The sequence below is a fragment of the Gymnoscopelus microlampas genome, assembly GCF_963454915.1.
Source record: "Gymnoscopelus microlampas genome assembly, chromosome: 21".
Lineage (NCBI taxonomy): Eukaryota > Metazoa > Chordata > Actinopteri > Myctophiformes > Myctophidae > Gymnoscopelus > Gymnoscopelus microlampas.
The window spans coordinates 595,083-667,171 of record NC_139958.1 but is presented as its reverse complement, the minus strand read 5'-3'; the positions used below and the strand labels follow the sequence as shown (position 1 = coordinate 667,171).

General features: G+C 41.8%; 1 protein-coding gene across 3 annotated transcripts; it reads right to left on the bottom strand.

Moving 5' to 3' along the window:
* Nucleotides 1–27,420: 27,420 nt before the first annotated feature.
* skp2 (S-phase kinase-associated protein 2, E3 ubiquitin protein ligase) lies at nt 27,421–63,532 on the bottom strand. 3 transcript variants are annotated; one of them, XM_084046681.1, is made up of 10 exons: nt 63,379–63,532; nt 58,501–58,844; nt 57,769–57,880; nt 51,588–51,731; nt 44,695–44,844; nt 42,788–42,886; nt 34,832–34,962; nt 32,556–32,607; nt 32,229–32,336; nt 27,421–27,987 (listed from the first exon to the last, which is right to left on the bottom strand). In XM_084046681.1, exons 1-10 carry the CDS (start codon nt 63,441–63,443, stop codon nt 27,780–27,782), a joined length of 1,413 nt encoding a protein of 470 aa, XP_083902807.1. In that variant the 5' UTR covers nt 63,444–63,532; the 3' UTR covers nt 27,421–27,779. The 3 variants fall into 3 exon arrangements, with proteins under 3 accessions (XP_083902807.1, XP_083902808.1, XP_083902809.1); XM_084046682.1 differs by having other exon boundaries at nt 44,695–44,829; XM_084046683.1 differs by lacking the exons at nt 42,788–42,886; nt 44,695–44,844.
* Between the last annotated feature and the right edge of the window lie 8,557 nt (nt 63,533–72,089).

Sequence of the window (72,089 nt, the reverse complement as noted above, 5' to 3'; positions counted from 1 at the left end):
ATAGTGTACCACTAAATGATAATAAAGACTTTAGTTATAGTGTACCACTAAATGATAATAAAGACTTTATGTGTTATAGTGTACCACTAAATGATAATAAAGACTTTATGTGTTATAGTGTACCACTAAATGATAATAAAGACTTTATGTGTTATAGTGTACCACTAAATGATAATAAAGACTTTAGGTGTTATAGTGTACCACTAAATGATAATAAAGACTTTAGGTGTTATAGTGTACCACTAAATGATAATAAAGACTTTAGGTGTTATAGTGTACCACTAAATGATAATAAAGACTTTAGGTGTTATAGTGTACCACTAAATGATAATAAAGACTTTATTCGTAGAGTGTTTTAAAACATGTGGGTCTCCCTGCATCCCGCCGGTCAGGTGAGTTTTCCCACAGTGGGAGGAGCCTAGAGTCCAGTGGGAGGAGTCTAGAGTCTCAGACAGCCCTGTTGCCCGGGGCAACCAGCGTAGGGGCGGTACATTCTCAATCAGTTGGAAGCACGGGTCATCGATGTGTCTGTGGCTAGACTTGGCCTCGTCTGTGGTAGGATGTGTCTGTGGCTAGACTTGGCCTCATCTGTGGTAGGATGTGTCTGTGGTAGGATGTGTCTGTGGCTAGACTTGGCCTCATCTGTGGTAGGATGTGTCTGTGGTAGGATGTGTCTGTGGCTAGACTTGGCCTTGTCTGTGGCACATTTTAGATTTTTTGTTGTTTACATTATTTTGATAATAAGACTTTATTTACTGAATGTCTCAGTCTCCAGGTTTTCCTCAGAATATGCATGCCACTTATTTACTATGACCATAGATGGCGGGTAATGAAGGCTAGGGTAGGCTAAGCCTTCCCAAATGTTATGCTGGGAAATTCTGTGAATTGTGAAAATTATATATAATATATGTGTGCAGCATTATTTAGTAAATGTTTTGATAATAAATCGTTTTTCGGCGCCTCAAGCCAGATCTCCTAGCCTTCCCAATTGTTATTTAACACTGTTACTGAACAAACACTCTATAGATCTATTTAACACTGTTACTGAACAAACACTCTATAGTAATGATTACTATCACAATATAGATCTATTTAACACTGTTACTGAACAAACACTATAGTAATGATTACTATCACAATATAGAGCTATTTAACACTGTTACTGAACAAACACTCTATAGCAATGATTACTATCACAATATAGATCTATTTAACACTGTTACTGAACAAACACTCTATAGTAATGATTACTATCACAATATAGAGATATTTAACACTGTTACTGAACAAACACTCTATAGCAATGATTACTATCACAATATAGATCTATTTAACACTGTTACTGAACAAACACTCTATAGCAATGATTACTATCACAATATAGAGCTATTTAACACTGTTACTGAACAAACACTCTATAGCAATGATTACTATCACAATATAGAGCTATTTAACACTGTTACTGAACAAACACTCTATAGTAATGATTACTATCACAATATAGAGCTATTTAACACTGTTACTGAACACACACTCTATAGTAATGATTACTATCACAATATAGAGATATTTAACACTGTTACTGAACACACACTCTATAGTAATGATTACTATCACAATATAGAGATATTTAACACTGTTACTGAACACACACTCTATAGTAATGATTACTATCACAATATAGAGATATTTATGTCAAAGACAAGACTCACTCAATAGTGACTAATCATGATTTCTTTTTGTGTTGTCTAAAACAAAACAAAAATGTCAAGCTAAGGGACCAAATGGCTTTATGTCTATATTTAAATATTTATATTTGAAAGGAATTACAATAATCTACTCTCTAGACTAAAACATTGAAAGTATTTTTCACTCACCTTCAGTTGGAGGTTCTTTGTGTTTTTTAGAGTTTAGTTTCAGCTCAGCAGTGATGAGCTCTTCTGTACTGACACTACCTGACTGACAGCTGAGGAGAGAGAGAGAGAGAGAAAGGGCAGAGAGAGAGAGAGAGAGAGAGAGAGAGAGAGAGAGAGAGAGAGAGAGAGAGAGAGAGAGAGAAAGAGAAAGAGGGGGGGCAGAGAGAGAGACACACACACAGAGAGAGAGAGACACAGAGAGACAATCAGTTGGAAGCAGGGGTCATCGATGTGTCTGTGGCTAGACTTGGCCTCGTCTGTGGCGTCTGTGGCTAGACTTGGCCTCGTCTGTGGCAGGATGTGTCTGTGGCTAGACTTGGCCTCGTCTGTGGCAGGATGTGTCTGTGGCTAGACTTGGCCTTGTCTGTGGCAGGATGTGTCTGTGACTAGACTTGGCCTTGTCTGTGGCTAGACTTGGCCTCGTCTGTGGCAGGATGTGTCTGTGGCTAGACTTGACCTTGTCTGTGGCAGGATGTGTCTGTGGCTAGACTTGGCCTTGTCTGTGGCAGGATGTGTCTGTGGCTAGACTTGGCCTCGTCTGTGGCAGGATGTGTCTGTGGCTAGACTTAGCCTTGTCTGTGGCACATTTTAGATTTTTTGTTGTTTACATTATTTTGATAATAAGACTTTATTTACTGAATGTCTCAGTCTCCAGGTTTTCCTCAGAATATGCATGCCACTTATTTACTGTGACCATAGACGGCGGGTAATGAAGGCTAGGGTAGGCTAAGTCTTCCCAAATGTTATGCTAGGAAATTCTGGGAATTGTGCAAATTATATATAATATATGTGTGCAGCATTATTTAGTAAATTTGTTGATAATAAATCAGTAAAATCAGGCAAAAATAAGGATTAAATGACATAACCCTAACCTAACCCTGACCCTAAAACAGAAATAAAGTAAACAAAAAACAGTTTTTCGGCGCCCGCGCGCGAAGCCTCAAGCCAGATCTCCTAGCCTTCCCAATTGTCACGCTCGCTCAACGCCTATGACTATGACACTATGTATGAGTATGGACCCCAATAACTCTTGGGTGTACAAATGAACCCCAATAACTCTGAGAGTGCACAAATGGAACCCAATAACTCTGAGAGAGCACAAATGGAACCCAATGCTTCAAATCATGAACACAGCATGCGATTTCCGTGAAATTTTCCATGTAGATTCCCACTGGGCCCAGGAAGAAATGCCACTTGAAAACTTTCAAATCAGCCTCATGGTGGCGCTATAACAGGCCGATTCAAGCTTTTACCTATAACTGCACCGATCTGTGTGAAACTTTGCACACACACTCCCTAGAGGCCAAGGAAAAACTTTGCCCTGCATTTTTCACATCTGCCTTTTAGAGCGCCACCAGGAGGCTGACTTTTGTATAACTTTTTTTTGCTCTTACTCCTTCAGATTCTGTCCAAAAATCACGCTAATCGGTACACGGTATCTCTATAGTCATGTGATCACATGATCTCTATAGTCATGTGATCAAGACGGATGTGTCTCGCTGGTTGTGGTGGGCCGGTCTGGGCCGAATTTATGTCCCAGTCCAGCCCTGTATACTACATCCCATACTAACCCTAACCCTGTATACTGCATCCCATACTAACCCTAACCCTGTATACTGCATCCCATACTAACCCTGACTCTGTATACTACATCCCATACTAACCCTGACTCTGTATACTACATCCCATACTAACCCTAACCCTGTATACTACATCCCATACTAACCCTGACTCTGTATACTACATCCCATACTAACCCTAACCCTGTATACTACATCCCATACTAACCCTAACCCTGTATACTACATCCCATACTAACCCTAACCCTGTATACTACATCCCATACTAACCCTAACCCTGTATACTACATCCCATACTAACCCTGACCCTGTATACTACATCCCATACTAACCCTAACCCTGTATACTACATCCCATACTAACCCTAACCCTGTATACTACATCCCATACTAACCCTAACCCTGTATACTACATCCCATACTAACCCTGACCCTGTATACTACATCCCATACTAACCCTAACCCTGTATACTACATCCCATACTAACCCTGACCCTGTATACTACATCCCATACTAACCCTGACCCTGTATACTACATCCCATACTAACCCTAACCCTGTATACTACATCCCATACTAACCCTAACCCTGTATACTACATCCCATACTAACCCTAACCCTGTATACTACATCCCATACTAACCCTAACCCTGTATACTACTGTACATCCCATGCTTAACATCAGCAAGAGTGAACATGTTACCAAAAAGAATGTGTGTGAGGGAACACCAAGGGTGAGCGAGAAGAATGACACTGTAGCTACAGGACACTCTGTCACAGACATGAAGAATGACACTGTAGCTACAGGACACTCTGTCACAGACATGAAGAATGACACTGTAGCTACAGGACACTCTGTCACAGACATGAAGAATGACACTGTAGCTACAGGACACTCTGCCACAGACATGAAGAATGACACTGTAGCTACAGGACACTCTGTCACAGACATGAAGAATGACACTGTAGCTACAGGACACTCTGCCACAGACATGAAGAATGACACTGTAGCTACAGGACACTCTGCCACAGACATGAAGAATGACACTGTAGCTACAGGACACTCTGTCACAGACATGAAGAATGACACTGTAGCTACAGGACACTCTGTCACAGACATGAAGAATGACACTGTAGCTACAGGACACTCTGTCACAGACATGAAGAATGACACTGTAGCTACAGGACACTCTGTCACAGACATGAAGAATGACACTGTAGCTACAGGACACTCTGTCACAGACATGAAGAATGACACTGTAGCTACAGGACACTCTGCCACAGACATGAAGAATGACACTGTAGCTACAGGACACTCTGTCACAGACATGAAGAATGACACTGTAGCTACAGGACACTCTGTCACAGACATGAAGAATGACACCGTAGCTACAGGACACTCTGTCACAGACATGAAGAATGACACTGTAGCTACAGGACACTCTGCCACAGACATGAAGAATGACACTGTAGCTACAGGACACTCTGTCACAGACATGAAGAATGACACTGTAGCTACAGGACACTCTGTCACAGACATGAAGAATGACACTGTAGCTACAGGACACTCTGTCACAGACATGAAGAATGACACTGTAGCTACAGGACACTCTGTCACAGACATGAAGAATGACACTGTAGCTACAGGACACTCTGCCACAGACATGAAGAATGACACTGTAGCTACAGGACACTCTGCCACAGACATGAAGAATGACACTGTAGCTACAGGACACTCTGTCACAGACATGAAGAATGACACTGTAGCTACAGGACACTCTGTCACAGACATGAAGAATGACACTGTAGCTACAGGACACTCTGTCACAGACATGAAGAATGACACTGTAGCTACAGGACACTCTGTCACAGACATGAAGAATGACACTGTAGCTACAGGACACTCTGTCACAGACATGAAGAATGACACTGTAGCTACAGGACACTCTGTCACAGACATGAAGAATGACACTGTAGCTACAGGACACTCTGTCACAGACATGAAGAATGACACTGTAGCTACAGGACACTCTGCCACAGACATGAAGAATGACACTGTAGCTACAGGACACTCTGTCACAGACATGAAGAATGACACTGTAGCTACAGGACACTCTGCCACAGACATGAAGAATGACACTGTAGCTACAGGACACTCTGCCACAGACATGAAGAATGACACTGTAGCTACAGGACACTCTGTCACAGACATGAAGAATGACACTGTAGCTACAGGACACTCTGTCACAGACATGAAGAATGACACTGTAGCTACAGGACACTCTGTCACAGACATGAAGAATGACACTGTAGCTACAGGACACTCTGTCACAGACATGAAGAATGACACTGTAGCTACAGGACACTCTGTCACAGACATGAAGAATGACACTGTAGCTACAGGACACTCTGCCACAGACATGAAGAATGACACCGTAGCTACAGGACACTCTGTCACAGACATGAAGAATGACACTGTAGCTACAGGACACTCTGCCACAGACATGAAGAATGACACTGTAGCTACAGGACACTCTGTCACAGACATGAAGAATGACACCGTAGCTACAGGACACTCTGTCACAGACATGAAGAATGACACTGTAGCTACAGGACACTCTGCCACAGACATGAAGAATGACACTGTAGCTACAGGACACTCTGTCACAGACATGAAGAATGACACTGTAGCTACAGGACACTCTGCCACAGACATGAAGAATGACACTGTAGCTACAGGACACTCTGCCACAGACATGAAGAATGACACTGTAGCTACAGGACACTCTGTCACAGACATGAAGAATGACACTGTAGCTACAGGACACTCTGTCACAGACATGAAGAATGACACTGTAGCTACAGGACACTCTGTCACAGACATGAAGAATGACACTGTAGCTACAGGACACTCTGCCACAGACATGAAGAATGACACTGTAGCTACAGGACACTCTGTCACAGACATGAAGAATGACACTGTAGCTACAGGACACTCTGCCACAGACATGAAGAGCTGCCAGCCAGCAGCACAGAGCACCAACAACAGTGGCGTGCACAGACATTTTGAGGGGCAGGTGCTGATTGATTGATTGATTGATGTACTTTATTTAGTAAGACATGAGAACAGTACATGACAGTACATAACAGTACATGGAAGTACAAATTCACAATACAAGGTCTACTAAACTGGATAGCTCAGTTAAGCACGTAGCTTGTTTAAGATGAGATCCCCACGCACACAAATCATGATGACATATAAGAGACAGACAGATATACACACTACTATACAGAATGTCATACAATCAGTTTACAGGTTACTGGTATGAAGGGTGAAAAATATGTACAAAAAAAGAAAGAGAGAGGGGGGGGGGTAGGTTAGGTTAGGACATGGGGTAGGTTAGGACTTGGACAGGGGCCATTTTTGAATTGCAGCCTCCTGAAGGTGTATCTTTAGGGCATTTTTGAAAGTGAGTAGGGTTTTACACTCCTTTACTCCTTTTGGTAGGGCATTCCACATTTTAGATGAATAGCATGAGAAAGAGTTCATTCCCTTTGTTGTGCCAAATCTGGGTTGAACATGGTTTGTGGAGCTGCCTCTGGTGTTATGATCATGGACTTGATTAACATTTTGGAAGTATTTTGACAAATACAGGGGGATCCCAATGTTGTGGTGTATCTTGAAGACCAGGCCCATAGCAAGTTGCTGTACTCTGTCCTCAACCCTAAGCCATCCAATCATAGCAAAATGAGCATGGGTTAGATGGGTTTTGTAATTGAGGCCAAGAAGTAGCCTTACAAGTTTGTTTTGGGATGTTTGGAGCCTTGTTCTTAGGGCCTTGGAGGTGTTGTGATACCATGAAGTACACGGGGCCGCGAAACTAGTAAATTATAGCTCAAGTAAATTATACTTTTTTTGGTTTACTTAGTGTGCTCTTTTTTTCCCTCTACACCTAAACCTCTTTGCCAAAAATAGCCGATCTACAAGCCCACAACGCCTCGCAGCGCGAGGCGTTGTGGGCTTGTAGATCTGCTATTTTTGGCTAAAGTTCTCCTCAGAAAAGGGATGCTAGGTTTTGAGTGGTTATGGTAAAAAGAAAAATCATATCACATAAAGATTTGGCGGACCCCCTGTAGTAACTCTGAGGACCCCCTAGGGGTCCCGGACCCCCTGTTGATGACCCCTGCTGTAAACTGAAAAAAGAAAAAAGTTTTTTTTCTTCTTTTTTTCAAAAGGGCACTTCTGGTCAAGAGGGCAAAGGGCAGGTGCTCTAGCACCACCTAGAGTCTATCTGTGCACGTCCCTGCGGCCAGATGTATCAGATGTATGGAGAACCTGCATGAGACATGGAGGGCTCGTCTGAGGGCGAACGAGAGAGAGAGAGAGAGAGAGAGAGAGAGAGAGCGAGAGAGAGAGAGAGAGAGAGAGAGAATCTTTACCAGAAATAGACGAGAATTTTCATTGTTTCAATGTTTCACCCCAGAACGAGGACGCACTCGGTTCATGTGGTTACACTTCTCTTACACTCTTTTTCTCTCAACTTATTCAGTACACTTTACTTGGTTTGACAGAAACAAAGGGAAAAAAAGCCAATATGACATTAACGGAGAGGTATGTTACAGTTCAAAGTCATTCCAGAATGTGTGTTGTTATAATTATATTATAATTGGTTCCGTTAATCTAATGAGGGTCTCTGTCTCTCTCTCCCTGATGAAGAGGAATATAATTAGGAATGAATCCCCTCCTAACCAGGTCACACACACACACACACACACACACACACACACACACACACACACACACACACACACACACACACACACACACACACACACACACACACACACACACACACACACACACACACACACACACACACACACAAAATATTGAGCTTAATTTGACTGATCTGAATCACATGGATCGTATCTCTGTGTGGTTTTATAACAACGTGCTGCAGGTCAAAGGTCATATAAAGACAATAAAACATCGTCTAATAGCCGACCTGGCCAGAGATTTTACGAACGTTTTCACTGAGCTTTGAAAAATCATAGGATATTTTTCACTCCCCCTGGGGAGGAGGTACATAACCCTGTCTCTCTGTCATAACTGTCAACGTATTGTCCTTGTGTCTGGGAGTCTGTCCTTGTGTCTGGGAGTCTGGGCCACGTTCACAAACTTGTGCTCCGTGGCAATTGTGAGAGCATGTGCAGCAGTTGTATCTGGTTGGACCGTAATGTTTGGATCTATTATGTATTAAGCTCTCTGTGCAGATGCAAATACAACTAGAAAAAGTGCTCCTCGGAGCACAGGTCTCCGCCAGGTCAGGTAGGTTATTGTGGCCTCCTGGTGGCGCTATAACAAGCCAATGTGAAAAGGGTCCCATTTCTTCTTAGGCCTGTCACGGCAATCGGACACTGCATTCATGATTTGAGGCATTTTGTTCCCAAAAAGTTTTTTTGCTAAATTAGACCTGCTGGTGGCGCTATAACAGACCAATGTGAAAAGGGTGGCATTTCTTTCTCGGTCTATTGGGAATGTGTGTGCAAAATTTCACGGAAATTGCACGCTGCGTTCATGATTTGAGCCTTTTTTTTTTTCAAAACGGACCTATTCTGCAAACTTTGAAAGGCAATCTTAGCCAATCAGGATGGAATATGAAAAATCGGACAGACCTGTGTTGATCACATGACTATAGAAATACTGTGTATCGATTGCGCTATAACAGGCCAATCTGAAAAATGCGGGGCAGAGGTTCTGAATTGGCATCCAGGGAGTGTGTGTGCACAGTTTCGCAGTGACCGGGCCAACGGTGCCGGAGATTAGCTGCTCACAGACGGACGGACGGACAGGGTTTCAAAACATAGTCTTGGCCATGCCTTTCGGCCTGGCGGAGACAATAATTCAAATGTGTGAGTTTCCTACCCCTGTACTAGATAGTCACACATCTAGAGCTTTCATGAATGATTACAATTAAAAGGTCCACAAGATTGGAGAATGGAAGTGGATCTCGACAAAAAGCTTGTATTTCCCCCAGAAATAGTGACTACAAAACTCCAGCCAGACATGGTCCTGTGGTCTAAAGGGCCATTCACACTGAGCACTAGAACTTAAAAATACTTCTAAGCCAAGTGGATGGCAGAGTTCACACAAACTATAAAAAAAAAGTACAATGGTATAATTATAGTTATCTTTATAGCTATAGTGCTCAGTGTGAAGCTGGCATACTGTGTATACATTGTGAAGCTGCCAGTACCGTGGGAAGAAGGGGTTCTATTCCTATCCATTCTGTTCTTATCCTTGTTCCATGTCTTCCGGTCACGTCATGTGTCCACTGTACAATACTATATATTCTCCATGTGTGTATTAAACTCATAGAGCTTGTCGTGTGATACTGCCTGGTGTCATCTGGTTCTCTGCGTGTGCGACTCAGGGTATATTTTTGTGGTGTTAGGGTGGTGTCAGGGTATATATTCTTGTGGTGCTAGGGTTAAATTCTTACCCTCTGGTAGCATTCAATCAGGGTGTGCATGGTCTATAGAGACACACGGGCGGAAACGGAAGGCCTACAAATTCACGCCCACTTTTGAGATAGCGCCGCTACTCGAGGTCCGTTAGAACGACGAACTGCAGCTCTCAATGCATTCCCTATGAGAGGATATGAGAATTAGCCTACTTTTAAAATTATCCTGCATTAACTGGAGACGATATTGATTTGAATAAAAATATGTTTCCAAATGTATGGAGTGTCTTTGTCAACATATCTTCTTGTTTTCTTAATAGTTGATGTGTTTCACATTTAATTTGCCACTTTAACGAGTTACCCATAATGTTAACACAGCAGAGGGTAGACGGCAGACAGACAAGTTGTCGCATTTCAGTGACATCACTGTCTTTACGAGCGCCGAGCGCCGACCAGTGGTGTACACTGTAGAGGCAGGACAGGCGGTCGCCTGCCCAACTAAGATCTCGCCTCCCCTAAAAAAAAACAAATAACCCGAAAATGTGTCATTGCGTGCTTAATGTCCTCAACGTCACGCACCCAACAAGCTTTGAACTGAGCAGATTGGACCTTCTGTTCCAGAGATAATGACCAAAACATATTGAAAACGGACACTTTCGCCAGTTTTCTGGGTATTGAAAACCTCAAGGGATGCGTCCGTGACGTATATACCATGCGACCACTTAAAGTCTAGATCTCCGATGCTAGCGGTTTTGACATACTGATGGAGTATATTATAGTATATTGTGGGTAGTATATCGAGATGACAGATATGGGACATTAAAAAGGACAAATCAAACAAATGGGACACTTTATTAGAACACCAAAAAAGTCGCTACAGCCTCAGTAGTTAACCAATGAAATTACGGTATTTTACAATGCCTCTCATAAAGATTGCATTGAGTGCTGCAGTTCATCGTTGTAACGGACCCCGAGTAGCAGCGCTGTCTCAAAAGTGGGCGTGAATTTGTAGGCCTTCCGTTTCCGCCCGTGTGTCTCTATAGAAGGGGGAGTTCCCTGCATCAGGATCCTGATCCACTCCCTCAAGAATGGATCCACACTGAGGTCAAACACAAAGGACATAGGTCACAAACTGATGCACACAGTGATATTTATAATCCATTCATTTCACTGTTGCTCTTTTTTAACAGTAGAATACAGCCATAGACAGAGCAGCCAGAGCGGTCACACTGGGGCTTGTGGGGTGGTGGGGAAGGTTATTGTAGTTTAGCGCTCACCTGTGGTATGTTGGGTCAACTACGGCCCTTTGTGAGTGATTCAGATTGCACCTCTAATCTACAACTGTGTTCAAAGAAGTTAACAGTGGTGGAAAGTAACTAAGTACTTCAGTACTGTACTCAAGTAAAACTTTTAGGTATTTATTCTATTCTATTCTGGTGGAAACATTCGCCGTAAAACAGCCGATCTACAAGCTCACAACGCATCACAGAGATTTGGTGTAGAGGGAAAAATGAACAGAACCAAGTACAGAGCCAAAGGTCAAGTTTTCTAAGTATTGAGGGTTTAAGTGGTTAAATGTCTGAAAATACACATTAACATGAATGCAACACAACACTGATGACAGTGCTGTCAAACAAGTCTATGAAGCTATATGTGAAATCTATGAGAAGGTTTGATCTGCCACACAATGTTATCTGTACATTGAAACTATAGGATACCAGGTAAACAATGAACCTAGTATCTGTCTAAATATCATGCTATCTAAATTAACATTTTTAACATTGTGGTCAAGAAAAAACAAGCCTAAGTAACAAACACATGAGAACAAATGACCAGGGTGTGTCTGCATGGTCGTCATATCTAGGTCAGTCACTATTAGACTGAAAGAACGAGCCCAATCGATGGTCTTGAAGGGCGGAGCCAAACCCAGGCGCTGGATTCCAGCGCCTGGGTTTGGAGCACTCAGATAACAAGGTCCTAAGACCAGCGTTCCTGCAAGGTTCTCCCAGGCTTTTTTTCTTTTGAAACAAAAAAAAGGCATGGGTTTCCGAGGCTAGTCACTATACTGTAGCATCAATGGAGCAGAATGTGAAGGGTCTCACGCTCTTTTCTCCTCCAGGCTAGTGTGTCCGTCGACCCCCCAAAATAATAATATTTCTGGGGACCCCCACCCTTTGGAATTGTAGGAGTTACTTCTTTCTTATATTATTTGACAAGTTTGACAGTTTGACATGTTTTCATAGTATAGTTTGTTTTTGATGGAGTAATGGTCTTTTTCTTTCTTTCTTTTTTTGCAGGTATTAAACTAGCTGGGGACCCCGAGGACCACTGTGTTAGTCGACCAGCCACAGCCCACTTTGTAGTTACTAATGTAAGCTGGTTATGGTGGAAATAATGACTGAAGGAGTATGGGGAAAGTGAAGTGCTTGAAGGGCTGAGGCTCAGTCTTCAGATTATGACGGAACATTGGAAGTGAGTCTGCAGTTCTAACTGCAATGGGGAGTTCATTCCACATCTTGGGAGCCAGAAGGGAGAAGAGTCTGGGACGTGTGGAGCGTTGTCCCGGATATTTTAGAGAAGCTTCCCTGTGCTAGCTGATCTGAGTGAGCAGGGAGGGGTTGTAGGGTTGGATCAGGCTTTATGAAAGTATGGGGGACTATGACTTTGGTTGCTTTGTAGGCCAGCATCAGTGTTCTGTACTCGGTGCAGGCAGCAACTGGGAGCCAATGGAGGGAGCTGAAAAGGGGGGAGACCTGAAAACTAGTTAGCTAGTTGAAGACCAGGCACGCTTTATTTGATGGGGCTTAAGTCCACATGCCGGGAGGCTAGTAAGGAGCGAGTTACAGTAGTCAAGTTTTGATATGACTGAAGCCAGGATAAGGAGCTGGGCTGACTCCTGGGTGAGGAAGGGTCTGATCCTTCCAATGTTATAGAGTGTAAACCTACAGGATGGAGTGGCCGCTGCAATGTGTGCCTTGAATTACAGCTGACTGTCCAGGACAACACCAAGGTTCTGAATGAGAGCTGACTGTCCAGGACAACACCAACAGAGGACACCAGGGAGTTGTCTATGGCAGGGGTTTTCAACCTTTTTCATGCCAACGACCCCTAAATTGATATACATTTGGCCACGGACACCCATCTGAATTGTTTTTGTGGCAGGGACCCCCAAAAGCAAAGATTTGAATTACAAATGTGCTTAAAAATATATATTCAAAAATTAGCACACATTTTCAAGATTTTTCAAAAATAGCAGATTTACAAGCTCATAGCGGGGCAGTCTGTGCCGCACTATGAGCTTGTATATCTGCTATTTTTGAATAGCCAAGGCTAAGTGGTTCAAATGATTGACCCCCTGGTACCCCCCCAAGGACCACTTGGGTTGAGAACCACTGGTCTATGGAAATAGTGAGATCCTGCATGGGGCAGGACTTACCTAGTAAGAAGAGAAGCTCGGTCTTGTCTGGGTTCAGCTTAAGGTGGTGAAAAGACAAGACATCCACTGTGAGATGTCAGCCAGACATGCAGCGAGGCTCTTCAACCTGAGTGGCAGAGGGTAGAGAGAGAAACAGAGTGTTTACAACTGTTACAATCAACCAATAGTAAGGAGTATAAGGATCAGATCCTAGATCAGTGACTATCATGATCATGAAATTCCATATGATTAATTGTCTTACAAATAATTGAGATTAACAATTGTATTGTCTTTTTTTCTGTGAACATTGGAATGTATAAATTACATTTATGTTTAGTTTTTAGGCTTTGTAAACAAAAATTGCATATGGCAACATGCACATTTAAATATAAGAAGAAATGAATGATACCAATAATCCACAAAAAATAATATACTATGGTCTATAGAAGGTGGAGTTCTCTGCATCAGGATCCTGATCCACTCCCTCAAAATGGATCCACACTGAGGTCAAACACAAAGGTCATAGGTCACAAACCGATGCACACAGTGATATTTATAATCCATTCATTTCACTGTTGCTCTTTTACAACAGTAGAATAATGATCAGATCCTATAGCCATAGACAGAGCAGCCAGAGCGGTCACACTGGGGCTTGTGGGGTGGTGGGGAAGGTTATTATAGTTTAGCGCCCACCTGTGGTATGTTGGGTCAACTACGGCCCTTTGTGAGTGATTCAGATTGCACCTCTAATGTGCAACTGTGTTCAAAGAGATTAACAACTAACATTAATCCATTAAGACCGGGAACACATCTGTGTCACCACTTTAACCATTATTGTATACTTGTATTAAAAAACATTTTTTGAAAAAATCATGACATTTGTGCAAATCCTTGAATATATATATATTAGTGATGCGCGGGTTGACCCGTAACCCGCGGGTCCCGCGGGTCAACCCGCGGCGCGGGTCAACCCGCGGCAATTATGCGGGCTGTGGGTGAGCGGGTCAGCCGCTCTCACACGCAAAAAATAAATACAAAATCACATGCTCTTGTTTTGTCTTTATTCCTAATAAGAATAATAACAATAGAACAGTTTGAATACACGGGGCGGGTTGAGCCATAGATTTATATATGGGTTCGCGGGGCAGGTTGAGGCGGGTTGGGTTCCGCGGCGGGGCGGGGCGGGTCATGAAAAAACCCGACCCGCGCATCACTAATATATATATATATGATGATTTGATTTGATTTTTTCTTTAGTAAAGTGTCATGCTTCCAAAGGAAGCCCAGCCCATATGGACTTACAGGACACTCATATATATATATATATATATATATATATATATATATATATATATATATATATATATATACATATATACATATATACATATATACATATATACATATATACATACATACATACATACATACATACATACATACATACATACATACATATATATATGTAAAAACGGCCCAATCTCAATGGGCTTTATACACAAAAAGTATACCTGGCTATGGCCATTTTTAGCCCAAGGAGTGGTTTTGGTGCAAAACAAATGCGTGCAATGGATTCAGAATCATAAAAACACCCTAGTTTGACCTCTCACGTGCTACTTAAAACATAATAAAATGTTGACATTTTTTGGGGATTTTTTTTTAACCAAGGTTATGGATGGTACCCCAACTTTAAGGAGCTGTCAAAAATTCTCCTAGGGATACTGAATTTCAGTCTTTGTGAGATGTGTTACTAGACACCTTTACAAACACATTGGTGAAGATTTTTTTTGGTAAGGAATTTATTCCAAGATTGGAAAATATTCTGCTAATATCCCCTGACTACCAATGTTATTCTCCATAGAGACATTACTTTACGAACCAGGGGATGAACGAGTGACGTCAGGACTTCTGTTCTCTATTAGAGCTGGATGTTCTGGGAGGGTGTTATACTGTGAGAACCTCAGTCTTCTGGGCATTTAGGACACAAGAACCACCTCAGCACAGTCTGTGTCTCCTCTCTGAGAAACAAAGAAAGAGAGAAAAAACAAACATTCATTCAAGTGACCGAGAGCCAGATATACATATATTGTATCCTGTCACAACTAGTGCATTTGGTTCTCAAAGTGGGGTCCGGGGGACCCCCCGGGGTCCTTGAGGGAGTTCCAGGGGGTCCCCAACTAAATGATAAGATTAGGAACAAATGGACCCTTGTGGGTCTGTAACTCTGAGAGTGTACAAATGGAACCCATTAAGACCTGAAGCCGATTCTACACGTCTCCTAAATCTCAACAGCTTTCTGAAAAACTATGTTTCTGTATCAGTGGTGCTCAAACTTTTTCATGTCAAGGACCCCCAAAATTATATGTATTTGGCCACAGACCCCCATCAAAATATGTTGTTCCAGGGACCCCCCCAGGAGCAAAGATTTGAGTTAAAAATGTTCGCTTTAAAAATATATATATATTCAAAGATTTGCACACATTTTCACAAATTTTCAAAAATAGCAGATCTACAAGCTCATGGTGTGGCACCGAGTGCCGCGCTATGAGCTTGTATATCTACTATTTAAAAAGAATCTTGAACATTTTTAGCAAATCTTTGAATATAATATACGCTTTAAAACAAACATGTTTAACTCCGATGTTTAACTCCGAGCGAGTTCAAGTTCCTCGGAGTACACATCGAGGAGGACCTTAAATGGGAGACGCACACCACACACGTGAAGAAAAAGGCTCAGCAGAGACTGTACTGGCTCCGCCGCCTGAATAAGCTTGGAGTAGGACAGCGCATCCTCAAGCTGTACTACAACAGTTCGGTTGAAGGCGTCCTAACAGGCTGCATCACGGCCTGGTACGGGAACTGCACTGCCCGAGAGAAGATCAACCTACAGCGAGTAGTGCGATCGGCAGAGCGAATAATGGGAAGCGAGCTCCCAGCGCTTCAGGATCTGTACAAGAAGCGGTGCGTGGTCAAAGCCAAACGCATCATTAAGGACAAGTACCACCCAAGTCACAGACTGTTCAGAACCCTACAACGACCGCGACCAGGCAAGGGGACCTACCGCAGTATCAAGAGTTCCACCACCAGGTTCTGGAATAGTTTTAACCCGGCTGCTGTCAGAATGCTGAATGAAGCATGAGCCCTTTTCAGCAGCCTGACAACAGGCGGTACTGCCCAGCTGGTTGCAGACTTTTCTGGCTCTTCCTGAACACACCTGTGGATTATTATACCAGGAAATGACTTGGACTTATGAGGAATCATACCAGCGAAAAACCCTTCAGGTGTACAGTTTGTGACAAAAGCTTTAGTCAAAATGCTAATCTTAAGAAACACATGTTGATACACACAGAGGAAAGCCTTTAGCGGTACACTTTGTGGCAAAAGCTTTAGTCAAAATGCTAAAGATTACTTTTTTGTTGCTCTCCCTCATGGAGCTACTTGCGGATTATACCAGGGTCAGTCCACCCTTAGGTGAACACGCACTGACCCTCTGCACCTTAATCCCCATGTATAACGCACAAACTTTTTTTGTTTTTTTATTTTTTTATTATTGCGCTCTTTTTTCTCTCTAAGCACCTTAGCGTCTATAAGTATATCATGCACAGTATACATACATTGCTGCTATGCTCAGGCACCTTAGTTTGTCTCTTATCTCAGGTACTTTGTAAATATGTAGATAACTTGTTTTTGGCCTTCTATTGTTCTCTTGTTGATCTCCTTCCCACTTGCCCCCCTACCCCTCTTCTTCTTCTCTCTCCCCACTCTTCTTTCTACGGAATCTAACGTTGCGATGGGAGTGTTGTACAAAAACGAATTTCACCCACTTTTTTACCTTGTAAACCTGTGATGTGACAATAAACCTGATTCTGATTCTGATTCTGATTCTGATTCCGATCTGTGCTTCTGGGGGTCCCTGGAACAACATATTTTGAAATGGGGGTCCGCGGCCAAATCCATATCATTTTGGGGGTCCTTGACATGGAAAGGTTGGATCACCACATTATATATACAGTACAATAAGGTCAAACTGAAGAGGTCCTTTGTCCATCAGACGACACTGAGGCTTAATCAGGATTTATAGGCCAAGGGTAGGCTGAGAGGTGGACATTGCTCTTGTCTTTGTATGTCTTTATGTATGTATTTTGTATTGTGTTTTGTTTTTCTTGTGTCATGTCAAATGTGTGAACTGTTTATTGTTGCATACATGGCTGCTGGGTCGCAAGACAAATTTCAGTGTGAACTGACAATAAAGTATTATCGTTATCGTATCGTATCGTCTACAAGCTCACAGCGCGTCGCATCGCAAGCTTGTAGACCTGCTACAAAAGTAAAAGTACATTTTAGTACTTTTACTTTTGGTACTTTAAGTATATTTTGATGCCAATATGTAGCACCCGTATCGCCGAGGTTGACCACTGGACTAGTTCTAGGTTCTTGTGAGTGGGGAACAATAACATATTAGACCAGAGACCACTTACTGTAGATGCAAAAGCCGGCAAAGTTTTACTAATGGTTAGACATAACATACAACACATACAACATACAATAACAATCAACTTTAAATCCAATAAATCAAGTAATAATATCCTGCAGGTATCCTAAGGTATAAGTATTGCTCACTTTCCCTCTTTGTTTCCTTTAAATCTAATTTTAGAGATAATCTAGTTTTTCTATTTTAGATCACTAGTTTAGGTTTATAAACTATTTTTTGTCAAATAGTTTGTTCCTATTTTGTCTCTATTTTTTGTTTCAACTATTCTTCTCGAGTTAACTCTTTCCCTTTTCTCCACAGGTAAAATAATACAGGTAAAACCAACTCTTTCCCTTTTCTCCACAGGTAAAATAATGCAGGTAAAACCAGTAAGTTCCACAGGTAGAGGTAAGTATCAAAAAAAATCTGAATACAATGTTCTCAATACCTTTTACATCACAACATGATGTTATGACCATAAAATAAAACAATGTTACATTTCACAGGTTATAGAGATCAATTCAAAAATGTGTATCAAACTAAATATGTGACTCTGTTACTCTGTCCTTTTTCAGTTCAGTGTGTTCAGTCCAAAAAATAGAAATAATAGATTGGAAAAATCCTAAATAAATCCCAAGACTCCTACCGCTCTGGCAGTGAGTTTTACAGTAGTAGTCTGACCATGCAAAGTGGACCCTTGCACTGGGGTGTAGATCGGTTCCTTGAATCCTGGGCTTCCTAGCTCGCCATCTTGTATCTCCAAGAAATATCCACTCGGTTTCCCAACAGGGACAAAAAACCTGACCTGTACAACAGGTCATAAAGAAAATAAATCACTATCAGTCAGCAATGACTCAGATCACACAACAAGGGCTTCAGCTACTGTGGGCCAATTAACACTAGCTGCAGTGGACAACTAGACCCAAATGGATGACTGATTGCTGTCAGCTGGCTGCCCAGCTAAGCTGCTTTGACCAAACAATTCCTTTTTTACATGAATAAATCTTTACATTTTACCAACAAAAATCACACTCTTGTAATCAAATAAGTTCAAATAATACAAAATGTTTGCATTTAAAAGTGCAAGTACAAATATTTAGCAGTGGTAAATGAATTTGTTTAACTCACCAAAACACTTGGTCTTTACAAACACCAGCACACACCAGGCAGGTGCTGCTATTAAGTCTGACCAACCACCACTTCAAAAAGGTGTTTAGACACTCTTTATGGCTGTATCAAACGTTTTTTTTTATCAGTATATTCTTTCTCAAATCAATTTAAAGTCACTTTCTGACGTTCTGTGTTTGCTTCTCTCTCCTTCCACTCTCAGCTTCAATGTGACACCCAGTGTGTCCTTGAAGGGGTAGTAACCTGTCTGCCTTGAAGGGATGTGTTCTTTTTCTTTTTTTTTTTTACAGGTACAGTTTTACTGTTGACTGTAAACTTTATCAAACCATTTTCATTTCAATCCTTATTTATCATTTATGCATTTAATTTATTACTCATTCATATTTTAATGACTTATTTATTCATTTTAATGAACTGGTTCATATTTATTTATTTTATGTCATAATGTGTACACCCTAATTTGACATGGGGGTTACAAATACTTTTGTACTTTCACTCAAACAACATTTTGAACACAGGCCTTTTTACTTGTAACAGAGTATTGTTATATACTGTGGTAAAAAAAAAAGTGGTATTGGTACTTTTACTTAAAAGGTAGGGTAAGTGATATTTTTTGGTTAAAACAAAAAGTATTTTGTTAAAAGGTTAAAACACTATATTCTGATAGTAATCATTGCTATAGAGTGTTTGTTCAGTAACAGGAGTCTCCCCGTCTCTCCAGCACTTTAATAAACTTTTTTTAATGATTAGAGTGATTTATTGACGACTTCCACTTGTATTTACTCATTTTGTCCACACGAAGGCGACAAGGGCCGTTGAATACAACCAGATGAACTGAGTCAGATGTTTGTGAAGTGTGAACATGAACACATTTATAACATTATTATAACAATGGTGGTCACCAATCATTGTGTTAAACGTGAAATAATGTAGAATACTTGGTCTGTAAGCCAGTCTCTTGGACCTATAAGACCATATCAGAGCTACATGACCCAGAGTTGGGACAGGGCACACCATAACATCTGCAAATGGTTTATATATTTTTTAATCCGTAGCACTGTCTTACAAATCATTTGCTAAACATGAGAATTCTAGTAATGTGTTGTGTCAGCACCGAAGGCTGGGAAGTTCGCAAGAGGTAAGTAGAAAGTCCACATTAATAAATGCTTTATAAAACATTACTGATGCATCTATAAATAATTGGTATATGTCATCAAGTGCCCTAATGTAAAGTGAAGACAATTCATTTTTACAAATGTTTGTTAAATATGAACAAACATGGTGGCGACATTAACAAATGCTTGTAAATAATGAATAGTCATCACTTTACATTAGGGCTCTTAATAACATCTACTAATGGTTTATAGATATTTAAGGAATGTTTTGTAAAGCATATGATAACCATAAACAAACATTGAGGTCACCTTAACTGACAGTTGTAAATTATGAATAGTCATCACTTTACATTAGGGCTCTTAATAACATCTACTAATGCTTTATAGATATTTAAGGAATGTTTTGCAAAGCATATGTTAAACATGAACAAACATTTCGGTCACATTAACAGACATTTATAAATAAATTCCTAAACATTATTTTGTGATAGCTAAAATCAAGATTAAATAATGATAAAATGATTTATAAATGTTCTACAAACAGCTTGTCTATGATTACTTCTTTATCTACAGATTGCTTATAAATGTTATATACATTTAGTTATAAATGTTTAAATAATAATTTACACATGGCTTACTCATCAATAGTTAACTAATTACTAATAGTGTATAAATGATTTTTAGCGTTGGTTATACATTATTTAGTAAACATTTACAAATGTTCATGTTTAAAGATTCTACAATGTTATTATACATTTTATAATCATTTACAAAGGCATATAGATAGCTTGTAAATGATTAGTAACTTATCTACAAATAGCATATAAATAATGTATAATTTTAGTTACAAATGATTTATTAATCATTTACAAACGTATATAAATGGTTTATTCATGATTAGTTTACTATTTGCTAATGTCTTAATAATAACATATAAATTATGTTTAAACAGTTTGTAAAGGTTTAGTTACACACTTACAAATGTCAATAAACAGTTTGTTCATGTTTATTAATCATTTACAAATTGCTTATAAATGTTAATAAATGATTTATAACAGGTCGTTATTGTAAAGTGCTACCAAAAATGGTAGATCTACAAGCTCATAGCGCGGCACTCGGTGCCGCTCTATGAGCTTGTATATCTGCTATTTTTGAATAGCCAAAGAAATCTTAAAATGACACAGATGTGTTCCCGGTCTAAAAGGGTTAAGTGTGCACGCACACGCACACACACACACACACACACACACACACACACACACACACACACACACACACACACACACACACACAGTAACACTACGCTAAAAACGCCTTCTAAATCCTAACCTACATTTTCAGAAAATCTTCCTAATTTTCCCAAAAATTAAAACAAACATCCTGTTGCTATGTACATACAGTACATAGCAACATCTAAAATGACACAGATGCTTTTCACGGTTTTAATGGGTTAACCACTTGAACCCTATTTAGCATCCCTATTCTGGTCGAAACATTCGCCGTAAAATAGCCGATCTACAAGCTCACAACGCATCCCAGACATTTGGTGTAGAGGGGAAAATGAACAGCACAGAGCCAAACTGTCAAGTTTTGTAAGTATTGAGAGTTTAAGTGGTTAAATGTCTGAAAATACACTAATACATTAACATGAATGCAACACAACACTGATGACAGTGCTGTCAAACAAGTCTATGAAGCTATCTGTGAAAGTTTGATCTGCCACACAATTTTATCTGTACATTGAATATAGGATACCAGGTAAACAATGAACCTATTATCTTCACTCTAACGTTCCTCCCCGGTATCAGTCTGAACTTCGGCCCCTAGGGAGCGAGTAGGAGAAATCAGAAAATGATTTTGATGCTTTTCACTGTTGTACGGACAGCAGTTGAAACGCAGTCACTGATTGGCCCGATCATTTTCTGATTTCTCATACTCGCTCCCGAAGTCCAGACTGATGCAGGGAGGAACGTGAGAGTGAATCCATGTTATCAGTCTGGCCAATGCCAGGCTAGTGTTCGGGTGGTGTCAACAGAAACCATCACTCATCAGCCTTAGGTAGATGGAGACTCTTAGGGACTATATGGTTGGTCAACCGAAATCATTACCACTGACCTGGCAGCAGAAGCTTCCCAGAACGGCTGTAAGACCCTCATATTTCCAGTAGAGGTGATGTAGAGGCTGAAGACCCTCATATTTCCAGTAGAGGTGGGATGTAGAGGCTGAAGACCCTCATATTTCCAGTAGAGGTGGGATGTAGAGGCTGAAGACCCTCATATTTCCAGTAGAGGTGGGATGTAGAGGCTGTGTTGTTAACATCTGCAACAAGTCTGTTGTAGACGATGTGGGGGAGGGGTGATCAGTCCGTGTCAGATGATGCAGAAAAAAGCAGCAACTGGCTGTGGATGAAAAGGAAAGACAACCACTGGGCAGCAAGATGAAGACCTTTGGTATGCGGTCAGGCTTAGGCCCGACTCTGGGAGGACACCCGTGCCATGCAGAGTCCAGTGTGGATTACTATCACAATATAGACTAGAACTATTTAACAAAACATAATGATCACTTAAATGTTTAAATGAGTAAAAGTGGACGATACACATGTCCAGGTAAGCTCTTTATTTTATTGGTTACAAAAATAGTGTCAAACTGATCACCTTAAAACACCCTACAAAACTGAGCTTGAAAAACTGACTTTATTGTAATTATCACCATAAAACATCAGTGACTTTATTATAATTATCACCAGAAACATCCGTGACTTTATCATCATTATCACCAGAAACATCAGTGACTTTATTATAATTATCACCAGAAACATCCGTGACTTTATTATCATTATCACCAGAAACATCAGTGACTTTATTATAATTATCACCAGAAAACATCAGTGACTTTATTATAATTATCACCAGAACACTTTGAACAAACAGTTCACACTGGCCACCTACTAGAACCTGAGATGAACGTCATTCCATCACGTTGACGTATAAAGCAGTGGTTCTCAAAGTGGGGTCCGGGGACCCCCAGGGGTTCCACAGCAAAAAAAAACTGTTTTAACAACCCTAAACCCGGCTATTTGAAAATGGTCGACGTACAAAGATCACAACGCATAGGCCTGTCACAATTATTACATAATCGTCTAAATCGCAATTATTTGAGATAATCGCAATTATTTTTGCATAATCGTCATAATCGTTTCCATATTTAAAAATGTTTTCAAATATTAAAAAAAGCAGAAATAGTAGATCTACAAGCTTACAACGCGTCGCAAAGCTTGTACATCAGCAATTTCTGTTTTTTTTACATGTATAACATTATTAAATATGTCAATAATTTCTTTGTATATCTCAGTTATTTGTCATATCTTCCCTGGGCATTTTTTATACGAAACCTAAATGGTTTCATATGTTTCAATGTTCAAAGGCCAAACACACAATTAAATCGTTAATCTCACTTATTCAAGTGACAATTAATGGTCAACTTAAATGTGTAATGGTGACAGCCCTAACAACGCAACGCGTTATGAGAAGACATTTCAAAGCACATTGTTAACAAACGCATATTAAATAGGGGTCCATCATGACATGAAAAAGAAGCATTGGTGTATACATCTGACATCTGACATCAGATCAATATAGACAGCTTTACAACAAGCCATTTGACAACAATGCTTTGGTTCAACAAAGTCAGCCAAAACTATCGGTAACCGGGACGGTCGCCCCCGAAAACACACTCAACCCCATTTTGTCTGTGGAACACTCGCCCCGCAGCGAGGGACCACTCACCCCCCAGCGAGGGACCACTCGCCCCGCAGCGTGCGACCACTCGCCCCCCAGCGAGGGACCACTCGCCCCGCAGAGTGGTCCCGCAGCGAGGGGCCACAGGATAGGAACTATGATGTCAAGTAGATCTTTAAATCTACTTGACAAGTAGATCTGTAAATCTACTTGACAAGTAGATCTGTAAATCTACTTGACATCTACATTAGATCAGATGATATGTAGATCAGCCTTTTCACGAGCATGAAATATGAGGCAACTTAAGGAGCATTTCAACCCCAAAATAACTTGTTTTTTCACCTTGAATTTATGAAGAATGTTTTGTTTGTTACATTATCAAAAAAAACAAAGAGAACATTTGATGAATTGAAGAACATAGGGATCCAAGCTTCAGGAGCAAAACTATTATATTAAAAAATCTGTTTATAATCTCCAACACAGATTCCACTGATGGTTGTTTTAGAGTTGTATTAATTAATGTTATTGTCTCCGCCAGGCCGAAAGGCATGGCGAGAGAGTATGTTTTCCACCCCGTCCGTCCGTGTGTGTGTCCGTGTGTCCGTCCGTCTGTGACCAGCTAATCTCCGGCACCGTTGTCTTGATCGTAGCGAAACTGTGCACACACACTCCCTGGATGCCAATTCAGAACCTTTGCCCCAAATCTTTCTCATGGGCCTTTCATAGCGCCACCAGGAGGCCGATTTGTGCAAAACATATTTTTTGACAGCACTCCTACAGATTTTGTCCAAAAATCACGCAAATCGGTACACAGTATCTCTGTAGTCATTCAACGAAACGGGTCTTTCAGATTTCTCATATTCCATCCTGATTGGCTAAAAATGTCTTCCAAAGTTTGCAGGAGTGCTCCGTTTTGAACAAAATGCCTCAAATCATGAACACAGCATGCAATATCCGTGAAAATTTGCACACACATTCCCATTAGGCCGAGGAAGAACTACCATTTGAACATTTTCAAATCAGCCTCATGGTGGCGCTATAACAGGCCGGTTCGTGTTTTTACCTATAATTGCACCGATCTGTGTAAAACTTTGTATGCACACTCCCTAGAGGTCAAGGAAAAACCTTTGCCCTGCATTTTTCACATCTTCCTTTTATAGCGCCACCAGCAGGCCGACTTATGTAAAACACATTATTTTATACTACTCCTTCCAATGTTATCCAAATTTCACGCAAATCGGTACACATGATCTCTATAGTCATGTGATCACGACGGATGTGTTTGATTTTTCATATGCCATACTGATTGGCTAAGATTAGCATCTAAAGTTTGCATTATTGGCTTGTTTTGAACAAAATTCCGCAAATCATGAACGCACCGTCCAATTACTCTCAAACTTTGCACGCACATTCACACTATGTTGAGGAACAAATGCCACCCTTTTAACATTGGCCTGTTATAGCGCCACCAACAGGTCTAAATTAGCGAAACATGTTTTTAACAAAATGCCTCAAATCATGAATGCAGTCAGTGTCCGATCGTCGTGCAAGACCTAAGAAGAAATGGCAACCTTTTCACGTTGGCCTATTATTCTGTAGTTGTTTCTGTTGTTAAGCTTGGACTGCTCTTTAACACTGTCACTGTGTCACTCTGCTGTAAAAAAGCCTATAAAATGGAACCTGATCTCTGAGCTGTATAGCTGAGAGGTTCTTATTAGATCTGTATAGCAGAGAGAGGTTCTTATTAGATCTGTATAGCAGAGAGAGGTTCTTATTAGATCTGTATAGCAGAGAGAGGTTCTTATTAGATCTGTATAGCAGAGAGAGGTTCTTATTAGATCTGTATAGCATAAGGAGAGGTTCTTATTAGATCTGTATAGCAGAGAGAGAGGTTCTTATTGGATCTGTATAGCATAAGGAGAGGTTCTTATTAGATCTGTATAGCAGAGAGAGAGGTTCTTATTAGATCTGTATAGCATAAGGAGGAGGCCCCCCGGGCAGAATGGAGGGAGAGGTTCCAAACGGGGCTGGAGTCTCATAGATATAAAATGTATTTATTTATCAAACAGCAATAAAAGTGTGAACGCTGTCATGTAGGAGGGTTCCATTCCCTCCTAAGGGTTCCCTTTAAGCCTTCCTACAGGGGGTTGCAAATGGACCCTTACAGCGTCTGTAACTCTGAGAGGGTGCAATTGGTTCCATGTTCCACTTAGGGTGGCCCTGGAAATTAAAATCAGTTAGAGAACCCCTGGTAATTTCTTTGGGGTGAACTACTCCTTTAAGTCCACATAGCAGCTCTCAGTGTGTAATAAAAACCCGTCTCCATGGAGTCGGTTCCAAAAATGTGACGGAACCGTTTCCTCGGTTCCTAATTCCCACATGGTGTGATGTGAAACTAGACACGCTTTGTGTCTAGTTTATGGACACAAACTAGCTTATACTACTATAGAGCACCGAAGTCTGACGTAATTTACACATCCTGGTTTGTATACCTGGTTTGTGGTTTTCCACCCCCATTCTGAATCCCCATAGACGTGTTTAATATCGTGTCAAATAAGAACTGTTCCAAAAATAAACAAATGACCCGGTGGTTTGACTCTTATGGATATGAAGCATCAACTGACGGTGAGAAAACCATAATGTTACTTCCACCAAATTAGTAAAATCTTCGCCAGAAACAGACTGTATCAAATATAAGTGACTGACTATCATAAACGATACAGAACCTCCTCCCTGACAATATCACAGAGACACTTTGTTTATTTTTGGACCACAATTGTTATATGAGACGATTCTATGATGACCCAATGTTATTCTCCATAGAGAAATTACTTTACCAACCTGGGGATGAACGAGTGACGTCAGGACTTCTGTACTCTATAAACTAGACACGCTTTGTGTCTAGTTTATAGACACAAACTAGCTTATACTACACAAACTAGCTTATACTACATAAACTAGCTTATACTACATAAACTAGCATATACTACATAAACTAGCTTATACTACATAAACTAGCATATACTACATAAACTAGCTTATACTACATAAACTAGCTTATACTACATAAACTAGCTTATACTACATAAACTAGCTTATACTACATAAACTAGCTTATACTACATAAACTAGACACAAACCGTGTCTAACAGACCAATATGAAAAGGGTGTCAATTCTTCTCAGGCCTTTCAATCAGACACTGCATTCATGATTTGAGGCACTCTGGATGGGGTTCCTTCCGGTTCCGGGTCAGAGTTAAACAGTTAAACGACACATGAGGGCTACGCTACATGAGGGCTACGCTACATGAGGGCTACGCTACATGAGGGTTACGCTACATGAGGGTTACGCTACATGAGGGCTACGCTACATGAGGGTTACGCTACATGAGGGTTACGCTACATGAGGGTTACGCTACATGAGGGTTACGCTACATGAGGGTTACGCTACATGAGGGTTACGCTACATGAGGGCTACGCTACATGAGGGCTACGCTACATGAGGGTTACGCTACATGAGGGCTACGCTACATGAGGGTTACGCTACATGAGGGTTACGCTACATGAGGGCTACGCTACATGAGGGTTACGCTACATGAGGGTTACGCTACATGAGGGTTACGCTACATGAGGGCTACGCTACATGAGGGCTACGCTACATGAGGGTTACGCTACATGAGGGCTACGCTACATGAGGGTTACGCTACATGAGGGTTACGCTACATGAGGGTTACGCTACATGAGGGTTACGCTACATGAGGGTCAGGGGGTTAAACAGTTAAACGCTACATGAGGGTCAGGGGGTTAAACAGTTAAACGCTACATGAGGGTCAGGGGGTTAAACAGTTAAACGCTACATGAGGGTCAGGGGGTTAAACAGTTAAACGCTACATGAGGGTCAGGGGGTTAAACAGTTAAACGCTACATGAGGGTCAGGGGGTTAACTGTTAAACGCTACATGAGGGTCAGTCGACACGCTGCGTCCCACACCCCCGCCTCGCTCTCCCCCGTGGCCCCGGGGCGAGCGACGGCAGAGTAAGGCCTGGAGTTGACGGCGATGCGCTGGTGGTGAGCGTTCTTCTTCGGTGGTTCGCTCTGGATCAGACCGAACACCTCCAGCAGACGCAGCGCCGGGAACCAGCCGGAGATCTCAGCCAGGTCACTGAGGAGGAGAAGAAGAAGACCGGAGGTCATTTAATTATACTATTATTATCATTATTATTATTATTGTCTCCGTCAGGCCGAAAGGCATGGCGAGAGTATGTTTTAACCCCTGTCCGTCCGTCCCTGTGTCCGGTCCCTCCGAGAGCAGCTAATCTCCGGCACCGTTGGCCCGGTCGCAGTGAAACTGTGCACACACACTCCCTGGATGCCAATTCAGAACCTCTGCCCTAAAGCTTTCACATGGGCCTCGTATAGCGCCACCAGGAGGCCAATTTGTGCAAAACCCATTTACTCCTACAGATTTTGTCCAAACGTCATGCAAATCGGTACACAGTATCTCTATAGTCATGTGATCAACACGGATCTGTCTGATTTCACATATTCCATCCTGATTGGCTAAGGTTGACTTCCAAAATTTGCAGGATTGGTCCGTTTTGAACGAAATGCCTCAAATTATGCACGCAGCTTGGGATTTCCGTGAAATTTCACGCACATTCAACAACTCCTCGTCTTCTGTCACGGTCACATCTGCCGGTGTGCCCCCCAGGGCCTAACCCTAACCCCCAGGGGACAGGGAATTCCCCAGTCCTGTTCTCGCTGTATACCAACGACCTGAACAGCCCTGCTCACTAAGCCTGCATCATATTAGGAAAGCATGCGATATTCCATAACGACATGTCTCACGATAACCTGAAGCAAAAATGCTTCAGGTTATTTTTTGCAAACTAAAGACATATTAACACATTGTGTTTTGTTTTTCCACAAGGGGGCGCTCTCATGATCCTAGGACCCTGTAAAATGGATGGACGGATGTGAATCCAGTCAAAAAATGTCACTTCCGTGCCAATGATAGGATTTGGAGAAAAAGCTCCATATCTCCATACTTTTTTACAGTGGTCAAAACAAGCCATTTTCAACCAAGGGGCAAGGCTGAGATATTTACGATGAGGCCGACAAAATGGCCAGAGTGGCGCTGTTTTACCCTGCGCCGACCTGTGAGTTCAGAAAGAATTTATTTTAGCGCAAGTGAATGGGTTTTTTGACAAACTTTAGACTAGATTTTCTTACTGTAATAAAAATTGTCATAAATTCTATATGCTTCCAGTCGCTAGTTTAAAGTCTCCTTTCAATCATCAGGATATGCGTTTTGCTAAATTATGGTTCTATTTATTATAAAATTGACGATAAAGTAGGCTATTCTCTAAGAGGGGCGGGATGATTTGATTGACACGCTACACAACCAATAGCATTCATTCCCCGCCCCCGCTCTTGATTGACAAGCTACCCAACCAATAATGGTCTGAACTCATTCTGACGCGTATTGAAAGATGGCGGACCTACAGTCTTGCAGCAAAGGCTTCATTTTCGGTCTGTAGAAAGCAGCGGAGGGGGTTTGTCCATCTCATTTATACAGTCTATGTTTTCAACGCGCAATTTCTCTGCAATGGCGGATCACGTTAGAAATGTTATTGTTCCAGTGAGTCGTTAGACGGGACCCTCGACCATCGCCCAGACACCCTTTGTTTACATCCGCGTCCTCGTGGAGGTTCTACAGCTCTAAAACCATCTCTATGACCAGAGGACAATGTCCTGCCCTCCTACATCTCTATGACCAGAGGACAATGGCCCTGATTCATAAAGGGATTTGCGACCATATTTTGTACGTACCGGCATTTAGGACAAGTCGTACATATCCACCTGATGCATAAAGATTTTTTGGTCTGTGTTTTGTGCGTCAGGTGCGCACGTTCTCAGGTCAGCCCCGAGGCTGGCGTACCAGGGCTGAAATGTGCGTATGTCTTTAGAATGCTTTATTCTTCATGCCAAAATCAATTACAACAGTGGCAAACCTCAAATAAAATATATATGTGCCCAACATTTGTCAACACATATGTATAAAAAATAAAAAATAAATGTCAAACGATGTATTGCTTGTAGCCTATGCATAATATAGGCATGATGTAGATTCCACCGCTTTTTATTTATTTTCCATCTCAGCCAAAGTGTCACGTAATAATGAAAATAAGCTATGATGCCTTAATGAAACTGCGGAGGGACTGACTGCATCAGTGTCCGTGTCGCGGTATTAATTTGTAAAGCCTACTGTAGGCTACTGTATATTGATCACATGAACGCCACACACAACAGCCTAATAAATATTACCATCTGATGAGGAAAAATAAAGTGGATGAAAGCTGTGTCCAGAACCATTCCCCATTCCGACGTAGGACAGTGATATCCAAAATGAACTAATTTAATCAATAAGTAATCAATAAGCTCTGGTCCATAATCGGATAGCAGCGTTCCACTTGTATGCCCTGGATTTATTTTCAACATCATCTTTTTGATAACGTGAGCAATGTTATATCCTTTCCAGGTTATTAGTCTATTATTTGCTGGCGGGGTTAAACCTTGTAAACATTACTCATTACGTTCAGCTGATCCATCGTGCAATAGTGGGACTCGCTTCCAGACAGATCAGAATGATGTTCAAGTTCTCTGTCAGTGTCAAGGCATTGCGGCCGGGCCGACAGCTGTAAGTTTGGACGAGAAGTTAAACTCCGGTGTTGCCAGATTTTGTGAGAGAAATAAGCAACCAGGTCTATGAAAATAAGCCCAAAAGAAGCAACTGGCACTTAGGCCATTTATTATAAGCACTTTAATTAAACCGTTGTGAGCTTGTAGATCTGCCATATTTAAACAAAAATCTTGTAATACAATGTGGAATATTTGGAAGATTTTTTAAACATTCTAACAACACAAATCTGCCTCCAGCTGGCACAAAACATTTTCAGATGGGGCTTATAGGGATAAATTAGCCTACATATTAACTTGGGGGTCCATGACATAAAGATATTTGAGAACCACCGGTTAAAACAATTGAACAATTGTGAAGCAAGCCCAAATAACCAACTACACTTTAGAAACAAGCCCAAAAAACTGCACCCCACTTCTACCAATATTTACAAGCAACTTTACAGAAAAATAAGCGCAAATTCGCTTATAATAAGCGGACATGGCAACACTGTGCCGTAAAGTGACGTTAAAGTTGGATGCTGTTGGATGCAGACTTCGAGATTAATCAGATCCTACACCTGGTCATACGCACGTCTCTGTCATATACGACACCCCTTTTGAATCGCACGTCCGTTAGTGAGTACCAGAAATACGACCTCCTTTAAGAACTTCATTTACACCATATTTACGACCCTCGTTATGAATCGGGGCCAATGTCCTGTCCTCCTACATCTCTATGACCAGAGGACAATGTCCTGTCCTCCTACATCTCTATGACCAGAGGACAATGTCCTGTCCTCCTACATCTCTATGACCAGAGGACAATGTCCTGTCCTCCTACATCTCTATGACCAGAGGACAATGTCCTGTCCTCCTACATCTCTATGACCAGAGGACAATGTCCTGTCCTCCTACATCTCTATGACTAGAGTAGCAGGGTGAATAAGGTACATAAGGATGACTTACACTAGAGTAGCAGGGTGAATAAGGTACATAAGGATGACTTACACTAGAGTAGCAGGGTGAATAAGGTACATAAGGATGACTTACACTAGAGTAGCAGGGCGAATAAGGTACATAAGGATGACTTACACTAGAGTAGCAGGGCGAATAAGGTACATAAGGATGACTTACACTAGAGTAGCAGGGTGAATAAGGTACATAAGGATGACTTACACTAGAGTAGCAGGGTGAATAAGGTACATAAGGATGACTTACACTAGAGTAGCAGGGTGAATAAGGTACATAAGGATGACTTACACTAGAGTAGCAGGGTGAATAAGGTACATAAGGATGACTTACACTAGAGTAGCAGGGCGAATAAGGTACATAAGGATGACTTACACTAGAGTAGCAGGGCGAATAAGGTACATAAGGATGACTTACACTAGAGTAGCAGGGTGAATAAGGTACATAAGGATGACTTACACTAGAGTAGCAGGGTGAATAAGGTACATAAGGATGACTTACACTAGAGTAGCAGGGTGAATAAGGTACATAAGGATGACTTACACTAGAGTAGCAGGGTGAATAAGGAACATAAGGATGACTTACACTAGAGTAGCAGGGTGAATAAGGTACATAAGGATGACTTACACTAGAGTAGCAGGGTGAATAAGGAACATAAGGATGACTTACACTAGAGTAGCAGGGTGAATAAGGAACATAAGGATGACTTACACTAGAGTAGCAGGGTGAATAAGGAACATAAGGATGACTTACACTAGAGTAGCAGGGTGAATCTGGTAGCAGCGACTCAAGGACAGGTGCTTAAGGTTTTTTAGTTGTCCGATGACAGGGAAACAGTCGGTATTCAGCTGAGCGCTGTCACTGCAACAAACAACAACATAAATAACACAACAACAATAACACAACATCATCAATCACACAACAACATCAATCACACAACATCAATCACACAACAACATCAATCACACAACAACATCAATCACACAACAACAACATCAATCACACAACATAAATCACACAACAACAACATCAATCACACAACAACATCAATCACACAACAACATGGATGAATAAACAGACCTCAGATCCAGAGTTATAATGTTGGGACATCGTTTCACCAGGATCTTCACATCTGGGGGGAAAATAAACAACACCACATCAAACACTGATCTATAAAACATCTGGAACAAAATAAGCTTAAGCATCAATCATTTCCCTGTTAAAAATGTTCATATATTTTCATATATGTGATATATATATGTGACCAGTTTGACTGGGTTGAGTCATCTAGCATTTTTTCATTCTCATGATTTCATGTCATATGAAATCAGGGAATCAAAGCTAAATAATGATATATTGGTTAAAGATTGAGTGAATCGTTTTGAAACTAAAGTTTATAGAACTGAAGTCAAGTTAAATCTCTTCAGTAGAGAAAAAAAATCACACCCAGTGTGAAGTGGGCGGTGTGTGGTCATCACAACATGACTCACTTTAAAAAAAGGAAGAATTACTTTTTTTAAAGTCCATACTGCTATTCATAGGGCTGCACATGTGTCATGTGTTTCGCTAGCCAATCACAGTCCTGAATTTGCAAAGTCAGCCAATCACATTACAGTAAGTGGTGATGACACTAGCTGTAATGTGATTGGCTGACTTTGCAAAAGTATCGATTAGCATTAACAATGGCAGGGTTAGGGGGTATACAAATCTTTTGGTCGGTGTCCAAAACTCACTTATAGGGGGCGGCTACACCACCCCAAAAAACACTTGAATGTCTCTCATTCAGAGATAGATCTATCCCATCATGCAGAGCGGGATTTGCATTCCCTTTGTTTACAACATAGACATATAAAGGTAGACGCCTCCTCTGGCTCTGAAGCGTCTGTATGGCGGGCGCGCTTCCGCTTCCCGGGGGGGGGTAGCTGGAAACTTCTGCGTGTGTCACAGAAGGGGGCGTTCAGTAGGCCAATGAGAGGCGGGGGGGCGGGTGGGGGCGTGACAACTAGATTCTGAAATGTCCTGGAAAAGACGCGCTGTGATAGGCCAGTGCCGTTCCCCCCATTTCCGGGGGGGAAGGGGCAATGGCCAATCACAGCGCGTATGGCGGCCACCATACGAAACAGGTCGCTCCAACGAACTGCAGAGGCCAATGAGGTATCCAGGTTTCTATATCTATGGTTTACAAGGCTCTATTTGTTCTGTATGCTCTGAGACCAAGCGTTCGCCACTGCCCCCTGTTGGAACCAGTGCCCAGGAGGACCAACATGCATATAAATATAAACGTTTTAACAAAATATGATTGTTAACCCATTAAGACCTGGAAATGTGTCATTTTTAGATTTGCGCTAAAAAGCATTATTTTACACTTTGGGCTATTCAAAAATAGCAGATCTACAAGCTCATAGCGCGGCACCGAGTGCCGCTCTATGAGCTTGTAGATCTGCTATTTTTGAAAAATCGTGAAAATGTGTGCAAATCTTTGAAATATATATATATTTTAAAGCGAACATTTTTAACTCAAATCTTTGTTTCTGGGGGTCCCTGGAACAAAATATTTTGATGGGGGTCCGCGGCCAAATACATATCATTTTGGGGGTCCTTGACATGAAAAAGATTGAGCACCACTGATATAGAAACATACGTTTTTCAGAAAACTGTCGGGATTTAGGAGACATGTAGAATCAGCTTCAGGTCTCAACGGGTTAATACATCTTTCTTTGAGGTTTACATTGGCACAAGCCAACAGACTACAGACTAGTGATACCTTTCAAAACCATCGGGTAGAAATAGCGGATTATACAGTGATTTCGCGATGTTTGGATGGAAACTGAGGATTTGGTTAGCAATGCTAGCAGCTGCTCGCTCTAACTTTATATCTTATCTACGTGTTTATGCATTTATTTCATATTTACATGTGGATTTAAGCTCTGACATTTCTGTCAGACATACTCTAGTATGTGAAGAGTCTAACTGGGCTGTAAACTCATTTTGGATAAAAGGTTTTCTGCTTTCCTGAAGAAAGTGCACCAGCGACCAGTTAAAAATAACCCTAAACATGGTAGACAGACACACCTTCCAGTGTGTGTGTGTGAGTGGGTACATACACACATGTCCGTTTGTGACCGTTCGGCGTCCGTTTCCGTTCCCCGGAACTTCCATCCACTCCCATGTACGGTCCCGCTTTTTTTTAACATGGGAGTGGATGGAACTTCCGGGGAACGGAAACGGTATGAAACGGACGCGAAACGGTCGCGAACGGACATGTGTGTATGTACCCTGTGTGTGTGTGTGTGTGTGTGTGTGTGTGTGTGTGTGTGTGTGTGTGTGTGTGTGTGTGTGTGTGTGTGTGTGTGTACCTTCCAGACGGAGGGTCTCTCTGTATCCACTCAGGTTGAGGTGTGTGAGGTCAGAGGTCACGCTGCTCACAACCTGCTTCACATGTTCCTGAGAGAAGTTCCTGTTCCACGAAATGTTCAGTTCCTCTAACCTGGAGATTAACCACATAACACTGATCTATAGGGGAGTTTCCGGTGGCGTTACACGTGATGGCAGCTTAGTAACAGAGCTCCAGTATCAGCCTATAATTCCACTTAATTCAAGAAGTTTCATACATTCAGAGTGATACAAACCGAAAGAATAATGAGCGGGGAAAAGTCCCATGTGAAAAAAGGAGGTTACGAGTTGAGAAATACCGCTCCTGACCCAGTGAACGAAGACGGAGCAAACAATGTGAAAACAACGGCAACACAAGATGGCGGCGCCGGCGGTGAGGACCGGAGCCCTGGCCTGGTCACAGTGGCGTCGCTTCAAAAAGTAGTGAGCGAAGTCATGACTGCAGGACTGGCTACACTACAAGCCGCATTGAAAAAGGATCTCTCGGAATTTCGCACATGCTTCCTCAACGATATTAAAAAACAAATGGAGGAATTTAAATCCGAAATGAACCTGAAGATACAGGACTCGACGGACCGATTGGACAAAGCAGTGAGGAGTGTGGGGGAAATGGAGGAACGTGTCGCAGACACGGAAGAGTGGAATATTGGAGTCAAGGACGCCCTTATTCAACTACTTGCTGATCAACAAGCTTTGGAAGACAAATTGTCATATATGGAGGGATATTCCAGACGCCAAAACGTGAGGGTCTATTCCATTCCAGAGGGGGCGGAGGGGAACTCTGCGACCACGTTCATTGAAAACCTGATAAAGACGGAATTGGGTGATATGGGCTTGGGTCAGAACCAGGACTTTGGGATAGAGCGATGTCACAGGGTCGGACCAAAACCACCCGCGACCGCTCCACCACGTTCCATGGTGATCCGGTTCCTTAAATTCACGGTGAAAGAGAAAATCCTCCACACTGCCTGGAAGAAGAAGCCCTGTGTCCGGGGTAAACGGGTGTTTTTTGACCACGACTACGCGGAAGCTGTGCAGAAAAAGAGACAAGAATACGCTCCAGTTAAAAAAGCCCTACTCCTGAAGAAAATACGTTTTCAAACCCCGATGACCAGAATGCGAGTTGAGTTGGACACTGGTACCATGTTATACAACAGCGCAACACATGCAGCAGGGGACCTACGCAGCAAGGGATTCGAAATAGGTACCATCATCACCACTGAAAAGAAGAAAGGCACGGCAGAGACGGTGTTGGCTCGGCTTCTCCCATGGGAGGTAGCGGGACACCGACGCGACGAGCAACGGCAGATGCAGCAGCGGGCCCAGGAGAGGCTGAGTGAATACCGCAGGAGATATATAGAGCCTGGTGGCGGCTCCCCGGGAGGAGGATCGCCGAGTCGCGACGAAAACATCGTCGCCTCCCCGACCGCAAGCCCCACAGTGACCGGACGGAGCCCGCCGGACAGACACGGGGTCCGAGAGCAGCCAGAACCTGCGGCGACGCCAGATAAAGTGTGAGCGACCTATTCTCGATTTCATGGAGCTCGGTGGGTGATACAGTTAATCATATAAATGACAGTATCCTCTGAATAAGTTTAAAAATCATTGAAAAAGGCTGATACCTTCTACTGTGAAAGCCACACGTTTCCTTTTCTTCTTACCGAGGGGCCCCACCTTGTGGTTAGTCCCCCTCATCTATCGAAGGCTTTATGACGCCTTCGTTTGTGTTAGGAAATTCCTTGTATTATAATTATTTCCTTTTGAATGTTTTGCTATATTTTTGTCTCTGTTTTTTTTGCGAGGTCTGGGATGTTACAGGTACAGTGTATATATTTTTAAATGTGGGATGTTGTTGTGATACTGAGAGTTATGGTATTTTCGCCCTTTTTTTCAATATTTGGGATACATTATGCACACAGGGTTTGAAATGAAAAATGTATGCATTTTCAGCATTATAATCTACTCTCTTTAAATGTAAATGGGTTAAACAGCCCAATTAAGAGGAGTAAAATGATAGCAAAAATAAAAAAGGAAAAGGTTAATATTGCCTTTTGGCAAGAAACACACCTATCTGATGCAGAACACGAAAAAAATAAAAAAAATGGGCTTTAAGAATACCTTCTTCTCCTCATATAAAAATGGTAAAAAGAGAGGGGTTGCTATATTGATTTCTAACTCAATCCGATTTGAATTCATATCTGAAATAATTGATAAGGAGGGAAGATATGTTCTACTAAAGGGGAAAATAGACCAAAAAGAGGTCACATTGTTTAATGTTTATGCCCCCCCTGGTAGTACTATGTCCTTCTTCAGGAAAATATTTAATTTGATTGCATCGGAGTCATATGGCAGTCTCATTTTTGCAGGTGATATAAATGCTACTCTTCATAACTCAGACTCAACAAATAAGAAAAGAAAGAGAACTTCTATTGAAAAACATATAAATAAGGCATTAGTGGACCTGGGGCTGATCGATGTATGGCGAGCTATGCATGGATCGACCCCAGGATACACCTTCTTCAGTGCAAGGCACTCTGTGCACACTAGACTGGATTACATATTTATATATAATGGAGACCTGCACGGGATAAGGGAGTGTAAAGTAGGCCAGAGGGATCTTTCCGATCACTCGGGAGTATATTTGACCTTTCATTTGGATGGTAGAAGAAGAAAAACACTTTGGAGAATGAATACCAGTCTTTTGAACGACACAGCATTTAGAAAAACAATGGAGTCAGATTTAACTACATATCTACAGGATAATGATGGAGGAGATGTAAATCCAGGTATTTTATGGGACTGTGCAAAATGTGTTCTTAGAGGAAAGATTATTGCCCAAACAGCCATGATAAAAAAGATCAAAGACCACAAATTATCAAACCTACAGGAAAAATTGAGAGAGCTGGAACAAACACATGTTAAAAACAAGGAGCCCTCCATAATCCACCAAATCAGAAATGTTAAACAGGAAATAGACAAGATACTTAGTGAAGAAGTGGAAAAGAATTTAAGGTTTATGAAACAAAGGTATTATGAGGCTGGCCCCAAAGCAGCAAGACTGCTAGCTTGGAGGCTTAAAAAGCAACAAGCTGAAAACACTATATATAAAATTAGAGACCCAATTACAAATAAGATCACTAGCAATATATGAATGGCATACAGAAAGCATTTGAAACATATTTTAAAAAATTATACTCCCAACCAGATCGGGCAGATGAACGTACTATTGTTGATTTTTTGGAATCATTAGACCTCCCCACAATTGGCACAGAAATGAACAAAGAGCTAATTTCCCCAATAACACAAGAGGAAATAGATAATGCTATCTCTGGCCAGAATTCTAATAAATCACCTGGGACAGATGGTTTTCCTAGTGAATGGTACAAATCTATGAGGGTGCAATTACTCCCTCTGCTGGAGAAGTGCTTCAACTACGTGTTAAAAGATAGTATTCTACCACAGTCCTGGAATGAAGCATTCATCTCTGTGATTCACAAAGAAGGGAAGGACAGGATGGAGTGTGGGAATTATAGACCCATAAGTGTTTTAAACACGAATTATAAGCTATATGCCTCCATCTTAACGAAAAGAATGGAAAGTATAATGCCGTGGCTGATTGATGAGGATCAAACCGGATTCATAAGAAATAGACACTCAGGATAATGTACGAAGGGCTCTACATGTTATTGAACGGATTAATTATGAAAAAACTAGTGCTATTGTCCTCAGCCTAGATGCTAAGGCTGCTTTTGACTCAGTAGGTTGGGAATTCCTTTATTTGGTAATGCATAGATTTGGTTTCTGTGAAGGTTTTATACAACGTATCCAAACACTCTACTCTTCTCCCACTGCAAGAATTAAAATAAATGGTAGCCTATCTGACTCTATAGCCCTGAAACGTGGGTGCAGGCAGGGATGTCCGAGTAGCCCCTCCCTCTTCATTTTTTTCATAGAACCCCTAGCTCAAGCAATAAGACAAGAGACCCGATTGAAGGGCATCTCCATTGGGGGAGAGGAATATACTATAGGCCTTTACGCGGACGATGTATTGGTCACAATCATGGACCCAGGTTCTGGTCTTCCTGTACTGATGGAAATGTTGGAAACATATGGGTTTTACTCAGGGTATGTGCTCAACGTACATAAAACTCAGGTCTTGACACTAAATTATACCCCTACGCAAGAATGCATCACAAAATACAACTTTAATTGGTATTTACCCCATATCAAATATTTGGGTATACATCTGCCCAAGGATCTGTCACAACTGTTTGATGTCAACTATGGGGGTGCAACTAGGAAAATGTATGATGATCTCAGTAGATGGAGCATGCTTCCTCTTGACCTGGGAGGTAGAATAAGAGCAGTCAAAATGGTAATCTTACCCAGATTGCTATACCTTTTCTTGTCACTACCAGTAGAAATACCCTTGAAACAATTCAGAGAATGGAATAAACATATTTCACGCTTTATCTGGGACAAGAAAAGGCCACGGGTGAAATTTTCTACCCTACAGCTACCCCGGGCGAGAGGAGGCATGTCCCTCCCTTCTTTAAGGGATTATTATTTGTCAGCACAGCTGAGACCCCTTGTATATTGGTGTAACCCGACCTATATTGCTAAATGGAAAAACATAGAGCTATCCTTAATGGATAAACCAATACAGTCATTACTAGGTTGCACTGAGGGAGAGAAAGGGATGTTTCAGACAGTGAGCCAATGGGTAAATTTTTCATTTAAAATATGGTTAGAAGTGATTAAACGTTTCCAACTCCAGAAGGAGGCTAAGCTATTAAGCTGGCCAGCATATGATCCTGCCTTCGTGCCAGCATTACTGGACGGCAGATATAGACAATGGGTTCGTCTTGGTATCACCTCCATATGTACAATGATTAAAAAAGGGGATATTGACAGTTTTGAAAATATGAGTAAGACATATGGGCTGGCTAAGCATGACTTTTTCAGATATCTACAGTTAAGGGATTTTTTCGGGAAAGAAATAAAAAGGTCCAATCCGGGGATCACACCAACTATAATAACTGTATTTGTTGATGCTTATAACTCAGGCAGTAATAGAGGTATTATAAGTAAACTATACAATGGAATTATGTCATTGAATAAGGACTCTACGATATATGTGAAACAACGATGGGAAAAAGAACTTGGCATTGACATAAGTGATGAAGTGTGGTCGGACTCATGGGAAACACAATCAACGACTACTAACTCCTTGACCTGGAGAGACTTTTGCTGGAAAAAACAAATCTGCTTCTTTATCACCCCCAAACAGAAATCCAAACAAACTGGAAACCAGCTAGACTGCTGGAGGGAATGTGGAGATACTATGGTTGACCATGCACATATCTTTTGGTCTTGTCCTGCAATTCAACCTTTCTGGGAGGAGGTAGCAACACTTATCTCAGAGATTCTAGGTTTCAGTGTTAATACTACATTTGAGTCTTTGTATCTTGGACAAACCCCGGATGGACTAAGTCAGAATGACTCTTACTTGTTTAAGATTCTACTTGCAGCAAGCAAAAAAGCTATTACAAAGAACTGGTTGCAGAAAAACTGCCCTACTATGGGGCTATTCATCAGTACTGTGAGACAATTGCATCTCTTAGAGCAGATGACCTACTCTTTGAGGCTCCAAAAAGAGCTGGGTGAAAAAAAGATTGTATTGTATTTTGTATTTGATCTTCAATATTGTCAACATGTCTCAGTCTTATTATTATTACTAGTACCAAATGTCCCATGACCTCTATTATTTTATTATTTTATCATTTATTTATTTCTGTTCTGTTTTTGTTTTTTACCTGTATGTTTTATTTCTACTGCTGTTTTTCTGTTGTTTTTTTGTACTATTTGATTTTATGTATTGTTTGATAAAACTTCTGAAAATAAAGAGTTTAAAAAAAAAAAAAACACTGATCTATAGAACATATGGAACATCTCCAATAATAAAGAAATACATCACATGGATGCAACTGGGACGCATCATCAGTGTTGTAGCCTGGGGTCATAGGGTGTTTCGGGTCTCGCAACAACATACACCCTCGCCCAGGTGACCCAGCCAGGGTTGATCAAGCCCCGACTTACGTCCCAGTAGCTACTGTACCCACGGTCAGTCCTATACTGAAAGACAGGGCCACTCAGTCCGCTTCTCCGGAAGTACTCTGCCGGGACTCGGGGAGGCTCTGGCACGTGGAGGGACTAGGCTCTGTGGGCTGTCTCCTGGCCGGGCTCCTCCTTCGTCTCACCAGGTCCAGGACCTGAGCGCTGTACCAGATCAGGTGCACCGCCCCGATCCAAACATTTCCTTCTGGCGTGATGGTTCCTTGGGCCGATACCACTAGATTGGGCCGTCTAATGGTATTAGCTCCGCTTGCGGTACGCTGGAATGGAACGGCCCTCCTAAAGGCCTCACCGCGGGTTTGTTGGGCTTCTTCCTCACGGAAGACACAGCATGGGGCGCTAACCCATACTGCTCCATATATGTATATATATATATATATACTAACCCATACTGCTCCCGGGATGCCGTCTACATTCCGGCTGTCAACAGTCTCTCCTGTGGTCACCAAACTATTCCTGGTTGTCAAGTAGTCTATAAATTCCTATGAGCCACTATAAATAGAATAACTAATAAAGAAATACATCACATGGATGCAACTGGGACGCATCATCAGTGTTGTAGCCTGGGGTCATAGGGTGTTTCGGGTCTCGCAACAACATACACCCTCACCCAGGTGACCCAGCCAGGGCCATATAACACTGATCTATAGAACATATGGAACATCACCACATAACACTGATCTATAGTACTGTCCTCCGTCAGAATTAGAGTACAGGACACACCATACTGTATCCTCATCAGATGGTAAGACTGCGTCATGTGATCACTGATGAGTGAGACTGTGTCATGTGATCACTGATGAGTGAGACTGTGTCATGTGATCACTGATGAGTGAGACTGTGTCATGTGATCACTGATGAGTGAGACTGTGTCATGTGATCACTGATGAGTGAGACTGTGTCATGTGATCACTGATGAGTGAGACTGCGTCATGTGATCACTGATGAGTGAGACTGTGTCATGTGATCACTGATGAGTGAGACTGTGTCATGTGATCACTGATGAGTGAGACTGTGTCATGTGATCACTGATGAGTGAGACTGTGTCATGTGATCACTGATGAGTGAGACTGTGTCATGTGATCACTGATGAGTGAGACTGTGTCATGTGATCACTGATGAGTAAGACTGTGTCATGTGATCACTGATAAGGTCAATATTATACATTAAAAGCACGACATGAAACTTAAAGGCCAAACTGTGGGAACACTCGCAGAAACGGCAAACACGCCGAGGAAACTAATAATTCAGCTCTATAATTCACCTGAAAATAAATAAAAATCGGCTGAAATTGCATCATGTCTATAATATGCATGAATAAGGCATTCTAATGTGTAAGTCATGAAGAATAAGGCATTCTAATGTGTAAGTCATGAAGAATAAGGCATTCTAATGTTTTAGTCATGAAGAATAAGGCATTCTAATGTGTTAGTCATGAAGAATAAGGCATTCTAATGTGTTAGTCATGAAGAATAAGGCATTCTAATGTGTAAGTCATGAAGAATAAGGCATTCTAATGTGTAAGTCATGAAGAATAAGGCATTCTAATGTGTAAGTCATGAAGAATAAGGCATTCTAATGTGTAAGTCATGAAGAATAAGGCATTCTAATGTGTTAGTCATGAAGAATAAGGCATTCTAATGTGTAAGTCTGCATCAGAGCAGACGTGAGAACCAGCAGATCTCCTGCTAAATGAACCGACAGAAATAAATGAATGAATCAGATGAATGACGACAGAATTTACTTAATTCCTTCCAAAAAAAATATAATAATTAAAATGTTACCGTGGGAAGCAGCGCAGCATGTGACCACCGGAGGCAGCAGAGAAACCATCACAACCACACAGATTGAGGTGAGACATGTGTGTATTCTGAGATAGACCCCTAACACACACACACACACACACACACACACACACACACACACACACACACACACACACACACACACACACACACACACACACACACACACACACACACACACACACACAGAAAATGAGAATCAATACAACAGGACTAAGCTATTTCATATAGTTATGTATGTAGTACATGGGTCTTCAACAGGGGGTCCGGGACCCCTAGGGGTCCTCAGAGTTACTACAGGGGGGTATAGGACCCCTAGAGGGTCCTCAGAGTTACTACAGGGGGGTATAGGACCCCTAGAGGGTCCTCAGAGTTACTACAGGGGGGTATAGGACCCCTAGAGGGTCCTCAGAGTTACTACAGGGGGGTATAGGACCCCTAGAGGGTCCTCAGAGTTACTACAGGGGGGTATAGGACCCCTAGAGGGTCCTCAGAGTTACTACAGGGGGGTATAGGACCCCTAGGGGGTCCTCAGAGTTACTACAGGGGGGTATAGGACCCCTAGGGGGTCCTCAGAGTTACTACAGGGGGGTATAGGACCCCTAGAGGGTCCTCAGAGTTACTACAGGGGGGTATAGGACCCCTAGAGGGTCCTCAGAGTTACTACAGGGGGGTATAGGACCCCTAGAGGGTCCTCAAAGTTACTACAGGGGGGTATAGGACCCCTAGAGGGTCCTCAGAGTTACTACAGGGGGGTATAGGACCCCTAGAGGGTCCTCAGAGTTACTACAGGGGGGTATAGGACCCCTAGAGGGTCCTCAGAGTTACTACAGGGGGGTATAGGACCCCTAGAGGGTCCTCAGAGTTACTACAGGGGGGTATAGGACCCCTAGAGGGTCCTCAGAGTTACTACAGGGGGGTATAGGACCCCTAGAGGGTCCTCAGAGTTACTACAGGGGGGTATAGGACCCCTAGAGGGTCCTCAAAGTTACTACAGGGGGGTATAGGACCCCTAGAGGGTCCTCAGAGTTACTACAGGGGGGTATAGGACCCCTAGAGGGTCCTCAGAGTTACTACAGGGGGGTATAGGACCCCTAGAGGGTCCTCAGAGTTACTACAGGGGGGTATAGGACCCCTAGAGGGTCCTCAGAGTTACTACAGGGGGGTATAGGACCCCTAGAGGGTCCTCAGAGTTACTACAGGGGGGTATAGGACCCCTAGAGGGTCCTCAGAGTTACTACAGGGGGGTATAGGACCCCTAGAGGGTCCTCAGAGTTACTACAGGGGGGCTGCTAAATCTCTGTGTGATAGGATTTTTTTTTTTCATCTCTCTCATCTATACAATATGGATTAGCCTATCAGAGAACAGCACTAACTGGATTAGCCTATCAGAGAACAGCAGTAACTGGATTAGCCTATCAGAGAACAGCACTAACTGGATTAGCCTATCAGAGAACAGCACTTACTGGATTAGCCTATCAGAGAACAGCACTAACTGGATTAGCCTATCAGAGAACAGCACTAACTGGATTAGCCTATCAGAGAACAGCACTAACTGGATTAGCCTATCAGAGAACAGCACTAACTGGATTAGCCTATCAGAGAACAGCACTTACTGGATTAGCCTATCAGAGAACAGCACTAACTGGATTAGCCTATCAGAGAGCAGCACTTACTGGATTAGCCTATCAGAGAACAGCACTAACTGGATTAGCCTATCAGAGAGCAGCACTTACTGGATTAGCCTATCAGAGAACAGCACTAACTGGATTAGCCTATCAGAGAACAGCACTTACTGGATTAGCCTATCAGAGAACAGCACTTACTGGATTAGCCTATCAGAGAACAGCACTAACTGGATTAGCCTATCAGAGAGCAGCACTTACTGGATTAGCCTATCAGAGAGCAGCAGGGACTCCAGGCTGAGGTGGGTGAGTTGTGAGCAGCCAATCACAATGTTCTCCAGACAGGAAGTAGAGATGGTGCAGTTGGACAGGTCCATCTGACGCACGCGCAGCACCCTGAAAAACACTGATCTATAAAACACCTGGAACCATAAAACGCTGATCTATAAAACACCTGGAACCATAAAACACTGATCTATAAAACACCTGATCTATAAAACACCTGGAACTAGAGATGCACCGATACAGGTTTTTTCAATTCCGATCCGATCCGATATATCAATTAGGATACTTTTCGATATCCGATATATATGCCGATATCTAGGGTTGTCCGATATTGGCTTTTTTACCGATAACCGATATACCGATAGTCAAACTCTTAATTACCGATACCGATATCAACCGATACCGATATATGCGGGGATTATTGTTTCAAAAACCGATACCGATATTTTCCGATATCGATTTTTATGCTAATATCGGCCGATAATATCGGGAGGCCGATAATATCGAACATCCCTACCGATATCCGAGCAAAACTTTAAATACAGAAAAAATGCATTACCTTTCAATTAAAGACATTTATTACTGCATATTTTAAAGTACAATAACAGTAGAAAAAAAAAGTTAAACAAATACACTATCATCTATCACCAAAATAAAATACCTACAAATAATAAATTAAAACAATGTGCATACTTAGCTGCTTCTTAAAATTGTATTAAACACAAAATAAAAAAAATACTGTAGGTCTGTTGTAATGCAGCAGCAACCACTGTAAACAAGGCAACCACATCTCATCGTGGCTTTTTAAAGTTAAACAAGTGCCTGGCAGTGCAAATATTTAATTGGCAAATGCAAAAAAAGTGGCTACTCCTCATTTTTTTTAACAGAATATTTGAAAGTGCAATTAACAGTAAAGAAAAAAACAAATACACTATCAAAAGAATAAACCTACACATACTAAATTAAAACAATGTGCATAATTAGCTGCTTCTTAAAGTTGTATTAAACACAAAATAAAAAAATAATGTAAGTCTGTTGTAATGCAGCAGCAACAAGGCAACCACATCTCATCGTGGCTTTTTAAAGTTAAACAAGTGCCTGGCAGTGCAAATATTTAATTGGCAAATGCAAAAAAGTGGCTACTCCTCATTTTTTAACAGAATATCTTAAAGTGAAACAACAGTAAAAAAAAACAAAAACAAATACACCATAATCGAAAGAATATACCTACAAATAATAAATTAAAACACTGTGCATAGCTGCTTCTTAAAATTGTATTTAACAGAAAATAAATAAAATACTGTAGGTCTGTTTTAGCAGCAACCACTGTAGTGTAAACAAAAGAAACCACATCTTTCATTGTGGCTTTTTTAAAGTTATCAGGCAGGTATCATCTTAACTTAGGAGTAGGACATGGATTAACCCAATTAAGACAACACCAGAAGAATCTCACTTAAGAGAACTTTGTCAGGTTTTTCTTGAGGAAAATTATCATTTCTGCTCTCTCTGGTGTAAGGCGGTTTCTCTTTTCATCCACTATGTTGGATGTGGTGCTAAACAGTCTCTCACTTTCAACTGAGGTGGAGGGGGCACTGAGGAATTTTAATGCAATAGCAGCAACTGCAGGAAAGCTATCATGTTTTTTTTCCCAGAACTGGAAAGGGGACTCAGAGCGAGGAATTGTTGGCTCTTGTAAATACTTTTGCATTTGAACTAGACCAACATCAATCTTACTCCCTGTTCCAGGATCACCTTTCTCCTCCAGAATGTCATCATACAGAGTCATCAAACTGCTCTTGGGTCTGCTTGGACCAGCTGCTTCCATGCGAGGCACCTTCTCTGCTGGCTCTGTTGTTTCTGAAGCTAAATCTTCTTCAGTAGCTGCTGGCTCTGTTGTAGCTGAAACTGAAGCTGCTCCATCATTTAGTGTTGGCTCTATTTTCCTGATCTCTTGCATCAGGGCATCCCTGGCTTGCTGGGCTGTGACATCACCTGTGAAGAATCTGACACAAAAATAAAATAGGTTGAGCACAACTATACTATAGTGTAGCTAAGCAGTAAGCACCAGCCAGTCATGTGTGAATTAAATAAACATGTTAAAAATAAATCTGTAAATACAATTACTTCTCTCTCTCTCTCTCTCTCACACACACACACACACACACACACACACACACACACACACACACACACACACACACACACACACACACACACACACACACACACACACACACACACACACACACACACACACACACACACACACACACTTTAGACTACAGTTCAACATGTTATCTAGTTTGTGCAGCATTTCACATTTAAAAACAGCCAACAACATTGTATTGATAAAAAATTGAATACATGCTGTCTTACCTATCTTTATAGCGTGGGTCCACTAAAGTGGCTATAGAGTAGAGGGGTTGACCTTCGGTGGTGCTAAAGCGTCTGTTCACAGCTTCCAGAAGCGTACGTTTCATTGTTTTTATGCCACTGTCAGCACTGGTCTCCCGACTGAGCAGCCGCTTCAGCACGGTGATGGCTGGGATCACATCGGCTGCAGTGGAGGTCGCTGAGCTGATGTTGTTAGTTGTCTCCTCGAAGGGTTCCAGTACTGTCACTGTTTTTTCCAACAATGACCACTCGTTGGCAGACAGTGTTGCTGGCAGGTTGTGGTCCGCTTGATATGCACAGAGGGCTCGTTTCTGTTCCAGAAGGCTTTTTATCATATATAGTGAGCTGTTCCACCTAGTCTGAACGTCTTGCTGGAGACGTTTTGTGTCCTGCTGTAGCTCTAATTGAACGTCTTGAAAGCGGGACTGTGCAACTTGTGAATGTTTAAAATGAGTCACTATTCTCCTTGCATTGGCGAGGGCATCATTTACACTGTGCTGTGAGAGCAGACCCTCGTGAACAACTAGCTGCAGTGTGTGTGCCAAGCAGCCCAAACTATCAACAGGCACCTCATCCATCGCCTTTTTCATATTACTGGCATTGTCTCTCAAAACCACATGCACTTTAGACAGTGGGATCTTCCAGTTGTCCAGCATCTCCTTCATTGTGTTTTTAATTAACTCGCTGGTGTGTGAGCCCCTGCACTCTTTAACCTGCAGCACCGCGCTGTTAAACGCATAATTCTCCGCACTGACCCAATGTGCGGTGAGACTTATTAGCGACATTGGGCTAACGGACGAGGACCAGATGTCAGTAGTGAAACTCAGATGTTTAACATCTTTTAACACAGCTGCTAACCGCGACGACACTCTGTCGTATAGTTCTGGTAAAGCAGTCTCTGATATGTATTTTCTGGAGGGGATATTATATTTTGGCTCAAGGTGTTCGATCAGGCTGCGAAAGCCAACATTATCAACAACAGAGAGAGGCTGATCATCCAGCACAATGAAATTGAGCACCTTCTCTGTAATTCCTTTAGCCTTCGGGGCGTCTGCTGAAAGTTTGTCTTTCTTCTTGAAAGCATCAGTGATCTTCTGCTGCGGGCATTCTCGTTCTCGATTAGCTTTCTCCAGCTCCTCGTGTTCTTTCTTGTGTTTTTGTAGATGCCTGGCCAAATTGGTGGTATTATACGACTTAATACTTTTTCCACCCCTTGGAACATGAACGTCACATACTTTGCACTTTGCTGTGCTGCTTTTTGGCGTCTCAAGTGTGAAATAATTCCAAATTAAGGACATGTTTACTTTGTGCCGGCTCCACGCTCCACCAGACGAAAACACTTCCTGAGCGGGGCTACTCCGTGTCTGTAGGTAAATGGAAGCTCCGCACCAAAACTCATGGCCCCATTGTTTTTTCACGGACCAGTCGTTCTTGTATTTATTTTACTGGGGATAAGGTTATACATACGTTTAGGGTTAGGCATACATTACTGAGGTTAAGTTTAGGGATAAGGTTATGTTTTTGCACCGTTTTACTGAGGTTACGTTTAGGGCGTTTAGGCATAGTTTGCTGGGGCTACTGTGTTTTGGGACGAGCGTTTTGGTATTCAGTCTACAGTCTTCACATGCTGTGAGGGCCGTCAGAAAAGACTGGAGAAGCGACGAAAAAAAGTTTGCTGGATCGTTTTATCTAATAGTAATTTGCTAAAACGTTTGGTTATGGTCTTACAATTGCGCGATTATATTATATATATTTATAAACCAGAGATTTTTTTTTAAACTTTAAAAAAAAAAAAAAAATGTTTTAAACTTTTTTTTAAACTTTTTTTTATCGGAACGTGGATCGGTTATGTCATGTCCGGTATCCGATACGTGAAATAAGTCATATCGGTAGCCGATACCGATACCGTATCGGTATCGGTGCAACTCTACCTGGAACCATAAAACACTGATCTATAAAACACCTGATCTATAAACACCTGGAACCATAATAACCAAACACTATGCAACCGGGAAAAACTAAAGAAAAAGTCTCACTAGACGAGATAGAAAAGTGGAGATATGGGACACATCCATCTTGATCACATGACTGTAGAGATTCGTTGCCCTCATTCATCAATGGAGCATAAAAAACTGCTTATTTTTTGCCTTAAATGTGGCCGTAGGCCAACGTGGCATTTATCAAAGGATCATTACAGCCAATCCTAGCGTACATTTGGTCGGAGCTCTGATAAATCTGACGGCTGAAACCGAGCGTTAAAGTGCAAGACCACTTTGGTAGAGGTTTGGTTTGTGTAGTTACCTCGCCATGATGTAACTCCAAACGTGGACAAGAAATCTAAAATAATTGCTCCATTAATTAGAAATTGATCATTAAAAATATGCTCCCCATTGACCTACATTGTACACTGAAACAGATCTCAAAGTCACTCTTTTAGCACATAAACGAACACAAACAAAGCTGATTCAGACAATATATAACATCACCAAACCCACTACTGTTTATTTTTTTAATAAAAATGTCAACTTCCTGATGATTTTACTATTTGAAGATCCTGATCCGGATCCGCCGATCCCAGTCCAGGTTTTCTTCTTAATAAAAATAGCTAAATCAACAGTAAGTTAACATTTTCATAAAAAAACAAACAGTAATGGGTTTGGTGATGTTCTATATTGTCTGAATCGACTTTGTTTACATTCGTTTACATGCTAAAAGAGCGACTTTGAGAGCTGTTTTATCGTACAATGTAAGTCAATGAGGAGCATATTTTGAATTATCAATTTCTAATCAATGGAGCAATTATTTTTTATTTCTTGACCACCTTTGGAGTTACATCATGGCGAGGTAACTACACAACCCAAACCTCTACCAAAGTGGTATTGCCCTTTAAAGAACACGCCCTTAAATATTCTCAAAACGCCCCGAATTTATGACATGTGTGTGACGTGACACACACTCACACACACACACACACACACACACACACACACACACACACACACACACACACACACACACACACACACACACACACACACACACACACACACACACACACACACACACACACACACACACACACACACACACACACCTATTTGCAAGCCCAACTGCGTAACAGTCTTGGTCAAGTAGGCTAGTAGCCTACATGAATGACAGATTACACCAATCACATTGCCATGAATGGAATATGTTTGTATATTAATTTATTTAACCCTTACAGAGGAGTGTAGGCTATTCCCGGTGAGACTGGGGCCACCACGTTAATGAGAGAAAACATTAATGGATGAAGGCTGGTGTGTGTTGGGAGGGTTAAATGAAAAGATATTACGCGCCGGTCCAAACTCCCGAAAATGCTCTCGCATTAGCGCTCGTATATTCTGAAAATAGCAGATCTACAAGCTCACAACGCCTGTTGATGTGAAGCGTTGCGTTGTGAGCTTGTAGATCTGCTATTTTCAAATAGCCAATGCAGCCAGGTCTGCAAGCTTAACCGAATGACGGTTAAAGTAGTTTGTTTAAATTAGTTTATAAAATGTTATATTTTCACAGGGATTATTTATTAGTGTGTTAGATATACATGTTGGAGTGGATACATGTGTCCAGATCATTGCTTCTCAAAGTGGGGTCCGGGGACCCCCAGGGGTCCTTGATGGAGTTCCAGGGGGTCCCCAGCTAAATGATAGATAGTTAGGAACCAAATGGACCCTTATGGGTCTGTAACTCTGAGAGTGTACAAATGCAACCAAATGGACCCTAACGGGTCCATTTGGTTCCATTTGTACACTCTCAGAGTTAAATTGACATAGATTTTACAATATAAATTGTGGTCCAAGTGATGCCATTAAATGGGGGTCCGTAGCCCTAATGCATGTCAAACTGGGGGGTCCTTGAAATTGAAATGGTTGAGAATCACTGCTAGAGCCGTAAAAAGCCGTAAGAATCTTCTCTTATGAGGGTCCCCGGCATATCTTTTCAAATGGGGGTCCGCGGGCTAATAAGTGTCAATTTGGGGGTCCTTGACATGAATAAGTTTGAGAACCACTGGTCCAGATGTCTGTCAGACGGTCAGACATGCTGCTCTACAGGAGTACAATGTAACAAACAGGTTCAGACAAAGTCAACAACTGCCTCCGACCTGACGTGAGATCTGAGCGGGCCGTTACGCATAGAATGATAAATGTAGAAAGTTGCGGTGATCTCACCGTATGCCCGTTATTTGGTCTACACCGCGTTGATAAATGAGCGCCACCGTGTGGCCATTTGCCTGATTTTTGGACAGAATCTGAAGGAGTAATAGCAAAATGTGTGTGTGTGTGTGTGTGTGTGTGTGTGTGTGTGTGTGTGTGTGTGTGTGTACTCACTGTGTGTGTGTGTGTGTGTGTGTGTGTGTGTGTGTGTGTGTGTGTGTGTGTGTGTGTGTGTGTGTGTGTGTGTGTGTGTGTGTGTGTGTGTGTGTGTGTGTGTGTACTCACTGTGTGTGTGTTAGCTGGAAGTCTGTGATGAAGGAGGAGGGACATCGCAGCTTCCTCACCCCAGCTGTCAGCACCCTCTGTAGGGCCCCCGCCATGTGGGTGCCCCCCCCCAGGTCCACACTGCGCCACAGTGACTCATCAAACCTGGGCGTAAAACATACATGACTCATCACACCTGGACATAAAACATACATGACTCATCACACCTGGACATAAAACATACATGACTCATCACACCTGGACATAAAACATACATGACTCATCACACCTGAACATAAACATACATGACTCATCACACCTGGACATAAAACATACATGACTCATCACACCTGGACATAAACATACATGACTCATCACACCTGGACATAAAACATACATGACTCATCACACCTGGACATAAAACATACATGACTCATCCAGGCCTGGAATTTCGTCATTTTAGGGGCAAGGCCACTTGGCCTTTGGTGTTGTAATTTTTTGGAGGGCACAAAGGCCAAATGCCAGGACATGAAGGCCATCCCAAAAAAAAAATTGAAAAGTTTTCAGTCCCCGGAAATAATGCATTTAACTTGAAGGTTAAGGATGATTGTATTTTAACATATTATAAGAATTGTATAACTATCTGTGAAATATAACCCATTTATTTCACAAAATAATGTGTTGGCAAATGACCAATATTTAGTTATATAGGTCTCAATATGTCACATTCAGCCCTGGACTTCACTGACTGAAGTAGGGGTCACATTAATCACATTAGATTCACAGAATAATTAGGGGTCTTCAACCTTTTCAGGCCAGGGACCCCCAAACTGATGGGGTGATGGAGCAGGGACCCCCTACCTCGTAGGGTAGGGGGTAGGCTACTATATATATCATATATTTATGTATAAAATTGTGTTTTATATAAATAAACATGACAAAATTGCCTGCTCCTACGCACAGGTTGACCCAGTAGGTGTGCAAAAGGACCTTTCTCAGGGGCGTCAATTGGGTATGGCAAGGCATGGCAGGTGCCATACCTTGGCTCCAGAAAAAAAAGAGGAAAAAAATCAAGAATAGTAGCCTAATGCAGGTGTAAGACCATTGTGTTTGCATTGTGTTATAGGTATAATGCATAGTTTCTATGCATTTCAGGGGTTTTGGGGGGGGTTGACCCCCTAAAAAATGGATAGATGTCCCTTATTTTAATCTCTGGGAGTTGGCAACCCTAACCTTGCCATACCTTAGCTTTTGCTGAACTGACACCACTGATCTTTCTCTACAAAATATGTATAAACATACCATGTTATTGTGCATTCATTACTAAGCTATTAAAATATGTCATGTTATGTTTAAAGACAAATTTACATTTTTGAAAAAAAAAAGAAAAAAGTTTTTAAAGTTTTAAAAAAAAAAAATTTTTTAATCAAACAACAATTTTGCGGACCCCCTGCAGTACCTTCGCGGACCCCCTGTTGAAGACCTCTGAGAGATTTTATGTATTTTCCCCACAAGTTATTTTCATTCAAATGAAATGTGATTGAACTTGCACTAATAATGACTTTAGTTGATTTTCTCTCTCTTTAAAATATAGTATTTCTTAATTATTACAGCTTGTAGATTGGCTATTTTCACGATTTTAAATTGTTTTTAAATAATGATAAAAAAGGAACATACAAGATTTCCACCCAACAGCCATAATATATAGCCAATATATGGTTCTGTATCAGTATATGAGTCAGTTTTTGCAGATTTCATTCTAATTGGCTACTATGCCTGCATATGAATTTCATGGCCCTGGGTAGGTCACCCTGGCTTGGCGGAGATATGCCCTGTTGCGCACAAGCTCCGCACACTGCAGCAGCAGGTGAAAGCAATTCACTAACGAGGGCTGTGTTGCGCACCAAAAACGAAACTGTCACATTCTAGATGCTGAAATAAACTTCCCAATTAGAACATTGTTGACAAACGAACAGAACATGGATGTGGTTTGCAAAAGGATCATTTATTTCTTGTCCATCAGAGCGGTGAGGTCACTCTTTTGTATGATATTGATAGCCTAAACTTTTAATTTGTTTGCAGTTATTCTGTTGCTTGCTTTATATTAAGACTCATAATTTGGGGATTTTGCTGTATTTTATTAGATGTATTCATCCAGTGGTGAGCTGTGGATTTTTGAACTAAGGGTACTGTATTTTATGACGTCACGCGCGCGCCCGTGCGCGCACATAGCCACTCAGCTCAGTGCTAGTTGAAATACTGTATTCAACATGTGATTATTAATGTAATCATATGTATTATTATGTTGTTGTATTGTTGCATTGTTAATTTGTTGTTTTTGTTTCAAATTAATTATTTTATTTTCATTTTAATTTTATATAAAAGCCCTTTACATAGACTCACCCACACATAAGTAGGCCTACTTAAAATAATCAGACAACTTGTCTTTGCCTTGTCTCAGAGAACTGGGTCCTCTGCTAAGCGATCCCCTTCACACCTTGCAGTGCAGAGATGTTGTCTGTCATTGTGAGAGGAATGTAACACATTCAATTCAAGTCCGTGTCTTTTCTCGAGTAGCCTAATGTTATGCAAAGCAGCCAGGTAGACGCTATTGAGAACGGCTCGCCACTGACGGCGCGAACCTTGAGAGGCTATTGTTTTTAAACTTTAAGGCGTTAAAGACCGCCGCTGACGGTGCGTGCACGCGCGCCCCCAGCTCCCACAGTGTCAGAACTAAGGGTACGCCGTACCCCCCCCGTACCCCCTACAGCTCAACCCTGTATTCATCTATATTTTGCTGTTGAAAAAAACATCGGGCAACATCGGTCTGTAGGACTAGGCTACTACGGAATCCTCTCTCTCTCTCAGGCTAGAAATCAAACCTACCCTTGATTAGTTCAGGGTGCGTTAGATTTATCTCCTGTTTGGCCCGGTAATGCTTTTGTGTCTATTACACTGTGTTGCGGGATTCCGAGGGTTCATAGGAGGCTCAAAATCAAACCTACCTACCACTGTGTATGTTGTAGCTGCGCAGCTCAACCAAAGGGACTGGTGTCTAAAGAAAAACGTATTGACAGGAAAATCGCGCAGAGGAAAAACTGTGAAATCAGTTGCTGGGCGCAGCTGGGGCACCACCACTGTGGCCGTGAAGGCATGTCATTATTCGAGGGGCACACGGCCAATGAGAGGGGCAACGACGGCCATGGCCGTCGTGAAATTCCTGCCCTGGACTCATCACACCTGGACGATTAATTATCACTTAAATAATTGCGATTAACGATTTAATTGTGTTTCTGTCGTTGAAAATTAATGGAACATTATGAATAAAAAAGATATTTCTGTTTGGCTTTTAGCTTTAGTAAACAAAAGTTGCACAGGGCAGATATGACAAATAACACATATTTAATGACTTTATACTTAAAAATAAACATTAATAGTGGAAATAGCAGATCTATAAGCTCAAAACGCGTCACATCGCGACACGTTTTGAGCTTATAGATCTGCTATTTCCACTATTTTTGTCTTTTCTTTTAAATATGACATTTTTAAACATGGAATTGATTATGACGATTATACAAAAATAATTGCGATTATATAAAATAATTGCGATTAGACGATGATGTAATAATTATGACAGGCCTACGTCTGACTTGACGAACATGTTAAGGTTTGCTGACCTCTGATGGTTCAATAAACTAAACATGGTCCATAGTGTATTGAGAAACCATCGTAAACAGTAAAGCTTTTCACACGGAAGGCTTTATGAGCGGTTTGCAGCATTATTAATAATAATCATAATTACGTCAGGTCATTATTAACAATAATCATAATTACGTCAGGTCATTATTAATAATAATCATAATTACGTCAGGTCATTATTAATAATAATCATAATTACGTCAGGTCATTATTAATAATAATCATTATTACGTCAGGTCATTATTAATAATAATCATTATTACGTCAGGTCATTATTAATAATCATAATTACGTCAGGTCATTATTAATAATAATCATAATTACGTCAGGTCATTATTAATAATAATCATAATTACGTCAGGTCATTATTAATAATAATCATTATTACGTCAGGTCATTATTAACAATAATAATCATAATTACGTCAGGTCATTATTAATAATAATCATAATTACGTCAGGTCATTATTAATAATAATCATTATTACGTCAGGTCATTATTAATAATAATCATAATTACGTCAGGTCATTATTAATAATAATCATAATTACGTCAGGTCATTATTAATAATAATCATAATTACGTCAGGTCATTATTAATAATAATCATAATTACGTCAGGTCATTATTAATAATAATCATAATTACGTCAGGTCATTATTAATAATAATCATAATTACGTCAGGTCATTATTAATAATAATCATAATTACGTCAGGTCATTATTAATAATAATCATAATTACGTCAGGTCATTATTAATAATAATCATTATTACGTCAGGTCATTATTAATAATAATCATTATTACGTCAGGTCATTATTAATAATAATCATAATTACGTCAGGTCATTATTAATAATAATCATTATTACGTCAGGTCATTATTAATAATAATCATTATTACGTCAGGTCATTATTAATAATAATCATAATTATGTCAGGTCATTATTAATAATAATCATAATTACGTCAGGTCATTATTAATAATAATCATAATTACGTCAGGTCATTATTAATAATAATCATAATTACGTCAGGTCATTATTAATAATAATCATAATTACGTCAGGTCATTATTAATAATAATCATAATTACGTCAGGTCATTATTAATAATAATCATAATTACATCAGGTCATTATTAATAATAATCATTATTACGTCAGGTCATTATTAATAATAATCATAATTACGTCAGGTCATTATTAACAATAATCATAATTACGTCAGGTCATTATTAATAATAATCATAATTACGTCAGGTCATTATTAATAATAATCATTATTACGTCAGGTCATTATTAATAATAATCATAATTACGTCAGGTCATTATTAATAATAATCATAATTACGTCAGGTCATTATTAATAATAATCATTATTACGTCAGGTCATTATTAATAATAATCATAATTATGTCAGGTCATTATTAATAATAATCATTATTACGTCAGGTCATTATTAATAATAATCATAATTACGTCAGGTCATTATTAATAATAATCATTATTACGTCAGGTCATTATTAATAATAATCATAATTACGTCAGGTCATTATTAATAATAATCATTATTACGTCAGGTCATTATTAATAATAATCATAATTACGTCAGGTCATTATTAATAATAATCATAATTACGTCAGGTCATTATTAATAATAATCATAATTACGTCAGGTCATTATTAATAATAATCATAATTACGTCAGGTCATTATTAATAATAATCATTATTACGTCAGGTCATTATTAATAATAATCATTATTACGTCAGGTCATTATTAATAATAATCATTATTACGTCAGGTCATTATTAATAATAATCATAATTATGTCAGGTCATTATTAATAATAATCATAATTACGTCAGGTCATTATTAATAATAATCATAATTATGTCAGGTCATTATTAATAATAATCATTATTACGTCAGGTCATTATTAACAATAATCATTATTACGTCAGGTCATTATTAACAATAATCATTATTACGTCAGGTCATTATTAACAATAATCATAATTACGTCAGGTCATTATTAATAATAATCATTATTACGTCAGGTCATTATTAATAATAATCATAATTACGTCAGGTCATTATTAATAATAATCATTATTACGTCAGGTCATTATTAATAATAATCATTATTACGTCAGGTCATTATTAATAATAATCATTATTACGTCAGGTCATTATTAACAATAATCATAATTACGTCAGGTCATTATTAATAATAATCATAATTACGTCAGGTCATTATTAATAATAATCATAATTACGTCAGGTCATTATTAATAATAATCATAATTACGTCAGGTCATTATTAATAATAATCATAATTATGTCAGGTCATTATTAATAATAATCATTATTACGTCAGGTCATTATTAATAATAATCATAATTACGTCAGGTCATTATTAATAATAATCATTATTACGTCAGGTCATTATTAATAATAATCATAATTACGTCAGGTCATTATTAATAATAATCATAATTACGTCAGGTCATGCCAGCGCTTGGACACACTGGAGCTTCTCAGCAGGTCTGGGAGAGGAAGACACAAGAAGATCCTCAGAAGAATCTCATCTGGTAACGAATCCATGGAGACGTCTGCACACATAGCACATAACACACATCAACAACACACACACAACACACACACAACACACACAACACACAACGAACACACACAACACAAACAGGGCAACAAGACACAGATCTGTGCAATTATACGTAAAAACACGGCCTGTTAAAGCACCACCATGAGGCTGATTGGAACATTTTCAAGTGGCATTTCTTACTCTGCCTAGTGGGAATGTGTGTGCAAAATGTCACGTAAATTGCACGCTGTGTTCATGATTTGAGGCATTGTGTTCAAAACGGAGCACTCCTGCAAACTTTGGAAGCCAATCAGGATGTAATATGAAAAATGTGAAAGACCCGTTTCATTTAATGACTACAGAGATACTGTGTACCGATGTGTGTGATGTTTGGATTCAATCTGTAGGAGTACGGTCACAAATCGGCCTTGTAGTGGCGCTATATGAGGCCAACATTCGGGGCAGAGGTTCGGCTTTGGCATCCAGGGAGTGTGTGTGCACAGTGTCGCAGCAACCGGGCCAACAGTGCCGGAGATTACCACCCACACACACACACACACACACACACTCTCGCCATGCCTTTCGGCCTGGTGGAGACAATGAGTGTTTTAGATGTGATAATAAGGTGACCTGATGTTGACTCCTTCCTCCTTCGTGTGCGGCGGGCCAGAACAAAGTGTGTGGAGGCCTGGTTCTCCTTTCCACTGGAGGAGGAGGAGGTGAGCAGGGCTGGATGAGCAGGGCTGGTGCTCCCATGGAGGAGGTTCTCCTCTGGGGAGGAGGTGCTCCCATGGAGGAGGTTCTCCTCTGGGGAGGAGGTGGTGCTCCTATGAAGGAGGTGCTCCTGGGGCGTGTTCTCACTGTCCAGACCCGTCAAACACTCCTTCTTCCTGCGTTTGCTGCTCCTCCTCTCCATGGAGGAGCTGCTCCTCCTCTGAACGTTCAGCTCCATGGAGGTCAGCTCCCGCAGAGATCTGTTCAATAACATAAACACGTGTATGACTAGGGACGTGCACAGATAGACTCTAGGTGGTGCTAGAGCACCTGCCCTTTGCCCTCTTGACCAGAAGTGCCCTTTTGAAAAAAATATGTTTTTTTTTTTTTTTTTTAGTTTACACCAGGCAGGGGTCTTCAACAGGGGGTCCGGGACCCCTAGGGGGTCCTCAGAGTTACTACAGGGGGTCCGCCAAATCTTTATGTGATATGATTTTTCATTTTACCATAACCACTCCAAACCTAGCATCCCTTTTCTGAGGAGAACTTTAGCCAAAAATAGCCGATCTACAAACCCACAACGCCTCGGTGTAGAGGGAAAAAAGAGCAGACCAAGTAAACAAAAAAAGTATAATTTACTTGAGCATGAGCACCTGCCCCTCAAAATGTCTGTGCACGCCACTGTGTATGACTATAAAAAGTGCTCCTCGGAGCACAGGTCTCCACCAGCCAGGTCAGGTAGGTTATTGTGGCCTCCTGGTGGCGCTATAACAGGCCAATGTGAAGAGGGTGGCATTTCTTCTTCTTAGGCCTTTCAATCGGACGCTGCATTCATGATTTGAGGCATTTTGTTACGAAAATGTGTTTTGCTAAAGTAGACCTGCTGGTGGCGCTATAACAGGCCAACGCATGCAAAATTTCACGGAAATTGCACACTGCGTTCATGTTTTGAGGCATTTTGTTCAAAACTGACCAATCCTGCAAACTTTGGAAGCCACTGTAAGCCAAATAGGATGGAATATGAAATATCGGACAGATCCATCAGAATCTTGGAGATACTGGCCCTCATTTATCAACGCAGCGTATAAACAACGTTAAACTCACCAGCATGACCTGATTCTATTAAACAACGTTAAACTCACCAGCATGACCTGATTCTATTAAACTACGTTAAACTCACCAACATGACCTGATTCTATTAAACTACGTTAAACTCACCAACATGACCTGATTCTATTAAACTACGTTAAACTCACCAACATGACCTGATTCTATTAAACTACGTTAAACTCACCAACATGACCTGATTCTATTAAACTACGTTAAACTCACCAACATGACCTGATTCTATTAAACTACGTTAAACTCACCAACATGATCTGATTCTATTAAACTACGTTAAACTCACCAACATGACCTGATTCTATTAAACTACGTTAAACTCACCAGCATGACCTGATTCTATTAAACTACGTTAAACTCACCAACATGATCTGATTCTATTAAACAACGTTAAACTCACCAACATGATCTGATTCTATTAAACTACGTTAAACTCACCAACATGACCTGATTCTATTAAACTACGTTAAACTCACCAGCATGACCTGATTCTATTAAACTACGTTAAACTCACCAACATGACCTGATTCTATTAAACTACGTTAAACTCACCAACATGACCTGATTCTATTAAACTACGTTAAACTCACCAACATGATCTGATTCTATTAAACTACGTTAAACTCACCAACATGACCTGATTCTATTAAACTACGTTAAACTCACCAACATGACCTGATTCTATTAAACTACGTTAAACTCACCAGCATGACCTGATTCTATTAAACTACGTTAAACTCACCAACATGACCTGATTCTATTAAACTACGTTAAACTCACCAACATGACCTGATTCTATTAAACTACGTTAAACTCACCAACATGATCTGATTCTATTAAACTACGTTAAACTCACCAACATGACCTGATTCTATTAAACTACGTTAAACTCACCAACATGATCTGATTCTATTAAACTACGTTAAACTCACCAACATGATCTGATTCTATTAAACAACGTTAAACTCACCAACATGACCTGATTCTATTAAACTACGTTAAACTCACCAACATGACCTGATTCTATTAAACTACGTTAAACTCACCAACATGACCTGATTCTATTAAACTACGTTAAACTCACCAACAAGACCTGATTCTATTAAACTACGTTAAACTCACCAGCATGACCTGATTCTATTAAACTACGTTAAACTCACCAACATGACCTGATTCTATTAAACTACGTTAAACTCACCAACATGACCTGATTCTATTAAACTACGTTAAACTCACCAGCATGACCTGATTCTATTAAACTACGTTAAACTCACCAACATGACCTGATTCTATTAAACTACGTTAAACTCACCAACATGACCTGATTCTATTAAACTACGTTAAACTCACCAACATGATCTGATTCTATTAAACTACGTTAAACTCACCAACATGACCTGATTCTATTAAACTACGTTAAACTCACCAACATGATCTGATTCTATTAAACTACGTTAAACTCACCAACATGACCTGATTCTATTAAACTACGTTAAACTCACCAACATGACCTGATTCTATTAAACTACGTTAAACTCACCAACATGACCTGATTCTATTAAACTACGTTAAACTCACCAACATGACCTGATTCTATTAAACTACGTTAAACTCACCAACATGACCTGATTCTATTAAACTACGTTAAACTCACCAACATGACCTGATTCTATTAAACTACGTTAAACTCACCAACATGATCTGATTCTATTAAACTACGTTAAACTCACCAGCATGACCTGATTCTATTAAACTACGTTAAACTCACCAGCATGACCTGATTCTATTAAACTACGTTAAACTCACCAACATGACCTGATTCTATTAAACTACGTTAAACTCACCAACATGACCTGATTCTATTAAACTACGTTAAACTCACCAACATGATCTGATTCTATTAAACTACGTTAAACTCACCAACATGACCTGATTCTATTAAACTACGTTAAACTCACCAACATGACCTGATTCTATTAAACAACGTTAAACTCACCAGCATGACCTGATTCTATTAAACTACGTTAAACTCACCAACATGACCTGATTCTATTAAACTACGTTAAACTCACCAACATGATCTGATTCTATTAAACTACGTTAAACTCACCAACATGACCTGATTCTATTAAACTACGTTAAACTCACCAACATGACCTGATTCTATTAAACTACGTTAAACTCACCAGCATGACCTGATTCTATTAAACTACGTTAAACTCACCAACATGACCTGATTCTATTAAACTACGTTAAACTCACCAACATGATCTGATTCTATTAAACTACGTTAAACTCACCAGCATGACCTGATTCTATTAAACTACGTTAAACTCACCAACATGACCTGATTCTATTAAACTACGTTAAACTCACCAACATGACCTGATTCTATTAAACTACGTTAAACTCACCAACATGACCTGATTCTATTAAACTACGTTAAACTCACCAACATGACCTGATTCTATTAAACTACGTTAAACTCACCAACATGATCTGATTCTATTAAACTACGTTAAACTCACCAACATGACCTGATTCTATTAAACTACGTTAAACTCAGCAACATGATCTGATTCTATTAAACTACGTTAAACTCACCAACATGATCTGATTCTATTAAACTACGTTAAACTCACCAACATGACCTGATTCTATTAAACTACGTTAAACTCACCAACATGACCTGATTCTATTAAACTACGTTAAACTCACCAACATGATCTGATTCTATTAAACTACGTTAAACTCACCAACATGACCTGATTCTATTAAACTACGTTAAACTCAGCAACATGATCTGATTCTATTAAACTACGTTAAACTCACCAACATGATCTGATTCTATTAAACTACGTTAAACTCACCAACATGATCTGATTCTATTAAACTACGTTCAACTCAGCAACATGATCTGATTCTATTAAACTACGTTAAACTCAGCAACATGATCTGATTCTATTAAACTACGTTCAACTCAGCAACATGATCTGATTCTATTAAACTACGTTAAACATGACCTGATTCTATTAAACTACGTTAAACATGGCAGAATATAAATGGCAGAATATAAATGAATATTAATGAATATAAATGAATACAAAGTGTTCTACATATAAAGTGTTTATAAATTAATACACATGTTTCTGCGTCATGAACAGAACATTAATGAATATAAAGTGTTCTACATCAGTGGTTCTCAAACTTTTTCATGTCAAGGACCCCCAAATAGACACTTATTAGCCCGCGGACCCCCATTTGAAAAGATAAGCCAGGGACCCCCCCATAAGAGAAGATTTTTACGGCTCTCTAGCAGTGATTCTCAACCATTTGAATTTCAAGGACCCCCAGTTTGACATGCATTAGGCTACGGACCCCCATTTAATGGCATTTATACCTCTGGTACCCCAATTCATATTGTAAAATCAATGTTAATTTAACTCTGAGAGTGTACAAATGGAACCAAATGGACCCGTCAGGGTCCATTTGGTTCCATTTGTACACTCTCAGAGTTACAGACCCATAGGGGTCCATTTGGTCCCTGTCCATCATTTAGCTGGGGACCCCCTGGAACCCCCTCAAGTACCCCTGGGGGTCCCCGGACCCCACTTTGAGAACCAATGGTGTATAATGTATATTACGGTAAAGAAGTAAAATAAAACGACATACCTGCTGTCACGTGACATGTGCGCGTCTATTAGGGTGTGATTAATGGTATCCAGCTGTTCATTCATTCATTAATAAAGGTAATAAAGTATTAAAGTATTAAAGTATTAAAGTAAAGTTTAAAGAGCGGGACGTCTGTCTGTTTGTTTGTTTCAACTCGCCGCTTCCCGCTTCCTGCTGCCGCGTCACGTGGGGGCGGGGCTCTGTCTATCGGGCGTTTCAATTGGCTGGTGGGTGGTGGCGGAAGTCGTCGTTCTCCTGCGTCGATTTGTATGCCGGTTTAATAAAGGCATGACGGGATTTGTAGTCCTTACAATGTACCGCAACGCACACTCTCTTTCACACACACACACACACACACACACACACACACACACACACACACACACACACACACACACACACACACACACACACACACACACACACATACACACACACGCGCGCACACGCTTGCGCGCGCGCACACACACACACATGCACATGCGCGCACACACACACAATTGATATGTATTTACATAGATTAATATGCATGTAAATAAATCAATATGTATTTCATAAATGAATATGCATTTTAAAATAATATGCATTTAAATAGATGAATATATATGTATATACATTAATATGTATTTAATAAACGAATATGCATATGTATAAATTAATATGTATTTGGCCTGAAACAGGGACCCATTGTTATTAGCTACAACAGTGGTTCTCAAAGTGGGGTCCGGGGACCCCCAGGGGTACTTGAGGGGGTTCCAGGGGGTCCCCAGCTAAATGATGGACAGGAACCAAATGGACCCTTATGGATCTGTAACTCTGAGAGTGTACAAATGGAACCAAATGGACCCGTCAGGGTCCATTTGGTGTACAAATGGAACCAAATGGACCCGTACACTCTCAGAGTTAAACTAGAAAAAGTGCTCCTCGGAGCACAGGTCTCCGCCAGGTCAGGTAGGTTATTGTGACCTCCTGGTGGCGCTATAATATGCCAATGTGAAAAGGGTGCCATTTCTTCTTAGGCCTTGCACGGCAATCGGACACTGCATTCATGATTTGAGGCATTTTGTTCAAAAAATGTGTTTTGCTAAATTAGACCTGCTGGTGGCGCTATAACAGGCAAATATTAAAAGGGTAGCATTTGTTCCTCAACATAGTGTGAATGTGCGTGCAAAGTCTGACCACAATCGGACGCTGCGTTCATGATTTGCGGCATTTTGTTGAAAACGGGCCACACCTGCAAACTTAAGATGTGAATTTTAGCCAATCGGGATGGAATATAAAAAATTAAACAGATCCGCCTTGATCACATGACTATAGAGATCATGTGTACTGATTTGCGTGAAATTTGGATAAAATCGGAAGAAGTAATGTAAAGAAATATGTTTTACATAAGTCTGCCTCCTGGTGGCGCTATAAAAGGCAGATGTGAAAAATGCAGGTCAAAGGTTTTTCCTTGACCTCTAGGGAGTGCACATACAAAGTTTTACACAGATCGGTGCAGTTATAGGTGAAAACACAAAGCAGCCTGTTGTAGCGCCACCATGAGGCTGATTTCAAAATTATCAAGTTGCAGTTCTTCCTCGGCCTAGTGAGAATGTGCGTGCAAAATTTCACGGAAATTGCATGCTGTGTTCATGATTTGAGGCATTTTGTTCAAAACGGAGCAGTCCTGCAAACTTTGGAAGCCATTTTTAGCCAATCCAGATGGAATATGAGAAATCTGAAAAAGTTGTTTGGTTTAATGACTATAGAGATACTGTGTACCGATTTGTGTGACGTTTGGACACATTTTGTAGGAGTACTGTCATAAAATGTGTTTTAGCAAAAGCGGCCTCCTGGTGGCGCTATAACAAGCCCATGTGAAAATTTTGGGGCAGAGGGTCTGAATTGGCATCCAGGGAGTGTGTGTGCAAAGTTTGGCTGCGATCAAGCCAACGGTGGCAGAGATTAGCTGTCCACAGACGGACGGACAGACAGACGGACAGACGGACGGACGGACGGAGGGTAAAACATACTCTCTCGCCATGCCTTCGGCCTGGCGGAGACAATTATTTTACAATATGAATTGGGGTCCCAGAGATAGAGATGCCATTAAATGGGGTCCGCAGCCTAATGCAAGTGAAACTGGGGGTCCTTGAAATTAGAATGGTTGAGAATCACTGCTAGAGCCGTAAAAATCTTCTCTTATGGGGGTCCCTGGCATATCTTTTCAAATGGGGGTCCGCGGGCTAATAAGTGTCAATTTGGGGGACCTTGACATGAAAAAGTTTGAGAACCACTGCTATAAATATAATCCACTGTAAGTGTTTTTTTGATGCCAATTGTTTTGTACTTTTTTAAATGATTTATTTTGGGCTTTTTATGCCTTTATTATAGGACAGCAGGCTGACAGGAAATGGAGAGATACACACAGCAAAGGCCGTCGGCACCGGGATTCGAACCCGCGACACGCTGTCAGGCTAAATTGTAGCCTAGGTTCCCTGACCGCTACGCAAGCATTCCGGGCCATAGTTCATATTTAATCAAGTAACTTTTACTTCTTCCACCATTGCCAGTGACACACACCAGCCTATGATGTTGCTCAGCTGTGTTGTTATTAGTGACAATAAAACACAGTAAATACAGTCAACAATAAAACACAGTAAATACAGTCAACAATAAAACACAGTAAATACAGTCAACAACTAGAAGAAGTGCTCCTCGGAGCACAGGTCTCCGCCAGGTGAGGTAGGTTAGTGTGGGACAGCAATGTTCGGAATTCGCCAATCAGGCAGGAAAAATCAAACGGATCGACTAAAGAGATAAAATGTGTACCGATTTGCGTTAGGTTTGGATAACCTTTGTAGGAGCACCGGTATGCGTGCATGCGCTTCCGTTGCGCGAAGGTGTCGCGTGCAGAGAACGGCCGAGACTGCTATTCTCGGCCGCTCTCTGCGCGCGACACCTTCGCGGAACGGAGCATAAATTAGGCTTGACGGGCTGCAGCTGCGCGAGAAAGAGCAGGTTCTGGTGCCGTGATCATAGAGCGCTCCAAGCCCCCTTCATATGTAGGGCTTTTTGTGTAGCTATTATGTTTAGCTTCATATGTAGGGCTTTTTGTGTAGCTATTATGTTTAGCTTCATATGTAGGGCTTTTTGTGTAGCTATTATGTTTAGCTTCATATGTAGGGCTTTTTGTGTAGCTATTATGTTTAGCTTCATATGTAGGGCTTTTTGTGTAGCTATTATGTTTAGCTTCATATGTAGGGCTTTTTGTGTAGCTATTATGTTTAGCTTCATATGTAGGGCTGTAATAAGACCACCAGAGCCAGCTGAGGCCTTCGACCTGAGGGAGCCACTCCTGAAAGAAGTTCAGGATGTGGTGCGGAAAGCAAGGTCCAGGTCAGCACCAGGACCAAGCGGAACATCCTACAAGGTCTATAAGCACTGTCCGATGTTGCTGCACCGGCTCTGGAAGATCTTGAGGGTCATCTGGAAAAGGGGGAAAACAGCACAGCAGTGGCGGTTTGCAGAGGGAGTGTGGATTCCTAAAGAGGAGGATTCTAAGAACATCAGCCAGTTCAGAATAATCTCGCTGCTCAGTGTTGAGGGGAAGATTTTCTTCAGTATTGTAGCTAAGCGACTGGCTGATTTCTTCCTCAAAAATGGATATATCGACACCTCTGTGCAGAAAGGCGGCATCCCCGGCGTACCAGGGTGCTTGGAGCACACTGGTGTAGTCACGCAGCTCCTCAGAGAGGCAAGGGAGAACAAGGGCGATCTTGTGGTGCTGTGGTTAGATCTGGCCAATGCTTTTGGCTCAATGCCCCACAAGCTGGTCCTCGAAACACTGGAGAGGCACCATGTTCCAGCTGCAGTAAGGGAGCTCATTCTGGATTACTATAGCGATTTCAGTCTGAGGGTCTCAGCAGGATCAACAACATCTGAGTGGCACAGATTGGAGATGGGGATCATTACTGGATGCACCATCTCTGTGATCCTGTTTGCTCTAGCGATGAACATGCTGGTGAAATCTGCAGAACCAGAGTGTAGAGGTCCCAAGTCCATGTCTGGGATCCGCCAACCGCCTATCCGTGCCTTCATGGATGATCTGACAGTGACCACCGAGTCAGTGCCTGGAGGCAGATGGATTTTGACGGGGCTGGAGAAGCTAATGGGATGGGCCAGGATGTCATTCAAGCCAACGAAGTCAAGATCCTTGGTCTTGAAAAAGGGCAGAGTGGCAGACAAGTTCCGCTTCTCTATCGCAGGTACACCAATCCCTACCATCTCTGAGAAGCCGATAAAGAGCTTGGGAAAGTTCTTCGACAGCAGCCTCAAGGATGCAGCCTCCATCAAGAACACCTGTAAGGAGCTGGAGGGATGGCTGAAGGATGTCGACAAGACGGGCCTCCCAGGAAAGTTCAAGGCGTGGGTGTATCAGCACGGGATTCTGCCAAGGATATTGTGGCCTTTGCTCCTCTATGAGTTCCCGATCACTACCATCTCAGATCTGGAAAGGAGTGTCAGTCGCTACTTGAGGCGATGGTTGGGGCTCTCAAGGAGCTTGACCAACATCGCCCTCTATGGAAACACCTGCAAACTGACACTCCCCTTGAAGTCCATTGAGGAGGAGTTCAAGGTCTTGCGTGCCAGGGAGGTGCTGCAATACCGTGAGTCCACGGATCCAAAAGTATCCGGGGCAGGAGTAGCAGTCAAGACTGGCAGGAAATGGAGAGCAGAGGCTGCAGTGGAGCAGGCAGAGTCACGGCTACGCCACAGAGTCCTGGTGGGAACAGTGGCCAGAGGAAGGGCTGGTCTAGGAACCTTCGCATCCCCCCGTTTCGACAAGGCTCGGGGAAAAGATCGGAGGCAACTAGTCCAGAATGAGGTGAGAGCAGTGGTGGAGGAGGAAAGATCCAGCAGGGCAGTGGGAATGAGACAGCAAGGCGCCTGGACAAGATGGGAGCAAGTAGCGGAGAGGAAGATCTCGTGGACTGACCTCTGGCAGGCAGAGCCACACCGCATCAAGTTCCTGGTCCAGGCTGTCTATGATGTACTTCCCAGTCCATCCAACCTGCACTGCTGGGGTTTGGTCGATACACCAGATTGCCCCCTGTGCCAGAGAAAGGGGACCCTCGAGCACATAATGAGTTGCTGCCCTAAAGCTCTGGGGCAAGGCCGATACCGATGGCGTCATGACCAGGTGCTCAAGACCATCGCAGAGAGCATCTGTAGTGGCATCGCCAGCTGTCGGTCAAAACCCATGAAGAAAGCCATCAACTTCATCAGAGCGGGGGAAAAGCCAAGAACAACATCGAAAGCAACACCAGGGCTTCTCAACACTGCACAGGACTGGCAGCTGTCAGTGGACCTGGGCAGTCAACTCAAGTTTCCCCAGCATGTTGTGAAGACCACCCTCAGACCTGACATCGTTTTGGTGTCAGAGGCAACAAAGAACGTTGTCATGCTGGAGCTCACTGTGCCGTGGGAAGAACGAATGGAGGAGGCCTTTGAGCGGAAAAGGGAGAAGTACGACAGCCTAGTCAGCGACTGCCACAGACAAGGCTGGAAGGCTAGGTGCTTGCCTGTGGAGGTAGGGTGCAGAGGCTTTGCCGGCCAGTCGCTGTGCAGGGCCTATACTGCACTTGGCATCACAGGAGAGAGAAGGAGAAGGGCCATCCGTAACAACACAGAGGCAGCAGAGAAAGCCTCTAGGTGGCTCTGGATTAAGAGGGCAGATTCGTGGTCAAACGCTGCTGGGGCACAAGCTGAGGCGTCATGAACCTCAGCTGGGCCGCCTGAGAGAGGGTGTCTGATGTTGCAAGGCCCGAAACACCCAATGACCTCAGGACCATCACTGATGATGTGTCCCAGCTATGCATCTGTAGATGTTTCATTTCAACTATTAGACTGGAGAAACCAGTGACTACCAGGAACAGTCTGGTTGACAACCAAGAAAGTTTGGTGACAGCTGGAGAGACAGATGGCAGCCCGGAAAGACGGCAACCGGGGCGGCACGGGTTAGCAGCCCTAACCGCACTTCCTGTGAAGGAGGACCCAAACAAGCTACGAAACAAAGAAAGAAAAAATACCCCCAGGGGAACCCGAGAGGGGGGGAGGATGAGGTCCCCAGCCGGACGGATTTAAGGTTAACGAACAACAGCAATGGACAAACGTTGACGAGAGAGTGCTTGTGCGGAAAGATCTGCAAGAATGAGAAGGGCCTAAAGATCCATCAAACAAAGATGAAATGTAAGGAGCGACTGCAAGCACCACAATGCACAGGTCTAGTACCTGGTGAGACAGAGGAGGAGCCGGGCCCGGAATCACCCCACAGAGCCCAGAGCCTCCAAGTGGTGCAAACAGTCCCTTTGAACAGGCAGTCCGAGAAGAGAAGGATCAAATGGCCCCAAGCCTCTAAAACAGCAGAGTGGCAGAAGTTTGACGAGGATGTCGACACGGTGTTGGAAGCAACAGCCAAGGGGGATGTTGATAGGAGGCTTCGGGCTATGACGACCATCATAGTGAGTATGGCCGCGGAGAGGTTTGGTGTTGAGGAGGAAAGGGCAGCCAAGCAGCCCTACTTCAAGAGCCAGAGGGCAGTTAAAATCCACAACATCAGGAAAGAACTGAAAGTCTTGAAGAAACAGCACAAGGCCGCCAGTGAGGAGGAGCGTGCACCACTGGCAGAGCTCCGTCTCATGCTCAGGAAGAAGCTCCTAATCCTGCGCAGAGCAGAATACCACCGGAGACGGCGGAGGGAGAGGGCTAGGAAGCGGGCTGCCTTCCTCAACAACCCATTCGGCTTCATGAAGGAGCTCCTCGGACAGAAACGCAGTGGACGCCTAGACTGCTCAAAGGAGGAAGTCGACAAATACCTCCACGACACCTTCAGTGACCCCACCCGAGACCAAGAGCTAGGACAGTGCAAGGCTGTAATAAGACCACCAGAGCCAGCTGAGGCCTTCGACCTGAGGGAGCCACTCCTGAAAGAAGTTCAGGATGTGGTGCGGAAAGCAAGGTCCAGGTCAGCACCAGGACCAAGCGGAACATCCTACAAGGTCTATAAGCACTGTCCGATGTTGCTGCACCGGCTCTGGAAGATCTTGAGGGTCATCTGGAAAAGGGGGAAAACAGCACAGCAGTGGCGGTTTGCAGAGGGAGTGTGGATTCCTAAAGAGGAGGATTCTAAGAACATCAGCCAGTTCAGAATAATCTCGCTGCTCAGTGTTGAGGGGAAGATTTTCTTCAGTATTGTAGCTAAGCGACTGGCTGATTTCTTCCTCAAAAATGGATATATCGACACCTCTGTGCAGAAAGGCGGCATCCCCGGCGTACCAGGGTGCTTGGAGCACACTGGTGTAGTCACGCAGCTCCTCAGAGAGGCAAGGGAGAACAAGGGCGATCTTGTGGTGCTGTGGTTAGATCTGGCCAATGCTTTTGGCTCAATGCCCCACAAGCTGGTCCTCGAAACACTGGAGAGGCACCATGTTCCAGCTGCAGTAAGGGAGCTCATTCTGGATTACTATAGCGATTTCAGTCTGAGGGTCTCAGCAGGATCAACAACATCTGAGTGGCACAGATTGGAGATGGGGATCATTACTGGATGCACCATCTCTGTGATCCTGTTTGCTCTAGCGATGAACATGCTGGTGAAATCTGCAGAACCAGAGTGTAGAGGTCCCAAGTCCATGTCTGGGATCCGCCAACCGCCTATCCGTGCCTTCATGGATGATCTGACAGTGACCACCGAGTCAGTGCCTGGAGGCAGATGGATTTTGACGGGGCTGGAGAAGCTAATGGGATGGGCCAGGATGTCATTCAAGCCAACGAAGTCAAGATCCTTGGTCTTGAAAAAGGGCAGAGTGGCAGACAAGTTCCGCTTCTCTATCGCAGGTACACCAATCCCTACCATCTCTGAGAAGCCGATAAAGAGCTTGGGAAAGTTCTTCGACAGCAGCCTCAAGGATGCAGCCTCCATCAAGAACACCTGTAAGGAGCTGGAGGGATGGCTGAAGGATGTCGACAAGACGGGCCTCCCAGGAAAGTTCAAGGCGTGGGTGTATCAGCACGGGATTCTGCCAAGGATATTGTGGCCTTTGCTCCTCTATGAGTTCCCGATCACTACCATCTCAGATCTGGAAAGGAGTGTCAGTCGCTACTTGAGGCGATGGTTGGGGCTCTCAAGGAGCTTGACCAACATCGCCCTCTATGGAAACACCTGCAAACTGACACTCCCCTTGAAGTCCATTGAGGAGGAGTTCAAGGTCTTGCGTGCCAGGGAGGTGCTGCAATACCGTGAGTCCACGGATCCAAAAGTATCCGGGGCAGGAGTAGCAGTCAAGACTGGCAGGAAATGGAGAGCAGAGGCTGCAGTGGAGCAGGCAGAGTCACGGCTACGCCACAGAGTCCTGGTGGGAACAGTGGCCAGAGGAAGGGCTGGTCTAGGAACCTTCGCATCCCCCCGTTTCGACAAGGCTCGGGGAAAAGATCGGAGGCAACTAGTCCAGAATGAGGTGAGAGCAGTGGTGGAGGAGGAAAGATCCAGCAGGGCAGTGGGAATGAGACAGCAAGGCGCCTGGACAAGATGGGAGCAAGTAGCGGAGAGGAAGATCTCGTGGACTGACCTCTGGCAGGCAGAGCCACACCGCATCAAGTTCCTGGTCCAGGCTGTCTATGATGTACTTCCCAGTCCATCCAACCTGCACTGCTGGGGTTTGGTCGATACA

Excerpts from the sequence above, each read along its gene's own strand:
- skp2 (XM_084046681.1), bottom strand. The coding sequence starts at position 63,443 with ATGAATGAACAGCTGGATACCATTAATCACACCCTAATAGACGCGCAC. Across the intron at positions 57,881-58,500 it reads GAGGAAGGAGTCAACATCAG|ACGTCTCCATGGATTCGTTA; the intron begins GTCACCTTATTA and ends CTATGTGTGCAG. Across the intron at positions 44,845-51,587 it reads TTCCAGCTAACACACACACA|ATCAGTGTTTTTCAGGGTGC; the intron begins GTGAGTACACAC and ends GGTGTTTTATAG.